The sequence below is a fragment of the Amphiura filiformis genome, chromosome 7 (assembly GCF_039555335.1).
Source record: "Amphiura filiformis chromosome 7, Afil_fr2py, whole genome shotgun sequence".
In the NCBI taxonomy this organism is placed as follows: Eukaryota; Metazoa; Echinodermata; class Ophiuroidea; order Amphilepidida; family Amphiuridae; genus Amphiura; species Amphiura filiformis.
Genome location: NC_092634.1, coordinates 3,673,499 through 3,734,579, shown reverse-complemented (window position 1 = coordinate 3,734,579; position 61,081 = coordinate 3,673,499). Strand labels below are relative to the sequence as shown.

At 38.2% G+C, this 61,081-nt stretch overlaps 2 protein-coding genes across 3 annotated transcripts; one reads left to right on the top strand and one right to left on the bottom strand.

Annotated features, from left to right (window-relative positions):
- Positions 1–11,839: 11,839 nt before the first annotated feature.
- Positions 11,840–35,033, bottom strand: LOC140156641 (centrosomal protein of 57 kDa-like). Its single transcript, XM_072179576.1, has 9 exons — positions 34,670–35,033; positions 29,230–29,464; positions 28,023–28,202; positions 27,205–27,446; positions 25,343–25,420; positions 19,057–19,284; positions 16,876–17,096; positions 15,784–15,928; positions 11,840–12,354 (listed from the first exon to the last, which is right to left on the bottom strand). Exons 1-9 carry the CDS (start codon positions 34,688–34,690, stop codon positions 12,097–12,099), a joined length of 1,608 nt encoding a protein of 535 aa, XP_072035677.1. The 5' UTR covers positions 34,691–35,033; the 3' UTR covers positions 11,840–12,096.
- Positions 35,034–35,298: 265 nt separating this feature from the next.
- On the top strand, positions 35,299–53,630 carry LOC140156639 (protein FAM76A-like). 2 transcript variants are annotated; one of them, XM_072179575.1, is made up of 9 exons: positions 35,299–35,526; positions 37,127–37,191; positions 38,414–38,474; positions 40,672–40,824; positions 44,465–44,658; positions 45,953–46,036; positions 47,379–47,535; positions 48,579–48,680; positions 53,183–53,630. In XM_072179575.1, exons 1-9 carry the CDS (start codon positions 35,434–35,436, stop codon positions 53,339–53,341), a joined length of 1,068 nt encoding a protein of 355 aa, XP_072035676.1. In that variant the 5' UTR covers positions 35,299–35,433; the 3' UTR covers positions 53,342–53,630. The 2 variants fall into 2 exon arrangements, with proteins under 2 accessions (XP_072035676.1, XP_072035675.1); XM_072179574.1 differs by having other exon boundaries at positions 40,672–40,830.
- The last annotated feature ends 7,451 nt before the right edge of the window (positions 53,631–61,081 follow it).

Sequence of the window (61,081 nt, the reverse complement as noted above, 5' to 3'; positions counted from 1 at the left end):
AATAGTCCATTTTGCTGGTAATCATTACCCAGCTAATAACAGTAAGTGGATTCTAAATTTCTATTGAGATCTGCTTTCAGGAAAATACCAGATAATGTTGACCTCCAATCACCCAATTATAAGTTTGGTGATAAAATAACATGTACAAGTGCATGGACAATAAATTATAAATAGCAATCTCTAATTTCTCAGCAGCCTAGCATGTGCATTCAGGCAGAAAGCAGAATCTTGGATAACTATCCAGTTACTATGATAGAACTGCTTTATTCCGTATGGAAGTAACTGAATAGTCCAAGATTCTGCTCCCTGTGTTCATTCAGGCAAAATCTTGTGTTCAGAGTTAATACCATTCCCAGAATCCTTTGCAACATGATGTATCACTTCATTACAGGAAATGACACTCATATTAGTTTGTACAGATTCCCTTTGTTTTCAATGTTGAGAATAGACTGGCTAAAAATGGGCCAATAGTCAAGAAATAAACACATTTTGCAAGATCTGGATGTGCTCTTCATCATTGAGGTACATTTTGTCACAATCGTCCCATGTTGCACTAGATAGCATATCAGTAAAGAAAACTGAAATGGAAGAAATGCATTGTGGGAAGTGTAAGATATCTTTTCTACCTTGTATTGCTATTGACACTAACTGGAACAATCTCTTACCGCTATTAGCCGCCTAATGGCGTAGGACATTGTTTGTATTGATAACAATTACTATTTTAGCTAGAATATTCCAGATAATAGGTCTCAATAGAAACATGCTATAATACTTAATTACTTATTTAATGATCCCAGCAAAAGTGTAATAAAAATTAAAATTTGATGTGCCTAAAAGTGAAGGATAAGTCATTAGAATTGACACTAGGTATTTTTGAAATGAAAATGGCAAAAAATGAGATCACATTCAAATACATGCAGCTCATTTCTATACTTTAAGTTGAGAAATTTAATAGATTCATGTAAAATATCTTATTTTGTCTTTAATACTCAGTTTAACCACTAGCAGACTAAAACATACTATTAGGTGCCACATGATTTTTACGCTCCTCCGAATGATCAAATCACTGACTTGGCCTTTAACACACACATTTAATTTGCCACTTGCCCATATAGGCTATTGGCTTACACAAGAGATTTGTAAACGCGTGCCTGGTAACTATGTAACATGATAACATGCCCAGGTATAGTTGTAATTTTAGTATAAATTAGCCTGGTAAAATCTCAACTGACAGCACTCACATACGCCACTGTAGTTCTTAATTACTGGCAGCTGTTTGAACTTAACTTTTACTTTGGACTCCTTCTTAAGGCCTGGTTTACCCTCTCATCTTTTTCCAATCTAAACACAAAATATTTTATACGATATTAAGATTTTAGTGCTTTTACTGTAAATACAACAGTGGCTGTTTTAGGTTAAATATCCAGGCTGTTTACGATGCAAGTTGAAAACTGCTGCAACCAAGCCTCAAAATATCTAATTTGCATCATCAAATTGCACCTCCTTTTGAAGTATAGATGCAATGTCTATTGCAAATGGGAGTAGGTGGTACCAGGGGCGTAACCAGACACGACCTTCCGGGGGGGCAAGATTGCAAAATTTCCCAATTCTTGACCAAAAGTCGCGAGCGCTTGCCGCCAAGCGTTAAAGGGTGGGGGTCCAGGGGCCCGCCTTAGGGGCCCTGGTGGGGTCCATGGGCAAAGCACTGGCGGGGGTCAAGGGGGCGGAGCCCCCTGAAGCTCCTGGTTTTTGGCATATTAGAAGCTAAAAAATCAGTGTTGCAGAGTACAAATTTAAAATTCCCTCTTTCTTTCCTTTTCTCTTCTCCTTCCTTTTCTCTTCTCCTTCCCTTTTTCCCTCTTTTTCTTTTCTTCTTTCCCTTTCTCTTCTTCCTCTTTTCCCCTTTTTCTCTTCTCCTTCCCTTTTTCTTCCCTCTTTTCTCTCCTTCCCCCTTTTCCCTTCCCAATTTTTGGTCTTCTTCCCAGTTTTTTTGTGTCGGGGGGGGGGGGCAGCTTGCCCCTCCGGCCACCCCACTGGTTACGCCACTGGGTGGTACAATAGAATGCTTATATTGTTTGAAAATATTGGAGCAAAAATTGCATTGATGTAACATAATTCAAAATCTGGCTGCAACTGGTCCAAATTGGGTTATTCTAGTTGAAATCCGTATACCCCTATGGAAGACATGCCCTTAACCTCCCACACAGGGAGTGTAGATTTCAAATGTAGTCACTTATTCAGGTAACCCCGTTTGAGATTCACACTCCCTGTGTGGAAGATTAAGGACATGTCTTCCATAGGGGGTATATGGATGAGAGAGCAAGAAAATAATGGGATTGATTAAAACCAGCTTCATAGTGCATACCTGTATGACGGTACAATTTTATGGAAATAAAACTACCAAGATGTGAAACACTTTTCATAAATATCCGAGTGAATTTTCATAATTACCTCAATATCACAATACATATTGGGCTATTCCAGTTGATATCCATACACCCCATATATACAGTGCACAACTTAAAAGTTCCCCCTAATGCTTTGTGAAATAAATCGAAAATTATTTAACGAAATGTAAAATTGTAAAAAGTAACCTTATTTGTTTTTCAAATAAGGGCCAATTTGTAGTGTCACACATCATTGCGTTTGACCACGATGGTTCATTATGTAAAAAAGAGGGAGTTTTAAAAGTTGCACCTGAGTCCATAGGAGTCAATTGTCAAACAATACAGTATGTTAGGCATGTCCATGTGTTTGTAAAGGAAATAAAACTAATGGAAATAAAGTCTAGAGGTTTAGTAGGGGATGTGTCCTCCTACACTGTTGTCAAATGCATTGCAACGTCGAGCAATTTCTTTCACCGGTACATTTTTATCCAGCAAACCTATTGCTCTACCGCAAAGAAATTCGGGCAAACGTGGCATTATTAAAATGTGACTTTTCACATGTGATGAACTACTGGCGATGTGGTCTATTCTCACTGGAGTACATATCCCTTCCATCTCAGACATTTATCATTAAAAGAAAAGAATAAAACACCTGCTTTGCTTTTCAAGAAGAAGAATAATTCCAAAGATTAAGTTTTCTTTTACAAACACATGGATATCCCTGGCATACTGTATTGTTTGAGAATTGAGTCCTATGGACTCAGATGCAACTTTTAACACTGTTTAAAACGGTCTCCTTTTTTTACATAATGAACCATTGTGACTGAACGCAATGTCGTGTGACGCTAAAATTTGGTCCACATGTGTAAAACAAATAAGGCTACCCATATCATTTTACAGGTTTGCATTTCGTCAAATAGTTTTCGATTTATTAAAAACAATATGTAGGGGGGAACTTATAAGTTGTGCACCCTATAGTAGAAGACATGACTGTAATCTCCCACATAAGGAGTGTGAATATCAAATGGGGTTACCTGAATGGGTACATATCCACACCCCCTGTGTGGTAGATTTAGGTCATATCTATGGATTGCAACTGGTATAGCCCATTGTGCCAATTGGATTTAGATCCAATTTGGGATTACAGGTACTTATAACATCTTTTATGACATCTTTCAAGAGTTCTTACTATGTCATACCAAAATGGACTATCTCAGTTGTAGACAGGAAGTCATTACAGCATCACCATCTGCTAAGGCTGCTAGTCAATATAGCGAAAATGTTCCAGGTAAGTAAAACTTAATATATATTGCTGTAAGCCTTTGACGCTAGAATACATCCGAGATGTTGACAAGGCACAACTCACAACGTGTAGCAATTATACATATGGTGGCGGAATTAACAGTGAACGAAGTGTCAATCACACATATTACGCATCGGAGGCACCTTGTTACAATTACGGAAGAACGCTTTCATCAAAGGTTTACAGCAAAATACTAGTGTTGAGATTAAAACTCATTCATAAACCTTACAAAACATTTTGTGTGTGTACTGTTATCCACTGTGTAAATATAAAAGGGAAGGCGTGCACATATACTGTCATCTTGTCTTGAAATTGGCAATTTATTTTGATGGCTCAGCGGCACAAAGACATATGTCCATCCGCTGCTCATGTATGATTACCTGCAGAGATGCTAGTGACTTGCCCAAACATATTTCTGAAAATAATATGCACAAATGTAATTTTTTGGTGAATTTTCTTCAATTTTTTAAAAATCAACCACAAATGATTGTAGCACTTGGCAATAGATCCAGGGACTCACCAAATCTGAAAAATAAATGGCAAAAAAAATAAAAAATAGTGGGGGATGCATACAAAATTTGGAAATCTGAATAAATTCGGAAAACTGGCATCTCTGTACCTGTAATGGGAAGACACATGTACTCCTGTGGAAGACACGACTTACACACAGGGAGTGTGAAATTCAAATGGAGTTGCCTGAATGGGTGATTCCATTTAAAATCTACACCACCTGTGTGGAAGATTAAGGTCATGACTTCCATAGGGTTTGTATAGATTTCAACTGGAAGATCTCAATGCAGGGAACAAATTTCTCTTGTCTGTCAAAGCTTTCAATAATCGTGGTGAGGTTTTAAATTAGCTTAGTTTGTGTAGCAATATTTCAAATTGACCAGTTTCACATTTTTTAATTTGATAATGGAGTACTCAAATATGAAAGCTGAAATGACAATTTTGAACGCTTGGATGCAATTAATTTTGGTCAGATGCGCCAGTGATATTCTGCTGTAACCATGGTTACCAAATCATTTCAGCGAAGGACCAAGTGCTAGAATAATACTTTAGCCCACACTTAATTTATTACATGTAATTGATATTTTCCCCACTCATTTGCATTTGCTGCTGATGGGACAACAACATATTTAAAAGCTGCCATGTATATTTTTGGGTATTAATATTGTCATTAATTGTTATACAGATACCGTTGTGATGGCGTATTTAGTGAGGGGCACAAGTGAAGCGAATGCGGTATTTGGGCCCGTAGCCACAATTTTTTTTGGGGGGGGGAATTTGCCAAATGCAGATCTTTTCTACATTCTGTCCAAAAGCAGACCTTTTGCCTCTCTACAATTGATTTTGGAGCCACAGACAAATTTCACAAAAATTCATGATTTGGGTTATATTTATCTCAAATTGTGAGTTTTGGCCCACAAACAACGCAGATCTTTTGGCAGTTTATGGCAAGGGTGGTGCATTGCACATTGCAACCCCTCCACGGCTACCAGCTTGGCGGTATTAAATATTTTGGTGATAAAAATATGTACAGTATATAGATTTAACAATATTAAAAGGGCATTTTGTGATCCACAGCCTCATCCCCCCACTTTTCTCAAATAAAGTTGAGATTTTTATACCACTGGAAACCTCTGGCTACATAATGTTCATGCACCAAAAGTTTCTTGCAGATTAATTTGTTTAGCAAAAATATCGTCAAATTTGAACTTCATACCAGAACGAAATTACAACAGTGGCATATGGAGCAGTGTAATACACATAATCATGCATAACTCGCAAACGCAAAATCGGAATCAACTGAAATTTTGGGAATAAGCTTTTTTCGTGGATATCTACTCAAAATGTCATACAAAGAGGATGCTAGGATCACGTAATACTACCTTAAAACAAAAACAATTCAAAGCAGCCAGCATGAAACATTGCACCAAACTCCATATATTATGTATATACCTGGAAATGACAACTTTCCTGATATACCCTGGTAAAATTCAGACACTGAAACTGATACAACTTTCACAAAAAGGGTGAGGGTGTATGTATCATGGTGCAGTGATTTCAATTTGTGTAATTTCCGGAAATCAGATACCGCCCTCGGTGCTCTTCATCAGAAAAACAATTTTCTACCCCAACCCCACATTATTAACACATGCATTGCTAAAGCCAAAATATACAGTCTTTAAAATAAATCCTCCGGATGTTATGGCTCTGATGATTGTTTTGTTATGATTTTTTTTCTCGTGTATGAAATAGGTTAATACGTATGTATCACTTACTGCTTGAGAAATGTGTCTAATGCACTCCCCCTTTCGGGGCTTGTGCATTTGACGCATCTACATCTCAGTACTAGTAGGCGTGCATTATTTTGTACAATTTCACTCCCAACAAGTGATACACATTTATTAACCTATACATATAACAAGGCCTATCTGCAATAGCTGCCAGGTGTCATATGTGTACAATATAGAATACAGAAATGGTCAAATTGTCTATAAGGCAGCTATTGCAGATAGGCCTTGCAATATTATCTTCATGCGTATACTACGATCAGCTCATAATAGGCGAGAATTATGCATTTTTTTACTGCGCAAGTCAATAAAGTTCCATCTTACGTCCACGTAAATTCACAACAGCGCACATCAGTCACACAATACACAAAGCTCAGTTCGCGTATGTGTTGCACCGAGCTGTGTGTACACCATTCTATATATTAATCCACAATGTACGAGTCCGGCCAATTACAAGCTGATTATAAATATTTCAATATCAATAAAATCATGCACACTTTGCTTTATACATTGGGTTATTCCAGTTGAAATCCATACACCCCCTGTGGAAGACAAGACGTTAATCTCCCACACAGGGGGTGTAGATTTGAAATGGAGATTTAACCTCATTTGAAATTCTGATAACCCCATTTGGAATTCACATTTCATGTGTGCAAGATAAAGACCATGTCCTTGAAAGGGGGTGTGTGGATGTCAACAGGATAGCCAATTATTAGTACTTTTCTATACAATAAAGTAGCAAGAGAATTGAAAATATTTTCTGTGTTGATTCAAAGATTTTAAATTGATAAATATAATTATTGTTAAAAATTTGTTTGAGATTCATTTCAAGATTTTCTTGTGAAGTGATGAATCTACATGAATTAATTATCAAAAAACTTCATCGCTTTTGTGATCACTGTGTACTGATGAATGCAACAGAGGAGAAAGAAAACAGAGCGTACCACCCGTGTATTATATGATGAAGTTCTTGCATATTCATGAGGGCCGATTATTCGATCATGCCATGTCTAAGAATCACGCCAGCGCTGCATGCCTTCGCGTATACGCGATAGAGCGTTGCGTGCTTGGAACAATTGGCCCTCATTATCGGATGATGCGGAGACTTTTGACTGGTGGTACGCTCTCTGTTTTCTTTCTCAGAAGGCTTCAAAGACCCCAACATTAACGAAAGAAAAATTTAAAAAAATTGTATGTAGCGAAAATTTAGTCTGTGTGATGGTCATTTTTCAAAACAGGTGGCATTGAGTTTATGATATCATGTTTTCAACCGGATTGGCAGTTGCTTACAAACACTTGGATAATTTGATCTGTTTATTTATCGTTTTTCAAAACATGTTTGAAACTTATTCTATGGGCCATTGAGTAAACTTTATGATATCACATTTTCAATTTGATTGTCACTTGCTTACATAATCGTACAAATTTAGTCTTTGAGGTGATCATTTTTCAAAACATGTTGCGGCATTGAGTTCATGATATCACGTTTTTAATTTGATTGATAGTTGCTTACAAACACTTGGAAAATTTAATCTGTTTATTTATCGTTTTTCAAAACACGGTTTAAACTTATTCTATGGGCCATTGAGTTTATGATATCACATTTTCAATTTGATTGTCACTTGCTTACATAATCGTACAAATTTAGTCTTTGAGGTGATCATTTTTCAAAACAGGTTGCGGCATTGAGTTCATGATATCACGTTTTTAATTTGATTGATAGTTGCTTACAAACACTTGGAAAATTTGATATGTTTATTTATCGTTTTTCAAAACATGTTTTAAACTTATTCAATAATTTGATCTGTGTGATGATTGTTTTTCAAAACACGTTTTGATTTATTTCACGTGGTACTTGGTATAATTTGATAGGTAGCTGTTGAAAGCATTAAAACTTTTTAACCCCCTGAGCACTACCTGCCGATCTAACATTGCCTCTGATTGGTCAATTACATGACATCTTCATTTTAATCACCAATCAGAATGGAGCTTTGCAAATAATTCACCCCAATTTTTTGTGTGGTGAAATTATTCTAACAATGTTGCCAATTGGTCCAATTGATAATGAAAACTTCTTTTTGACCAATCGGCAGGTAGTTCTCATGGGGCTAAAACTATTTAGTGGCATGTTATTGTGGTTCACATAATGTCATAAAGTTGTGTGTTAAACGATGAGTGGGATGTATTGACGTACATTGTGTGGTGATTGAGATAAGTTCCATATAATGGATAAATTAAAAAAAAAAATTTTTTACTTATGATGTTTTAATGGTACTCTTAAACCCTGTATAGAATTTTTGCGCTTGTATTTGCGGTGAACATTATTAGTTAATTGATTGAAAGTACATGGCGAATTTCAACCATTTTTTCACTGAAACAAGCGCAAGTAACAGTTTGCGTAAAATTTGTTGATTTCTCCCCTGAAATTCACTTTGCCCCCATGCCCCCCTCCACAGAAACAAAAAATCCTGGGTGCCGCCAATGGATGATACAAAAATCTGTTCACCTACCTTTAATTTAAGTGGTAATTGAATACCTGAGTGGAAGAAGGGCCCAACTCCATCAAAACTGTTTTTGAGATATTAAGAAAAAACTTAATATTTGGAAAAGTTTTATAGATAGAATGTTTTCATCTTCAGGGGACCTTTAATACATGAACATACAATATTACATACATTCGAAATTATATATGATGTTTCCATAGCAACGTACAGGTCTTAATACTGAGCTGGAGTTGGGCCCTTCTTCCACTAATATACTGCAAGTGCCAGTTCCGCAAGCAGATGTGTTATAAATAGCTACAGAAATTTGGTAATTATCCATTAATTGTACAAGTAGAAGCATGTAATAGGTTAGCAAGAAAGTTTATTGCAGTGAAAAGCAGATTTCATGGATGAACAAAATTCCTCTTTAACTCAATATTTATGGAAGAAGGGCCCAACTCCATGGAGTTGGGCCTTTCTTCCATGAAAACCATGATTAAGTGTACGTGGAAGACTATTTAGAGAGTGGATTTTGGCTCATCTTTCACACACATGGAAGAACAGTCTGCTGGCAATAAAATGCTGGGTCTAACTCATTTTTGTAAAAAATTGGAGTTGGGCCCTTCTTCCACTCAGGTATTCAATTATTACAGTGGTAATTGCAAGCCCTTCTGACATATTGTGCTTCAGATCTGAGTTGCATCCAAGTCTCAATATAATTGATTGCAGTTGTCATGCTAAATTGCACACCACAGTTAACCCTATAAGAACTACCTGCCGATTGGCCAAAAAGAAATTTTCATTATCAATTGGACCAATCAGCAACATTGTTAGAATAATTTCACCACGCAAAAAAAATTGGGGTGATTTATTTTCAGAGCTACATTCTGATTGGTGATTAAAATGAAGATATCCTGTAATTGACCAAGCAGAGGCAATCAGAGATGCCAGTTTTCAGGTTTTAACCTGAATTCAGTTTTTTTGTGAGTTCAAATTCCCGTGTTTTTATTTATTTTCAGCCTGTTTTGGGGCTTTTTGGCCTGCATTCAAGCGCTTTTCAGGTTTTTTTGAGTGAAACTGACTGGCATCTCTGGGCAATGTTAGATCGGCAGGTAGTGCTCAGAGGGTTAAAATTAGTATGTAATACCATTTTGATAGCTAATAAATATGATGTGCTAAATAGAGCGGAAGGTTTTAAAGCCATAATGTATGATTTTATACAGTAATATGAAATTGGTCTTAAACTTGATTTTTTTGCTATATTGGTAAAATAAATTATGTTCTAACTTACACCTAAATGGAATAAGCCAAATTCATTGTGTTAGTCGGGTCAACCGAGCAATTTTAACATAAAGTCATATCATGACATTAAATCAAGTCCCCCATAGACTTCATGTTAAAATGACCAAAGTAGCCAGCAGGCTTTCTTTCACTCTAAATTGTTATTTTGGCCTAAAATGGACAGAAACCCTTCCTGACAGTTATTACTGATATTTTGGGTAAAAAATTACAAAATTTAAATGGAAATCATACACTATACCTTTAACATTTGCTACAAATCTCTATACTATTCATGTTTCAACAGATGTATTGCACCCCACATTGGGCTCTTCCAGTTGAAATTCATACACCCCTATGGAAGACATGACCTTAATCTCCCACACAGGGAGTGTAGATTTCAAATTGAATCACCCATTTAGGTTACCCCATTTGAAATTCATACTCCCTGTGTAGAAGATTAAGGTCATGTCTTACATAGGGGGTGTATGTATTTCAACTGGAATTGCCCATTACACATTGAAAGCTGAATTGCAATGAGGTAAATAATGGAATGCACATTGTACCCCATGAGAACTACCTGCCTATTGGTCAAAAAGAAGTTTTCATTATCAATTGGACCAATCAGCAACATTGTTAGAATAATTTCACCACACAAAAAAAAAAATTGGGGTGAATTATTTGCAAAGCTCCATTCTGATTGGTGATTAAAATGAAGATATCATGTAACTGACCAATCAGAGATAATGTAGTGCTCAGGGGGTTAATGATCTAATTCCACCTCTGGGAGTATCCCTGAGAAATGAGAGGACTTGGAACTTGTGGACTCTTAGTAAAGTGGACACTCGTTAACACAATTTTTGAGTCCCAAGCCTTAGTACATTATAATAACCTGATAACACAAAATCTTGTTAACATAACTGAAATCCAAGGCCCTGACAATTTTGTGTTAACAAGGTACCACTGTGTATTAAAGCTATTGCAATATACATATAATGAACAAACCTGTCTCCAATGTTTTCCTGTGTGCCAATGAATTAATATGCACACTATCCGAGACATAATAGCGTGTGTGATGATACATGCATGTAAGGTATACTTGCACTCATTATGATTGCAAACAGTGTATTAAAATCTCACATGCTGAAACTGTTTGAGCCAACCTACATAGTCATTACTTGATTGCATCTGGTAAAAAAAAGGTTTACTACAAATTAACCCCATGAGAACTACCTGCCGATTGGCCAAAAAGAAGTTTTCATTATCAATTGGACCAATCAGCAACATTGTTAGAATAATTTCATCACACAAAAGAATTGGGGTGAATTATTTGCACAGCTCCATTCTGATTGCCAATGATTGGTGATTTAAGTAAAGATATCATGTAATTGACCAATCAGAGGCAATGTTAGATTGACAGGTAGTGCTCAGAGGGTTCTATTACAGATCAAATGTACAGCTGCAAGAGCTTGTCCCAACAATTGTTGGTTCTGCAAGTCTGACATGTTAGGGCAAAGGTCACACTGACTGTCAAAATATAATTGAAGCTGACTACCTCAAAAATCATTAAAAAGTCAAGCGATTAAAACATAAAATGTCATTGCACATAAGTTAGGAACCACAGCCTGATTGTCACAAAGATTATGTATACACATGGCTAAAACGGGACTATTTCAGTTGAAATCCACATTGCACACACCCCCTATGAAAGACATGACCTTGATCTCCCACACAGAGGGTGTAGATTTCAAATGGAGCCATCCATTCAGGTAACCCCATTTGAAATTCACACTCCCTGAGTGGAGGATTAACAATGTCTTCCATAAGGGATGTATGGATTTAGACTGCAATATACCAATGGAGTTATCTGTTATACCGTATTTCGTCAAATAGTCGCCCCCCTCAAATAAACGCCCCCCACCACTTTTTTCAACCAAGATGTTTCAAAAATGCCGATATTTCCATGCTATCTTGTGTAGTAAGCTTACCAAGTTGCTCACATGGGCGATAATAGCGTCAATAATTGGCGAAAATCTGGATCAGAAACCCGGAAGTGAGCCAGAAGTCAGTGTTTCTAGTTCATAGTTCGTCATTTTAGCGTGTGTTTTTAGTTTACCTAATGATTTTAACGGGAATTATCGTTCTAAAATTGACCTTGAATAAACGCCCCCCCCCCCCTTGGGAAAATGTAACGCCCCGGGGCGTTTATTTGACGCAATACGGTATATAAGACTGTAAAATTATTATTAATGAAACCACTCTCTAATTTTGGTTAATTTTCTACACATTATCTTCATTTCAGGGGAGGGGGATTTTTATGAACAAGAGTATATATTTTGTTGCAACCCTTAATCCCAACTAACATCATCTTTGCGCAGCGAGGTCTGCAAGGTCCGCATATCTCGTAGCATCTGAAAATTGTTCCGACTACCTCCGTCCCTATTATTCGACACCCTGATAGGGGGCGCTTTTTTTCCTTTGGATTTGACCGTGGTGATTACTTGTACCTCTGCTGCTGTTGAGTTGGATTCTGATGACCGAGATGAGGCTGGTCTTTTGGGCACTTTACTCTTCGTGGATTTTTTATGGCTCTTTTTCTTGGAAACCTGAAAGATAGAAATAGAAATATATGTAATTTGGAAGAAATTGTATCTAAGACATTTGATAAATGAAATGAGATAAGATTGACAGTCTAGGGCAGTGCATCTTTGATTCAATAACTTGAACTCTCTCTACGCAGGTGTCGACTGCAGACGACAAGTTTAATTTTTAGCTGCGGATAGCAGCTCTATAAGTCACCATGTCTCTCCGTTAGTCCGTCCGTTAGTCCGTCCGTGTGTCCGTTAGTCCGTTAGTAACAAACGCTAAAAGATGCTGTTACGTCAACATCGTTTGTCACATGGCTATGGTACTTGGTGAGGGGGAGGGCCTATACCGGCCCCATACTGGAAAAGAGTTTCGTCCTGAAATATGCTAATTAGGTCATTAAAGGGGCTTGTTACGTCAACATCGTTTGTCACATGGCTATGGTACTTGGTGAGGGGAGGGCCTATACCGCCCCATACTGGAAAAAGAGTTTATTCCCGAAATATGCTAATTAGGTCATTAAAGGGGCATTACACGATTTTCAACAATTTCTAAAAAATGCTGTTACGTCAACATCGTTTGTCGCATGGCTATGGTACTTGGTGAGGGGGAAGGCAGGTACCGGCCCCATACTGGAAAAGAGTTTCGTCCCGAAATATGCTAATTAGGTCATTAAAGGGGCATTACACGATTTTCAACAATTTCTAAAAAATGCTGTTACGTCAACATCGTTTGTCGCATTGGCTATGGTACTTGGTGAGAGGGAGGGCCTATACCGGCCCCATACTGGAAAAGAGTTTCGTCCCGAAATATGCTAATTAGGTCATTAAAGGGGCATTACACGATTTTCAACAATTTCTAAAAATGCTGTTAAGGCAACATAGTTTGTCGCATGGCTATGGTACTACTTGGTGAGGGAGAGGGCCTATAGGGCAATTAAGGGAAATTTGGGAAAAGTGGGGAACATGAGGGAAATTGAGGGGGGGGAGAGGGCCTAAAGTGTCCGAAATTGGTTTCCGAACACTTTCGATGTCAAGACGCTTTTTTCCCGAAAATCGTTTGGACATCAAAAGTGTCCGAAATCAGTTTCCGAACACTTTTGATGTCAAGACGCTTTTTCCCGAAAATCGTTTGGACATCAAAAGTGTCCGAAATCGGTTTCGAACACTTTTGATGTCAAGACGCTTTTTCCCCGAAAATCGTTTGGACATCAAAAGTGTCCGAAATCGGTTTCGAACACTTTGATGTCAAGACGCTTTTTCCCGAAAATCGTTTGGACATCAAAAGTGTCCGAAATCGGTTTCCGAACACTTTTGATGTCAAGACGCTTTTCCCCGAAAATCGTTTGGACATCAAAAGTGTCCGAAATCGGTTTCCGAACACTTTTGATGTCAATACGCTTTTTTCACGAAAATCGTTTGGACATCAAAAGTGTCCGAAATCGGTTTCCGAACACTTTCGATGTCAAGAAGCTTTTTTCCGAAAATCGTTTGGACATCAAAAGTGTCCGAAATCGGTTTCGAACACATTTGATGTCAAGACGCTTTTTCCGAAAATCGTTTGGACATCAAAAGTGTCTGAAATCGGTTTCCGAACACTTTTGATGTCAAGACGCTTTTTTTTCCCGAAAATCGTTTGGACATCAAAAGTGTCCGAAATCGGTTTCCGAACACTTTTGATGTCAAGCCGCTTTTTTTCCGAAAATCGTTTGGACATCAAAAGTGTCCGGAATCGGTGTCCGAACACTTTCGATGTCAAGACGCTTTTTCCCCGAAAATTGTTTGGAAATCAAAAATGTCCGAAATCGGTTTCCGAACGCTTTTGATGTCATGACGCTTTTTTCCCTAAAATCGTTTGTACATCAAAAGTGTCCAAAATTGGTTTCCGAACACAATTTTTCAAATTTTGATTTTTTTTTTTTGTGGATTGAAATACCCTTTCTGGCATTATTTTAAGATGAGCGCCCTCAAAGGTTAAGCTCACAGAGGGGTTACAGGTCAAAATAGGGGTCAAACTTGAACCTGCTTCAAAGACACCAACACTGCAAAATTGAATTCCTTGTCCCGCAGCGACCGCTACGGATCCGACGGTACTTGTTTTTAAATTCACAAATTTCAAAATTGTAAATTTTCATGATCATATGTGATGCGATCAAGCAAAATCAGTCGGAACTCTTTTTCCCCGAAAATCGTTTGGACATCAAAAGTGTCTGAAATCGGTTTCCGAACACTTTCGATGTCAAGAAGCTTTTTTCCGAAAATCGTTTGGACATCAAAAGTGTCCAAATCGGTTTCGAACACTTTTGATGTCAAGACGCTTTTTTCCGAAAATCGTTTGGACATCAAAAGTGTCTGAAATCGGTTTCCGAACACTTTCGATGTCAAGAAGCTTTTTTTCCGAAAATCGTTTGGACATCAAAAGTGTCCGAAATCGGTTTCCGAACACATTTGATGTCAAGACGCTTTTTTCCGAAAATCGTTTGGACATCAAAAGTGTCTGAAAGCGGTTGCCGAACACTTTTGATGTCAAGACGCTTTTTTCCCGAAAATCGTTTGGACATCAAAAGTGTCCGAAATCGGTTTCCGAACACTTTTGATGTCAAGCCGCTTTTTTCCCGAAAATCGTTTGGACATCAAAAGTGTCCGAATCGGTGTCCGAACACTTTCGATGTCAAGACGCTTTTCCCGAAAATTGTTTGGAAATCAAAATGTCCGAAATCGGTTTCGAACGCTTTTGATGTCATGACGCTTTTTTCCCGAAAATCGTTTGGACATCAAAAGTGTCCAAAATTGGTTTCCGAACACAATTTTTCAAATTTTGATTTTTTTTTTGGTGTGGATTGAAATACCCTTTCTGGCATTATTTTAAGATGAGCGCCCTCAAAGGTTAAGCTCACAGAGGGGTTACAGGTCAAAATAGGGGTCAAACTTGAACCTGCTTCAAAGACACCAACACTGCAAAATTGAATTCCTTGTCCCATAGCGACCGCTCACGGATCCGACGGTACTTGTTTTTAAATTCACAAATTTCAAAATTGTAAATTTTCATGATCATATGTGATGCGATCAAGCAAAATCAGTCGGAACTCGGGAAATATTGATTTTGAGATATAGCCAAATAAAGGAAATATTTCCTTTTGTTTCTTGTTGTTTTGGAAACTCTTTAATTGCCTCATATCTTTAGAACTGGTTGTTCAATTTCAATGGGGTTTTCTGCAAAATCCAGCTTTGTAAATGTTTTTTACTATCCTGAAACTGAAAATTTATTATTGCCGAGTTCCGACTGATTTTGCTTGATCGCATCACATATTTGGAATCATCATGAAAAATGCATGAAAATGAGTACAAACAAGCCATAGACCCTAAGTTACGATCATATAATCTGGAGAAATCGGAAGCATCACAGCACTATCACCAACAGGTGCGACTCCTCCAACCCAAATAATTTACCTGTATTTTATGTCTCTTTAACCTGGCTATCTGTTCTCCTTTAGCCTCCATTCTAACCACTAACTCGTCTAATTCCCGCTCTAAATCATCTCTCATCCTGGTGTCTTCTGTCTCCTGTATCTGCTTAGCTAACTCATGGTGCTCACTGTGTGAATGGATAAACGGAGAAATGTTTTAAAACTTGTTCAGGAGGCTAGGGTATCACAAGCCTTAAACCTCACTCAGTGAGTTCTTCTAAGTTCCTGCTGTATTTCTTCAGACTCTCGAGTACAAGTTGTTCCAAAATGAACATTTACATTGAGATGGGAGATTTGGCCCGATGCCAATTGTGACACGATCTGCTCCACGGGGGGCCAAAAGAGGCATTTTTGAAAATTGAGTAACTATAATTACTATCTTGTAGTAACATTAGGCTATCATATACTGAAAACACCAAAGGTCTAGCATATTTGGTTCTAAAGTTATGAGGTTTTGTGATGTGTATTTTATTGTTTTTTACTCCATATTTTTGGCTTTATCTCAATTTCAAATTTGCCGCCTTTGGCCCCCATGGACCAGATCATGTCACAATTTAGCCAGACTGATACCCATCCTTTATGACAAATAGCACCACTGTGTGTGTTTCCTGAAATGGAGCTATTCGATGTGGACAACTAACCTAATAATACCCTGCCTTGGTATCATTTAAGGGGGTACTACACCCCTCAATAAATTTGTGTCTATTTTTGCATTTTTCTCAAAAACTAATAACACAGTGGTAACAAAAGTTATGTATATTATAGGGGCAAGGAATACAATTACTACACTGGAATTTCAGTGACCCAAGACAAGCGGTTTGTTATTTATGATAAGAAATAAGGTACCGCTAGGATGTACCTCGTTTCCTATCATATATACTGAACCGCTTGTCTTGAGTCACTGAAATTTCAGTGTAATAATTGGATTCCTTGCCCCAATAATATATACATAACTTTTATTACCAGTGTGTTAATATTTTTGAGAAAAATGCAAAACTAGTCACAAATTTACCACAGGGGTGTAGTACCCCCTTAATTTTGTTCAATTCCTTGCCATTCAAACCACAATACTCACAATCCCATTTGACCAAATTCATCCTGTAATCCCAGTAGTAGTTCTGACAAGTCGCTATCTGACCCAGTGGACGATGACACAGAGTTGGAACGCCTAGGCCTGCTGATAGGGGGCGCTGGTCGTGTTAATGGCCCATTACCACACCAGGCTGGGTGATGTGTTTTCATCATGGCGATGACATTTTGTACGTTGGCTCCTACTGAGTGGCTTGGACTGGTAGACTGAAATGACAAACATTGGGTAATGTACATCACTGTGATTTCTGCTTACTGAACCCCCCAAAATGGCAAATTATGGTATAATTTACTTCAATCATTAATATTTTGTACAATAATACTGATTTGAGGGGGTCACGCTAACAGGCCGGTCAGTTGTGATGGAAAGATGTGAATCTTCTGATCGCCATTTTGATTTGGTGACTGATAGAGGGCAGTATTTTTTATCATTATTTTGGGCAGTGGGAGGTAGATACGTTAATTGAGGCAATTCTAAATTTATGCAAATCAAGGATTCTTGCAAGATTCTCCTGTCCAAATAGATTCGACCGCACTGTCATGGATTTCTAGGTTATCATGGCTAAAGTCTTCTGTCTTTTTGTATGTTTTGTATATGAGTGAGTGTGTCTTTGTCCATAGTCTTTGTCTCTTCTGTCTCTCTTTGTACCTGTTGCTCAAAAAGAATTTTTTGATTATATGTAATTGTTCATGATCATTGGGAACTGATGGCTCATTATGTATGTCTTTTCTCCCTCCATCAGTTCCAAGCTACTCCCCTCCCATTCCTCTCACAATGAGGGATAGAGTGCAATCATCTTCTACTAATTTTAGCACATATCGTTGATGACTAAAAGTAGGGTTCATTGAAGCAAAATAAATTTCACCTCATTTTCACTAGAGATTGAGGCTTTCTTCCAATTGGCAGAGACTAGACCGGCCAGTTGGCTAATATGGACAGTCAAGGGCCCCATACACAACAGGTAATCACATGAGTTTTGAAGTGTTATGCTGGTTCCATAACTGGTACACTTGAGCTCCTTTGCCTTGGGGTAAATTTCATGTGCAAATAGAGAGCTCCCTCCTCTAAATCCAAACAAGCATTAAGAATCTGTGTCCTTATTTTCTGGTGGACATTTTACGGGAGGGCACTGTTAGGTTGTGTCTAAAATTCCACTTATGTCAAGGGAACCCATAGCACCATTAGGCGAATCTTTACGGTACATACACCTCCTGTGGAAGACATGACTTTAATCTCCCTCACAGGGGGTGTGAAGTTCAAATGGGGCTACCTATAGTTTGATCAGCTCGTAAAAGGCGGGAAATGTTAGGATTTTACCACTATGCCGAGAAGTAGACCCACGTTAAGAGTGCTATCAGTTGACCTGTCTGGTCTTTATTTTGTGTGTTTAAGAAACTAAGACGAAGTAGGCCTAGGCCTATAGGGCTTGAATTATTATTTGTGATGCTTCTGATGAGATGTCACAAGAAAATTCTCAAAATGAAATATTTTGATATTAATCCGCAACGTTATAAGGCCTGCCGATTACGAGCTGATCAAAGTATAGTCAGGTCATCTTATTTGACATTCACACTCCCTGTGTGGAGGATTAAACCATGCCTTCCATAAAGCGGTCCTGGTGGGGTCACTCAACTTGCAATACCGACCGCACGATCGTTACCAAAATCGCAGAAAAAGGGGTCATCTTCAGGGTTTGTCCACGGACAAAATTGTCAGTGAAATTGGAAAAATAGGGGTGTTTTATCGCACAAATGTCCGCGAAATTGAAAAAAGGGGTTCTTATCATTTTCTCCATATCCCGTGGATAGCTGGCCACTATTGTAGGCCCTATCTCTGAGTTATAATAATATGCAAGGGGTACTACTTGAATTCTGTGATGCCCTGTTAATTACTGAAAAAAAACATTCATAAAAGCCTTGTCCTTGAAATGTTGAAATTGGGTCAAAATTGCAAATGTGTCCTCGAATCTAAAAAATAGGGGTGTTTCAGAGTACTATTTTGTCCTTGTTTTGGAGTAAAAAGGGGTAAAATTCCATGATTTGTCCTCGAAATCGACTGCGAAAGGGGGTAATTTGTACTTGTGGTAACGGTCCTACGTGTCCCCCCTGCCAGGGAGTGACCCCACCGGGAAGGCGGTGTATGGATTACATCTGGTATAGCCCATACCGTTCCAGCCACAAATGGTATCTGTCCCAAGTTGAGTCTGTAATGTCTTCCAGGACTCTGACTCCTACACCTGGACCTCATTGTCCCTGTCACAGGTGCTGATGTCTTCTTGACCGGTGCTGATGAGGTCTTCCGTTTCTTCCTCTTGGTTTTCTTGGGCTTCTCCGCTGCTGGAATCCGTCCATCTGTGTCAAGGAGTATCCTGTTAGTCTCCGCTGCTGTGTGCAACTGGTGGCAGCGATAACAACAATAGAACAATATTTAGGTTGGGTGGTATTAAAGTAAATTTGAGGCAACTATCAAAGGCACTGCCAATACTGGATAATGTGGATATCTCTTTTCAGGAGTTGTCATACAACTCTTGTTGCCACTGTAGCATGTGTACTGTGTAAACACGGGTTTCTGATTGGCTGATTGCCACTGTAGCATGTGTATTGTGTAAACACGGGTTTCTGATTGGCTGATTGCCACTGTAGCATGTGTACTGTGTAAAGGTCCGTTCATACTACCACCACAATTGCGATACGTTGCTTTGCGATGCCGATATAACGATTACTTTTTGCCGCAACTCGTCGCATTTCCAAGTTAAAACATTTAACTTTATTGCGATATCGCAATGCAGTAGTTTGCAGTACGATGCAGTGCGGCAACACAACGCATCGCATCACAAATGCGGTGGTAGTATGAACGGACCTTAAACGCGGGTTTCTGATTGGCTGATTGCAACTGTAGCATGTGTACTGTGTAAACACAGGTTTCTGATTGGCTGATTCAATCAGGTCATGAAACATCAGAGGACGGGCAATTCCCACTTGGTCCAATCCCATTTGGTCCAATCCCACTTAGGCCAATCCCATTTGGTCCAAATCCCACTTGGTCCAGTCCCAGTTAGGCCATGTCCCACTTAGTCCATGTCCCATTTAGGCCATTTCCCACTTAGGTCATTCCCACTAGGGCCATGTCCCACTTAGGTCATGTCCCACTAGGGCCATGTCCCACTTGGGCCATGTCCCACTTGGGCCATGTCCCACTAGGGCCATGTCCCACTAGGGCCATGTCCCACTTGGGCCATGTCCCACTAGGGCCATGGGGCCATGTCCCACTTGGGCCATGTCCCACTAGGTCCATGTCCCACTTGGGCCATGTCCCACTTGGGCCATGTCCCACTAGAGCCATGTCCCACTAGGGCCATGTCCCACTTTGGCCATTGCCCACTAGGGCCATGTCCCACTTAGGCCATTGCCCACTAGGGCCATGTCCTCACTTAGGTTGTGTTTCTCTCACTCTATACTTCTTTGTGTCATGTATATAAATTGAATTTCAAGTAATTTTGTATGTCTTCATTATATTATTATAAATATTTCTTCTTGATTGATTCTATTTGGTCATTTTACTGATGGGCAAAAGAAATTAATTTTTTGTTTGTCTAAATATCACAACAGTTTATCTACATTAGTGTGTATGAAGGTCATTTGAATTATCCAAGAAAAGACCGCAATAAAAATTGGATGTAAAATGTGGACCCCTCCACACTCATTAGCATGCAACAAAAATGTTTACTTCACCTCTCTAAAAATATGCTTTTGTGGGTTATTTTGAACAGTTTAACATGAAAAAGTGGTCTCTTTGTAATTATTCTTGGGAGGGAATATCTTAAAAGTGACTGCAGGTATGTGCCGACCGGAGTCAGGGAGTAAGGGGCCTTATGTTGTTTTTAAAAAAATGGGAAAAAAAAAAAAAATCTAAAGGTGGTCATTTGGTACACAATTTTTGAAAAATACATTGCCACGTCATCGGATAGAAATTTCCCAATTTTGCCGAGTACCAGTCACTTCTAAAGTTGAACGTCCCTAAGAAATTTGTTTTTTAATTTAGACCTTATTGGATAATTGTACTCCGAAAGTGTAATTTTTTATCTGAGGTAACTTCTTGGCAAGAACGGTTTTTGAAGGCAAAAATGGCAAACACTAAAAAAGTGATTTATAGATCAGTGTTTTTCATCTCAAAACTAATTATTAAGTTACCAAAAAAATTCTGAGTGTACGAGTGGGTATCCAAAAGTTTTTGACATCACCCAGAAGTGAAGGAGCTATATCGATGAAATTTTGTCAGTGTAATCACTGGTCCTTATGTACATTATGGTCCAAAAATGGTCTCATAAGTATGTTTACTTTCGTTACAGGTGGCGCTAGATGGGCAGTAGGCGCATAACCTGCAAGATGGTGGAAATTGAGGCACGCAGCGTGAATAAGTTCCTGCATTTGAAGGGTTAGGCCTACAATGCTCAGAAAATCTATGATGAAATGAAAGCAATCTACAGTGATGATTGCCCATCATATGGCACTATTGCTTTTTGAAAAAGGAATTTTCAAACTGGCCACATGTCCCTCACAGATGAGCCAAGAAGTGGACATCCATCACTTACGGATGATGCGGCCACAGTGAAGAAATTCAAGAAAGTGGAGGATCTTATCATGAAAAGGTTGTGCGCCTACTGCCCATCTAGCGCCACCTGTAACGAAAGTAAACATACTTATGAGACCATTTTTGGACCATAATGTACATAAGGACCAGTGATTACACTGACAAAATTTCATAGATATAGCTCCTTCACTTCTGGGTGATGTCAAAAACTTTTGGATACCCCCTTGTATAGAGACTGACCGATCAGATCGGTAGCTTCCCGATCAGGCCGATTATTAGCTTATCGGTAGTGATCTGCATCGGCCGATTTTTCCTTCATCCGCCGATGTAATGCACCGATCACCCAATATCATGAAAGTAATTGTTGAAGCTTAACAAGTATTCATTTATTGGTATATTTCTTTGAATTAGTCTAGTTAAATCAAGCGAAATTAAGCAAAAGAACAAGCTTTGTAGGCGATAAACATATAATCATACCGTGATTCAGGCACGCAGCTGAGATAATCAGGTAATTCCCCGCATGCACATGTACAATTGTAGTTCTTACTTCCGGGTTACACACGTGCATGTCAGATTGGAGGGAGCTACGGGCCGTGTGCAAAACTCAACACTTCCGGGTTACACACGTGCGTGTCAGATTGGAGAGAGCTACGGGCCGCGTGCAAAACTCAACACTTCCGGGTTACACACGTGCGTGTGAGCTACGGGCCGTCTGCAAAACTCAATACTGACTTGAACGTAAACACAATATTAAAATGGGGCGATCGAATGATTCGACGGACTCGGATATCAGGGGGAAAAGGTAAATTGAACTTAGAATAATCATGGTCAAATTAAGTATTGTAAATGAGCACGGGAGTGTATTTTTGTGCTCAGAGCATACATAATTATGGTAATACTTTGCGTACAAGTACCCTTTCAACATACAGGTAAAATTTACTCATGGCGATGGCAGTCATTGTCATTGTTTACAATAGGGGAATTGGTAATCGGTGATCGAATCGGCAGATCAAAGAGGGAATTGATCGGCCAATCGGCCGATTCAGATAGGGACCTGATCGGTCAGTCACTACCCTTGTATAAGTAACATAATTATTATTAAGAAATTAAACGCATGCGTTTACATTGCTCAAGTGCATTTAACGGAAATGTGGCATTTATCAAATTCAAAACCTAGGACTTGATGAGACAAAAATAATGTTGAATGATTCATTGAAAGTTTTGTGTTATACTGTTTACGAGCTTTCTATGTTACGTTTTCATATTTGAGTGACTATAGTGAGTTTTTGCCAGTTTTGCTGGTTTAAACCGGGCAAAAACGGGTTTTTTGCCACTTTACCGGCAAAAACCGAACCCTGCAACACACAAAGAAAGAATGAAACAAACAAACATTTGGATGATAACATAAGCAAAATATATATGTGGGGGGGTGGGGGCAAACCCCCTCCTGCACAAATTTCTGCAAATTTGCAAACCTTAAACAACCTGTTAAGTGGTCTAGATAATATTAATTTACGTTCATGCCTTCTTTTTCACATGCATATATACGCATACATAAATTATGGACAAGATCATCATTTATGGATCATTTCCATTCCCTATCATTATGTTGGCAAACAGTACGGTACTGGCCTTCTTCAATCTCTATATCTTCTTACTTTGTCCTACTGCTTCTTTCTCTTTTCCTTCCTCTGTCTATTCTTTCCCCCCTTCATCGACCTTATTCCTCCTCTTCTTTCTTCCTTATCTCCTTATTCCTTTCTGTTCTTCTTTTCATGTACACGTAGGCCTATGAATTGGTCCGAATGGGACATGGCCTAAGTGGGACATGGCCCTAGTGGGATGTGGACCTAGTGGGACATGGACCTAGTGGGACATGGACCTAGTGGGACATGCTCCTGGTGGGACATGGACCTAGTGGGACATGGCCCTAGTGGGACATGGGGCTAGTGGGACATGGGCCTAGTGGGACATGGCCGTAGTGGGACATGGCCCTAGTGGGACATGGACCAAGTGGGACATGGCCCTAGTGGGATTGGCCAAGTGGGATTGGACCAAATGGGATTGGACCAAGTGGGAACTAGACAAAGTGGGAATGGACCAAGTGGGAATGGACCAAATGGGATTGGACTAAGTGGGATTGGACCTAGACTATGCCATAGTCGAATTTTATTAAAAATATGTTATTATTAGTCATGATGAACCCATTTCGTTGAACTCAAAATTATACTGATGTTTATTAAAATTAAAGTATTCAATAGTAAAATGGTCATATAGAGTTAAAAATATCAGACGATTAGTGACAATAAAAGTAATTGAATGCAACATTATCTTGCATAATTATAACGGCTCACTTTAATACTGAACAATTCTGATTTTGGAATCTACCAGTTTATTGATAGCGAACCCCGAAATTTCGACTATGAACTTTGAATTGTAAGCAGAACTTTACCCCCTGGACTTTGCTGTCTAAAAACACACTGTCAAGCATACTTGTTTATCAGTCCATTAACCACAAGTACTAAGCATGGACGCTTAGATGTTTGATGAGAGATTAACTTTCGCGTCAACACAAAAAGCCGCAAAATACCACAGACAGTTGTTTACGGTGTAGTTAATGGTAATGGCGCTGGCCCAGACGATTTAAACCATAGCGAGGTATGGGCGACCAATCACAAGGCAGATCCATTTAAAGATGCATTACATCATGGACAATTTTAGTTAGGCCAGAAATTGGCCTAACTCTCCATAGAGTCCCGTGTTAAAAATCTTAACCGCAAGGCAATGTCAGTAGTCCACTTGGGAAGCTAACAAACAGAGGGAGTAGGGTGACTGATCAGATGTGAAAATCTATCAATTGTGCACACATTAATTAAATCAGAGTTTTAAGCTTAAATACAATATCCAGAGTATGCACAATGGGCAAGTGGACTACGGGGTAGTCTAGATTGGACCAAATGGGATTGGACCAAGTGGGAATAATCCTCGAGGACAGACTGCTCTCAGGGTTCATTTTTTCAATTCTAAATAAACTTCATTATGAAAAATGAAGATTGTGTATTCTTTTTATGCGATAAACATGGAGCGCACATCTGCAAGTTTCAAGTTTTCCAGGTACACAGAGCAATTTCCCCAAAATACCCTCACTACCTAATAGTTAAGTGTCATACTAGTTTGATGACAGCATATTTTATGTGTACCTCAAAGTGGAAACAATCTATTAGGTGAAATAGGGGTTACTCCTTCATGTAAGAAATCACCAATACTCACAGAATTAGAGAAAGAGAACCCCGGGACTCTTTCCCCATCTTGCTACAGGTTATGGAGCAAAAATTGGGGGTATTCGGTTTCCCTCGGAATGCGAACGAGGCATTCGTTGTCATGCAAGTACGACATCGCATGATAAATAAACGCATTTGAGAGATGCACTTGATGCGACCTGCACACGATACCTAGACGCTAGAGATGAGAAGCAGAACGATTTTGCTTCACTGCACAGTCACACCAGAAATGCTAACGGTGACCAGCGGCAAGCTCATATATCGATCACTCCACCGCTTTTCCCAAAGCGGCAGATCGCTAGGAGTTGAATTCAAGTCAACTTGGGAGCGGTGCCGCTCTGACGTAGGAGAACAAGATACATTGGCTATCATAGTCATGCAGCTGCGGCTCAGTGGTGTGCCGCTCTGCTTGCAAAAAAGAACAAGCAGCATGATAAAGTGTCACGCCGCTCAGCGGCAAGCAGCAGAAAGTATTAAACCAGCATTAGCTTTATTCCGTATAATCCCTCAATCTTTATCCTTGTTTAACTCTGCATGAAGGAAACACCAATATACTTCACCCCCATCTCTTTCATTCTTACCTCAGCTGCCCTATCTTGAAACATTTTCCGTTGGTGGCGCTCTTCTCTCACCTTGTCCTCCAGCTGTCGAATTTTACTCTGAAATCAGAACATGAAAATTTGTCTTTAAGCATTGTATTTCAATTGATTCATCTGCTACTTTTGAAAGCAAAATTAGTATCTGTCCATATCAAAACGATGCACTTGTCGGCTGCTACATGTGTCTCATTTCACATAATAGCTAGGACTAAAATACCAGACTCATCTCAAGTTAAGATCACTTAAATTCATCCCCAAGTCACATGCTGGTGTAAGAATGTTCTCTGTATTCCTAAACGATGACTTGGTTATGATTTGAAAGTACCTGCACTTGAGATGTGTCTGATATTTATAATTACCCGTTATGTGAAAAGAGACACATGTAGCAGCCGACAAGTGCATCCTTTTGATATGGACACATATAAAGTCAGGGTCATCAAAATTAAACTGCTGCAAAGTGGTTCATTGTTGCAGCATGGATACTGATATTGGACTCTGTCATTCTTGACATTCGCTTAAAAAGTTACCCTTTTCAGAGTCTTGGTTAGCAGTGACGTAGCTTGCGACACCATCACGACGTCTTCATTCAGTGTAGTGTTTACAATCCTCCTGTCACATGACCACCCTATGGGTGGTCAAGTGTCAGCAGATCATTGTAGATGGCGGGCAGGTCGTATCCGGCGTCCCTGTTGAGTGTAGGTTTTAGTGTCTTTATCTCTATGGCTTCCCTGATCTTCCCTGACACTTGACCACCCATCGGGTGGTCATGTGACCGGAGGATTGTAAACACTACGCTGAATGAAGACACCACGATGGTGTCGCAAGCTACGTCGCTGCTAACCAAGACTCTGAAAAAGGTAACTTTTTAAGCAAATGGTTCATTGTTGGTTTTCTTGTCAATGTTTGCAACTTCTTGTGCACTATTTAGAGGTTAATAACTGAGCATCAATTATTTGGAGGGCACTCTGAAAAATCTAAACATCATTTTGCCTTTGGAACTGAGGGATATTCCGAGGTCCAAAGCAAAATGTTTAGATTTTTCACAATGCCCGACATATAACGGATGCTAAGTTATTAACCAAATTCATAACCGTTAATTTCAACTGCTCTCTTTTCAAAATTACAAGATTATATTCTCCAAAATTGGTAACATTTAAGTCCTGATATTCAAGTACCGTATTGCAAAAGAGACAACCTCCTGCATATATGGGCTATTCCAGTTGAAATCCATACACCCCTTGTGAAAGATATGACCTTAATCACCCAAGCAGGGAGTATCTCATTTATGTAACTCCATTACAAATTCACACTCCCTGTGTGGAAGATTAAGGTCGGTCATGTCTTCCACAGGGTGTATGGATTAGGCCTGTTATCGACACCTGATTTCTAATTCAACACTTCGTAAGGGAAAAAAATACGACAATCGACACGTGTCGAAACTCGTAATGAGATTTAAAAATGCTGAAAAAAGTTGATAGATAAACTTAAAATCACGCCGATATGAGTTACAATTGCCGCCTTCCGGTGTAAACATACTATCTGGTTCGTACTACTTCCTGGTTTGGGTCAACTTCGGGAGGTAATTTTCAACTTTCTGATGAAAACATGATCGTACGGTAAGCTTATTCGGACAAATTAGCATGGAAATTTCCTTTTTTTCCTTTTTGCTTTTTGATATGTGTCCTAAAGGGTAGAAAAAGGACAATTTATTTTGACATGTCGGATTTAGGGTCATATCGATGATAATATGACACATACGATAACAGGCTTAGTATGGATTTCAACTGGAATAGCCCAATGAGGAAAGTAGCTGTGCTCCATGCACTAATGGAATCTAATTGTACCTCAGCAAGAGTCTGTGTAGCTTTCAAGCGGACATGTTCTCTCTCTAGCTCATCCAACTTCTTCATATGATCCTGTGTTTCTATCTCGTTGACCTCTCTATCCTTTGTTACCCTCAATTCTTGTTTGTGCAACACCGCTTGCCTGTCCTGCTCCGCACTCTGGACCATCTTGCGCATGTATTCAAGCTGCTTTTCCAGGAGGGCGCACCTGCTCTCTGCGTTGCTTAACTTGGATTGAACCTCTGTGAGAGATAAGTCAAGTATGTTATTATTTTTTTGATTCGGGTACCCGTTATTGGAATTTTCTTTGTTTGCCGTGCACCTGTACAAGCCATCAGTTATTTGCTTTGGTTTCACTGAATGACCTCTGTTTATAAATCATCAAATGATCCTCCCCTGCCCCCCCCATGTCTCAGCAACTCGCCAGACTCGTCACCACCGGTATTGAAGTTTTTTTTTTTTATGTAACCAGGGAAGATATGTTACACTTCCCACAATGCATTTCTTCCATTTCATTTTTCTGTACTGATTTGCTATCTAGTGCAACATGGATTGATAGTGACAAAAAGTACCTCAATGTACAGAGCACATCCAGATCTTGCACAATATGTTTATTTATATCGACCTATGCTTAGCCAGTCTATCCTCAACATGCATACAAAGGGAACCTGTACAAAGTAATAGGAGTCTCATTTGCTGCAATGAGGTGATGTCATGTTGCAAAGGATTCTGGGAAGGGTACGATACCTTCTCTAAGGCATAACTAAGTTGCTTCATGCTCTTCCCATACTATTGATTTAAAACTTTCATTCATGTACCTTGTGACTGCTTTGAAATTTCTGTCTGTGTAGTCTCTCTCACAGTATTCTGCCTCTGCAATACATCCCTGTAGTGTGTAGTCTCTGTAGCAAGTGACTTCAAGTTGTTCTCTGCCTGAACCCTCTCCAGCTCCAGACTGCGGATCCTGTCCTGCAATCCTCTCAAGGCTGACATTATAGCTGAAATGGAATGTAATATCTCAAAATGAGGTTTATTTTGGTTAAAAGAAACAACCCTAAAAATTATGTAAATTATCTAAAGCTCTTTTTTCTCCCTTTCTGAGCTCCTCAAATCGGACAATGAAATGGAGCATTTCGAGGGTTGACAAACAGAAGGCCTTAACTCAAAAAGTGCCTTTTTGAGAAAAATGAATAAAATAATATTTTTCCATTGAGATGTGACCAAGTATTATTGTGCTATAGATGCAATAGGAAGTTGAATTGAGTTAAGGCTTAAATGATTTTAAGAATCTGTGGGTATTACAGATTATTTTGGTACCAAAATCTCAACATGGCCCAAAGTGAGTTAAGGCCTTCTGTTTGTCAACGCTCAATTTTATTCACAGCCTCTGTACTTACTTACCCCTACTTCTAGGGGTCAAGTTAGCTCAATCGATAAGGCGTTCGACTATGGTGCGAGAGGTTGCGGGTTCGAACCCTGGCGGTGCCTAGTTTGCTCTCGTGGAAACATTGAGTTAGCTTGAAATTCCCTGGACAAGGAACTTACTGCTAATTGTCTCGTTGTAACCCGTCTTAAACTTGGGGAGCTGATCCTGGTTGCGATGGTTATTTGTGGAATGTCTAGGGTGTGCGCTCTTGAAGCAGCAAAGTCCCTGAATTGTTGTTTAATGGTTTACGGAATGATGTGGGGCCGTAGTGGTCAGCGACAACCTGTAAAGTGTGCTGGCGCTTGTGGATCAACGTCTAGGCGTTGTGCCTGTGCGTGGCGCACTATAAATCACTTTTTTTTTTTTTTTTTTAGTCTCTCACACAGCCTTAATGATCCCTGAATTTACCTGGGCTACTTCTAGTCTCTAGCACAGCCTTAATGATCTCTGGACGTATCCCTACTTCTAGTCTCTGGCACAGCATGAATGATCAATGCTGTACTTACGGTACTTACCCCAAAGAGCCGTATATACAGCTTTATGACTTACCCCAACTAGAATTCTAGCATGTATCTTATTCTTAATAAGCCAGTACTTACCTCTACTTCTAGTCTCTGGCACAGATTTGATGATCCTTGGTGATTTTCCAGGTGCAGCCTGATCATGCAATAATGGCCTCCTGGTGGGATAGTCATGATATGATGAGGTGGATTCTTGTGGCATCTGAGATGTGTCATCAGCATCTATGGAGGTGCTACCGTAATCGGTGCCAGTCATGCGAGTCGAATACGGTGATCGCAAAGTGCTTCCAGGATATGCTGGCCTTGATGAGTGCTGTGTAAGAAAGATCAAGGGTAAATTTAAAAGCTTAAAATGAACAAAGTTAAAATATAAGGCATGAAATCATGGGGCTTGAATTTACAATGTACATGTAGAGCAGGTCTGGTAGCGATTGCCAGCTGAAATTATTATTGTAGCAACATGACATGTCTAAAGCTGAATTTATACTCCATCGCTAAAAAAAAAGGTTTGTCTCATAGCTTAAATGCGCACGCATTTGTAAAATCATTTCACACGATTTGAAAAAAAAAGAAATGCAGACATTTCTTTTATTTAAAAAAAAATTTTTTTTATAGTTTTTTCCTCAAAATACCGTAAAAATATGGTTCACCACATAAACTTGTATATATGGCTCAAAATTCAGACCGCTCGCTAATAGGTTTACTGTCATTGCGTATTTTGAAATGGTTAACGTTTAAAATGATCCCCGATTTCCGGTCGATTATTTTAGCTTTGTCAAGTCACGTGCATGACGCTGGTGGGAACCAGTCTAGCCTAACTTCAGTAAAAACATGATCACTGATTTCGATGTGATGTGGGACTTGCATAGGATTACACAGAGATATTTCTTGCCAGAATTTGACCATTTTTAGGAACGTTGGCCCTACTTTGTAAAAATACTAGTACTAGTAAAACCCCCTCTTCGCTGAACCCAAAACTTTTTGACCCCCCTCTTAATGGACCTAAAACTTTTTGACCCACCCTCATATAGGTTCAAAACTATTTTGACCCCCCAACATAATTTATCATTTTGCATCAAATGGCAGAGGAAACATATACTAAAATTTGTATTCATGTGCAATTAAAAATAATTTTGTACCCATGTCATTGATATAAAATTATGTGGAATTGTGGAAATGTTTTAAAGTAGCATAAGTATGTTTATGCAACCCAGTATTAATAAACCATACATTTATGATTGGAATCAGTGGCGACTGAAGCATTACAATTTAGGGGGGTCGGGGATGAGTATAACTATTTTGTTCTGGCTTTACTGGCAGTGGCGAAGATTTCATTTTGACAATGAGGGGATGGGGGCAAAAGTATATAATGAATCCAGTACCATTTGACGACAGAATACGTGAATGGTACAAATGCGCGCCAAGCGCCAAGCTAAAATTTGGATTTGGAAGCTAAATGAATGTAATTTGATGCAAAAGTGGATTAAATACGCGCGAAACGCTCAAAAATTTGTACTTTGGGGGTTAAAATGGCTAAATATGAGCTTAATTTGGTCAGAAACACACATACAGGTGTCAACATTGGGGGAATGATTGTATGGGCCATCCCCCGGGATCTACGGGACTTTTTGTTGCGGCGAAGCGCGCAAAAACAAGACTATTTTAGCCCAAAATACAGGGGCATAGCCAGTTTTCTTGGTCGGGGGTGAATAAAATTTCGGGGGAACAGACGAAAAAAGAAATTGCAGTTGCAAATACATATGTGTACCCCGGTTCTCCAAGCTTCCTCCCCCTATAATTGTAATACAACATGATTTAGTTGTACATAGGCCTATATCAGTGATAATAAATTAATAATCTGTAACATGAAACATTTTTTAAAAAAAGAGCAAAGATATTGCAGATTTTAGTGATTTAAAGAGCTGACCAGAAAGAACTGACAAAAATCTCAAAATTAATTTATAGATGAAAATTTTGAACACTGGATCAAATGTACTTTTGTTCTGTTTAATATGGGAAATATGGGAAAAATTTTTACACCCCCCCCCTCTACGTGCCGAAAAACTTTTTCTTCTTCTTCTTCCTATACACGTGCATCCTCAAATTGAGTAGGCCCCTATTGTCGCACGGGCTTAACGTGCATAGTTTTTTTACCTATGCACGATCATGGAACCTAGGATTGATTGCAGATATCAGAACCGGGGATGGTCCCCCTTCTCTTTTCGAAGCCTCTGACACTTAACGTGCACAGGGTTTGACTCTTCCTGTACACGGGACCAACGGCTTTACGTGACTTCCGAATCACGGACGAAGCACATACACTACCTATATCTGCACGTGATAAGCAGTGTGTGGGGCGAGAAGAAATTCTTCAAGTTCAATTAAATTCTGAAATTAATAACTGAACTGAATGGAAGGATTTCTGACCATATATAGGAACTTTTTGGGAGGGAAGAGAATTTTCACCTAAGGCAAGCCCAAGGCTCGAACCCTCGTCGATCTTATCTCCCGGCCGGCAGCGCAACGCCTTAACCACTCGGCCATTTAATAGGTAGTCCTGCCAGCAAGACTTCAGTCTTTATCATAAACATAATGACATCTACGGACCTGAAGTCTTGCAGCGGTACATAGGGATGCACTGTACGTTTAAGAAATCCAAACTTCAAGTATCAAGAAATATACCTTGTATTTGTCAGTTTTACCTCAGAGATGCTGTAGACCCTCTCTACACAGTGTAGAAACATCACAAGTAGAATGCTGCTCAATATGATAAATCCAAATCATGAAAATCAAGACATTTTTCAGAGCAATATTTTGACCACTTTTGCACTAAGTAAATTACTCCCATGAAGATTGCAGGTTTTGCCAAATCAGGAAATTTTGAATTCACCCAAAAGATGAGATCAATGTACAGTGAGCCAAAGAATTAAGGTACCAGTTATGTTCAGCGCTGTATATCATAAATAAAGACAAATATGTCAATATTAAAACAAACAGTCAATACCTGTACTCTTTAGCTCTGATTTAAGACCTTATTTGTTGAAATTGGTTGAGAATTGAAGAAACGGTGATCTAAAACCTGATGAACAAACGAAATCAAAAGTTGCACTTTTGTGTTCTAATCAATGAAAGTACGACGCTAGTTTTAATATGCTAATCAATGGAAGCGCAGCGCTAGTTCTCTTGTTCACGAACTCTTTGTGTACAAATCAATAGGGCATTTAATACAGCAAACTGCAACTTTTAAATTGGTATCTTCCTTGTGTTTTGGGATCGCCGTGACTTTATTTCTTGAACAATTTCAACGAATGAGGTCTTAAATTCGAGCTAAAAGATGCGGCTATTGGCTGCTGGTTCCAATTATGACATATCTGTCTTTGTTTAGGATATACAGGAGGTGAACATAACTGGTACCTTAATTTTTTGGCTTACTGTAGATCAATCACCTCAACTTTGTGAGTATTGACTAGTACAGTTGGATTAAAATCATCCAGGCACGGCCAAACCCTGGTACAATGGGATTAAAATCATCAGTGCATGCCCAAACTGTCCTTGAGAGAGTTCCTCAGCTACATCCTTAGAGCCCAAAAGGAGCCCACATATTGTGATGTTTCTTATTTGTGAAATAGATAAGAATAGAGGGAACTGTTACTCTAGGTATGACGAGTTACAGTTACTGGAACTAGGCAAACCTTAGTTAACACATTTGCTAGTCAGCCAAATTCGCCGACAATGTCAATGCATTTACATAGAAATTTAAAACAACTGGCCGAAGAAGGAAACGTATATAAATATGTTTTCTATACTTCACTTGACCCAAATATGTGATTTTTTATGGTGATAAGTCACTCGCACATGGAATTTTAGAGGGATTTGGATAGCAGTTCCATTAAAAAAAGCTGCTATCATAATGAGACTAAGATCTAGAAACACCCCCGAAATGCCGTTTTGGGGAATTTTGCTAGCTGAAACTTTTTGATGAAAGTCAATCTTTGACAAGATGTAACTTTGCTACGGAAAGTACTATTGTCTGTCCAAATAACTTAGACACCCGGTTTTTAGGATATATTTCGAAAAGTTTTCACTTTGGCAAAAAGTCATGAAAGAAAAGTTGCAAAACACAGTCAGACCTAACAGAAAATATTAGTAAAGCGATGAAAAAATATTCTTCCTTGTCTACTTTTATTCAATTTTGACCGATTTACAGCAAGATATCTGGGTCCAGCCGAATATTCCTTATGACTTGAAACTTTTGATGGGATAATCTATTTACAGTAAGGGGTGTTTGAACATTGTAATCATGCATATTGATCAGTGATTCCACCCTTTTTTCTTTGATCCTTTTACTAATTCACAATAATGGCGGTCTACTCAAATGCATTCAACAAAAGCATGTTTGCAATCTACATGAGAGGTCGTCTCATAACAAATACATTACGATCAAATAGGTTGATGACAATATTTGATTGAATGGACTGCACTGTGCCATGATTTCGGTGAAGGACACCGGTTCAAATCCTTTGTTTGGAGCCAATCAATAATTTCATGCACAACCACTATAACTCAAAAGATGTCACAGTTGGTGCATTATAACAAATGATAGGGCAAGTTACTATGCGTCTGGAGTGTATTGTGAATTATACTCCTCACCAATAACATCAGAACATTCATAGGGCATACAATTTGTATTTTCTTAGAATTTGGCCAAGCCAAAAGCATGCACAGAAGAAGATTCAAATGCCGCGCCGAATTGTTGTAATTGGTTGAGGGACAGCTGGGATCACTGAGTTAATACACTAAGAATAAATATGCCAATTAGAAACACTGCCTGCATTTTATGCACTGAATTATATTTTTCATTTTTATAAAATGTTTTTGGCGAGGAGTATAATTAATTTACCATTCACTATCCAAAATCACCATACCTACAAATTTGTATAATGAGACCTTCCAAAATAATGGTACCCAACTTCTACCGGATTATTTTTAAAGTGTTGAGAAAAACCTTCCAATTTCAAAAGAATTTCTGGTAAACTCTCACTCAATGCTTTGGAAACACAAAAATCCCGTTAGGTCTCAGCGAATGTTAACACTTTTCTTTCATGACTTTCTTTGAAAGTGGATATTTTTCAAATAAGTAACAAAAACTGGGTGTCTAAGTTAATTGGACAGACAATATGAAAAAATGGTTTTCAGTTTGGGCTTTGTTCACTCAAGGGCTTTAATATGAAATGATGCAGTTTGATGGCAAATTTGAATTCACCTAGCATACCTACATTTACATGATTTAACCCCGTTCAAATACCCAAAAGTTTTTTAACCCCCCCTAATCAGAACTCCTAAAAACAACCTTGCGATTATGAGTCGGAGCCTGTTCCGCTCGGCCATCGCGCTCCCAATATAATATTCCAATAATTATTGGAATTGCTTTATTCCAATTATTTATTGGAATTGAGTTGAGACTGACTGAGCTGGCTTGTCATGTTGTAAAAATTCAATATTAAATAAAAGTCCTTACCGACAAATATCGGGTGTCCATTGCACACTCAAAATGCAGTTACACATGAATTGAAGAAAACATACAATCTTCAGAAAGTCACTTTCAAAGTGTAAGCTTACTGCTTACTTCCGACTCGAGTTTCGATGAGACCGAGCCGATTATTATTTCATTTTAGGGCGTGTCATTTCCGGCATTATTTCACATGTAAGCTTATCTGAAAAGTTGATTCTTGTGAATATTCTGTTAAATATCAAACAATTAAACTACTGCGTATGATTAGGAGCTCGATTAAAACCTGTGAACGGCGAAAAACGTAAAACAAATACACGAAATAGCGTTTGCTTATCTTCCGAATTCGGAAATTTGAAAATCGCATTGTTGACTGTTTTACCGCCCTCTGTTGATGACAATTCGACAAGAACAAATTACTGCGCATGTGTGATAGTGTTTTTAAAATAAATATTTTGAATTCAGATTAAAGAAACCTTAGATTTTACATTATTTCAGAAGTTTGTATCAAATGTTTCAAACTTTTCAAAATATAATGATTAAAAATACCAGTTTTAAGTAATAAAATGTGGTAATTTTATGTTTTATTAAAAGTCACAAATCATTTTTATTTCTACAAACACCGTGAAGGTCAAATGAAATCTTTCCGGTCAAAATTTCATTCATAGAATACAATGGGAAACGAAGTAGTAAAAATTGTGTAAATTTGCACTTATATCGAACACAAATCAGTTGTTTTTTATATAAATAAAGAGTTATATTTACTTAAGAAGATGTCTATTACAGCAGAAGCGCTTTTTGCTTGTACAAAGTGCAACAGTCGACATCCTTTTGATGAACTTTCTCAGGGACAACAACTTTGCAAGGTAAAAAAACCTTAAAATGTCATTCAAGTTTACATGCATGCATGTTTAAAACTAAAACATGGAAAGGCTACACTGACTTTCAGAAACGAACAAAGATTAAAAAGCACTCGCTTGCTCTGTTCAGTGCGAGTGCCTCAACTAGAATGGTAATGATGATGGATTGGATGGTTATTGAGCGAAGCATTCATGCCCGAGCCGAGGGCTGAGGCTTGCCCTTTGTTGACGTGTACATCAAAACATGAAACTGCCGATTTGAAATGTAGGCGCGCGTGATTGGTCAAGAACCGGGCATAAACAATCTTCATGCCGGGTGTCACGGATGCGCGATTGCCGGGTAGGGAAAATGCATACAAGAATTTAACAATAACATTACCCAAAAACATGATTATCTAAAATTTAGATAATCATGTTATCGCTCAATAACCATCCATCATCATTACCATTTTAGTTTTAAAAACATGATTATCTCAAATTTAGATAATCATGTTTTTGGGTAACTAATGTTAAATTCTTGTAATTTTTTGTTAATATTATTTTGATGATATGAAGAATCACAAAATGTTCTGGAACCGTATGTATTGAACAGGGCTCATTCATTTATTTTCATGACTAAGCGGTTGTTTATGCTCTTGGGCCCCTCTCGGACATAAACAACCGTTTAGTCATGAAAATAATATTCATGAATGAACCCCTTGGGCTTTGCTTTGTATTTCGCTGGTTGCAATATCAAATCACATGCACTAACCTTAGAATCCCATACACCTGTTTATCGACACACTTGACTTAAGTCACAAGTTCAACCATGTAAAATACTGACACTTGCTGTGCAAACTTGAGATGAAATTAATATAATTAATTAATACAATTGTGCATTTCAAATTACAAACTTGTATGTGAAATGCATGGATCATTTTATTTTTACAGAACAATTAATGCATTTACAGAAGTCATGAAATTATCTGATCTTATCCAAATACTGTAATGTAGATCACTATATTAAATGTCATCAATGTTTGGTAAAATACAAGCGCGCTGGGCAAATCAATCGATCTCCTGAATAGGCAAATTTGCCTTGCCAAATGTTACAAACTGATGGCGATACCTATTCGGTGTCATCTTAGGCCTGAAACTTGATTTCCTGTTTCTCGTCACTTTTTTCAGCTCTTCTCTTAATGAGGCAACTTTTTCATTATTCATTTTTTTTTTCATTATTCATTATTTTGGCGATTTCCATTTCTCACAAAAATTAACCCCTTTGGCGCAACGCGCAAGGGCTTGTATACAAACAAGACACTTTCAAAAAGCTAGCAAAATGAATAGGGGATCACCAGAGACTGAATTGTTTATTCCCTGCTTCCGAAATCATTTTGCGGCCTGTTTTCACTTCGAAGAACACTAAAAGCATTTAGAAAATTTAATATTCTTAAGTACCCGGTACCCTTGTTTACTACAATTTTGCCAAATAATGATTTTTTATTTTTATTCTTGGTTCACAAAAGCGGGTGAAATCACAAAGTCACCCAAATAGCAGGTAGTAGTAACCCTTACTACATTGTACTCTACTTCATTATAAATGTTTGATATTTGTCTTTTAATACAGGAATGTCGAGGAGCATACCCGGTAGTAAAATGTACATATTGTAGAGCAGAATTCCAGCAAGAAAAGTAAGTGTCAGCTTGTCCTTAGGCCTAAAATAAATTGCTTGATTGGTGTAACAGACAAAAATAATTGGCTTGTAGCTGTTTTTGTTAACACTAATTAGACCGTACTTTTGTACGCTAAAGATAACAAATTTTAAAATTTTCATGTTTTAAATTTTTTTCAAATTACTATGAAGATCATAGAACTTCAAAATAGGTCCACAGGTTCCCCCAAATTCTCCGAAAAAAATCGTGCAAAGAAAAAAAGAAAAATCGGTGCATCATCTGCTTTGACATGATATGATATTCAGGAGGAACCTTCCAATGGTCAATACATATATTATAACTCTATGCGGATGCCCTTGATTATACATGTAATGCCAAAATAAGTGTCTCAAATTGGTGATTTTTAACCATTGAGAGCCTCAGAACTCAGGAGTTTCAGGGGCCATGACCCTCACCAGGGGCAATAAGACGGCCCCTGGACCCCACCCATTATACGCTTTGTGCCAAGCTGCACACTGTGCATGCACTTGCCTTGATTTTTGGTTAGTATTATCCATTTTTTGGTTTTCCGTTTTTTTCTTCAAGAAATCGGTGTTGTGTTTTAATCCAAGGGTGAATGTTGTGTACTTTTTTTTTAAACGGCAGTATAAAGCGTGTGCATGTAATCTTCTGGATTTCATAATACACCTGTGTGCTTATCGCCAAGCTACAAGCGTGAAGATTGTTCTACCAATGCAATGAATTATTTTAAATACTTATAATAGTCGCTCTTATGTTGTTTAAATTTTGCATTTTGCATTTTTTTTAAAGCACCCGTTCAGGAAATATGGGTGCACTTTCCCAACCCTTGTATCCTGGACTGCTTAATAGCCGTTTGAAATCATACTTTGACAAGATGGCCATGTTCATATATATATTTAACAAGCTGTATCAAAATGATTGGATGAGCCTGACACATCAAAATTCAACATAAGATCCAAATAATTTGTTAATTAATTGCAAAAACAAGTCATAAACTATACATTCTGGATATTTCAAATGTATCCAAAAGTGTATTTGGAAGTGGTAGGCTTTTCAATAAACACCAAAATTGATGGGTACCAATCATTTTGATACACCCTGTATATATATACTTGAGAAGTGATTCTGAATTCTTTTGGTATATAGTCTTAGCTACATTGTATATTAATTAATCATGTTTTTTATTTTATTGTTCTCCTCTTTATTCTTCCATTTGTAGCAAAAGTAGTACAAACACAATCTGCAAAAAGTGTGCTCAGAATGTAAAACTCTATGGAACAGTAAGTAACCCTAATCCTAAAATGGGGGTGGGGGGGGGGGTGGGGGGGTTGGTTTACCCCCTGCCCCCAAGGTTTTCATCTGGCATTAAAAAAAAGCCACATTTCACACCAAAACGACTTTCGCTATTTTTAGGCCATCTTAATTTAACAGCCCTTCCCAAGTTGAAAACCAAATTTTACTATTTTAAGAATTAGTTTTAACTTTATGTTGATTACAATCAATTTCATCCATTATGCGCATTCTAAAAGTTGCAGGCATAAAAGATGCCATACAGGGTGTCCCATAAAAAATTACCGAGTGAATCAAATTGGACGTAAGTCGAGAAATAAACTTCAAAATCAAAAAATTTAAAATGTAGCGTATAGCCCATTTTGTTGTGCATAACATATGAAAAATGTATTTGATTCGCTTGACTGGTTGCCGGAGAAATTAACGATTACATAATGCGCGCATCAATGCAGTTCATTCCAAGTTTGATCCACAGGCGAGTTTTTCATACTCGCTCGCCACTTCCTAAAGTTTGTGTATCTCATTAAATTTAGTCCACATTATCTATTTTATAATCCGACGAAGATGAATAACAGTTTTTTTTTTTTTTTCTTGATTTCTGCAATTGGAAGCTTTCCAACTTTAATTCTTTAGGTTGTGCGTGCAAATATGTTATATTTTAACTATCCAAAAACATTTGAGCCAAGAATGACAATGATCAAGTGCTTACAGCTTTACGTGTGATCTTTGATACCATGCAACATTAATGTTGAAGTTTTATAAGATTTACACTTTGCATTACAATTTGCATTACAATTCCAAAGACATTAATGTGCCATGTGAGAAATTTTTAAGTCAGCTAGAATTCTTTATGCAATAATTCTGTATGCAACATTTATATCAACATTAATGAAAAAAGATATTTACAAGCACCGAGCATCATCTTCAATACAAGCTTTCATTTTCAATATCTTATGAATGGTAGTGAGCTTTAGCAAAAACTGCATTGCTCAATTCATAGCGAGCGTGTAGAAGAATTAAAATATCACATATATACTTTTATAGGTGCTGCGGTTCTTGAGTTACGTTGTAAAGGGGGCTGAAACAACAAAACGTACATAACTCATTAAAAACAATAAATTAAGCAAGTTTGCAAAGTATACGATTTGTAGAATGAACTTTTGCAAAACATCAAGGTGTTAATTTTCAATAATATATTAATCTAGATATCGATTTTTAGGTTGCTTCGACCAACAATACCTTGTCTACCCTTAAAAAGAAACGAAAAGGATTTCACCGAACAAAATATGAAGCCCATTGAACATGCTGACAGTTAATCACTAGTGCGCTTTGTTTAGTGACCTTTCTTTCAAACTTGGAATGAAGTGAATTGATGCATGCGTTATGTAATCGCCCAATTCCTCGCAGTCAGTCAACGAATCCAGTAAAATTAGCATATAAGATGCAAAATAAGATGGGCTACACGCTGATTTTTAAATTTTTGGATTCTGATGTCTAGTTCTCGACTTACGTCCAAATTTATTGGCCCGGTAATTTTTTCTGGGACACCCTGTATAATATAAAGGCATGGTATACTATAGATGCCTGTGTATGAGACTGATGATTATAAATTGTGATGGAAATGTGTTTTTGAGTGTGAGGGTTCCCTTCAGTGATGTCATGTCACATGATATTCAGGGTATAATAATAAAACCAGTGCTCCCAAGCATTCAGTGTTCTTCCATACTCGGCGACCATCGAGGTAGGTTGGTCAAGATTCACCTCTCTACATACACACTACAAGCAACCACCTGCCTCTCCCAAATCCAACACCGGATCAGCTCACAAATCCCAAGAAGAATCATTAGAAATCCTCCGAATTACGACAAGTGCGGATTGTTGCACGCCCTTATATCAGCTAAGACGCTCGCTACCAGTTTGATCCTGTCACAATATGTTGTGCTAATACGTTGTAGTCATTTTTGTCATTTTATTAACCCTTTGAGAATTACCTGCCTAATTGTCAAAAACAAGTTTTCATTATCAATTGGACCAATCAGCAACATTGTTAGAATAATTTCACCACCCAAAAAAATTGCAGTGAATTATTTGCAAAGCTCCATTCTGATTGGTGATTAAAGTGAAGATATCACATAATTGACCAATCAGAGGTAGTGTTAGTAATTTTTGTCATTGTTCTCTTTTCAGCCCAAACCCTGTGAATATTGCAGTGTCATAGCAGCTTTTATTGGTAACAAGTGTCAGCGATGCGCAAACTCAGAGAAAAAATATGGTCCCCCTCACACATGTGAACAGTGCAAGCAGAAATGTGCATTCGACCGTGGGGAGGAAAGGAAAAAGGTACATGTACGTAGTGGTGTTTACACACATTTTGTAACGTTGCGTACTTGCTCGAAACGACGTTTCTTGATTTTAAGTTCCATTTTGTTTCATTTTGTCACATTTAGTTTTGTTAGATTTTTTAATTTCAGTTTTATTTCATTTATATTTTAAGTTTTGTACCCCAAGATGAAAATAGGGGAATCAAATGAACTATTCCAGTTGATTATAAATGCATGGAAAACTAACACATCTATAATATGTGATAGATGAAGAGTTAAACATTAGTTAATGGTTTGCATATTAAGTAAAGGATAACAAACTGTAATTTTTTCCAATTAAAAAAAAAATTAACTGTGAATGATCCTAGCACTTCAAAATAGGTCCAGTGGTTCTCCAAAGTTGCCGAAAACTTCTTTTTTTTTTAAAAATTTTTGTTAAAAAATCCCCCCCCCAAAAAACTTTTTTTTTTTTACCGATATTGGATCGGATATCTGTCTATATTATGAAATCGATATCGGATCGGTAGACAAATTTGCCATTTTGATTGAACCCTAGAAGGCTAGTTCAGTCTCTCCTGAAACTGTTTTCAACACAAATTAAATTAATATGTCTAATGCGTCTCAAGGTGGGAACCTCTTTCGTGACATACTGTTTTCATAGCTGAAAACATCATTTTTGAAATGAATGGGTTTTACCTTTTATGTACCAATTACAGGTATGTAAAAGTATACATTGTTGGAAAGCATGAAGAACATAGATTACAATGACCCAAACCAGAAGTCAATATTCAGTCTGTACCAGAAGATATACAGGGTGTAACAATTAACTTTTTAATGAACATGTGATATAGTTTGGGAGGGCCTATTTCTTTTCAGGAGTATTTTCTCAATCTGAGGACCACAAAATCAAACAGAGCTTGAAAAGGCCCACCAGAAAATGTATACTTTATATAGGGTGCGATGCTTCCTTCTATGTATACAGGGTGATACAAATTTGCTTCATTATCAGACCTAATTAATTATTCAAAAGGTTTAATTAGTGCTAATTAGCTGATTAAATACTTTTATATAACTACTTTCAGTCATAAATAATCCTTTCAAACCAAAAAGAATACAATATCTCTTTGTTTGTCACTTTTAGAGCAATTACTGGCAATTCTGAAAATTGACTGTTTTACATAGCAGCCTATGGGAAAAGGCATGAACGAGCCTGTAAATGTGCTCGTTAGTCTAATTAATGAGTTGAAATTACACAAAGTACATAATTATTTGGTTGCTACAATTACTGACATCAAATTGGTACTACATAATCATGGATGTTAGTTTTCAACTCAACATAAAAGGGAAAAAAAGTATGTCATGAAATTGTTATGAACTTTTCCCATAGACTTTCTATGGTACCGTGTCCTCAGCACCGTGTCCTCAGCACCGCCACTTTGCATGCTCGTTAGGTTAATTAACTGTAAAATTAATTAGAATCGTTGGAGAGGCCTGGTTTTGGTGTCAAAAGAAAGAGAAAAGACCAGGCTTTCAAATGAGACCAACTAGAGGGGTGTAGATCTCCATCTTCATATCAAAACAACCATAAACATATCATGTTTTTACGAAAAATGTCACACCGCCACCCTAAAGAGGTTCCCAAGTTATAGATTGTACTTGTTTTGTTTCCTACACTGAATTGAACACAGGTAACAGTAGGCTACAAACTGTGGGTGAGAAGTGTTTTTTTTTTTTTTTCATAATGATGTATTATTGCCTTTCATTTTCTTCTTGAAGTTGTCCAATGGTTTTAAAGTTACTTATTGGTTTCATTATGTTTTCAAAGTTACCGGTTGGTTTCCTTATATTTTCAAAGTTACCTATTGGTTTCATTATATTAAGTTACCTATTGGTAAATGTTTTCTAAGTTACCAATTGGTTTCATTTTGTTTTCAAAGTTATGTATTAGTATCATTATATTATCAGTTAGGTTCATTATATTTTGTAAGTTACCAATTGGTTTCATTATATTATCTTAGTTACCTACGGTTCATTTTACGTTTTCAAAGTTACCAATTGGTTTCATTATATTATCTGAGTTACCTATTTGTTTCATTATGTTTTCTAGGTTACCTATTATGTTTTCAAAGTTACCTATTGGTTTAATTTTGTATTCAAAGTTACTGATTGGTTTCATTATATTTTCTAAGTTACCAATTGGATTCAGTTTATGTTTTGGTTTCTTTTTATTTTCAAAGTTACCAATTGGTTTCATTTTATTTTCAAAGTTACCTATTGGTTTCATAATTTTTATGTTACCTATTATGTTCATTATCTAAGTTACCAATTGGTTTCATTTTATGTTTTCAAAGCTACCTTTTGGTTTCATTTTATGTTTTTAAAGTTACCAATTGGGTTCATTATATTAGCATTTGGTTTCATTATATTATCTAAGTTACCAATTCATTTTATGTTCTCAAAGTTACCTATTGGTTACATTATGTTTTCAAAGTTACCTATTGGTTTCATTTTATGTTTTCAAATTCAAAGTTACCGATTGGTTTCATTACATTATCAAAGTTACCTATGGGTAAATATTTTCTCAGTTACCGATTGGTTTGATTATATATGTTTTCTTACAATGTAGTTACCAATTGGTTTCATTAGGTTTTCAAAGTTACCTATTGGTTTCATTATTTTTGTCAAAGTTACCTATTGTTTTCATTTTATGTTTTCTTAGAAGTTACCAATTGGTTTCATTAGGTTTTCAAAGTTGCCTGTTGGTTTCATTATATTATCAAAGCTACCTATGGGTAAATATTTTCTCAGTTACCTATTGGTTTCATTATAGGCCCTATATGTTTTCTTACAACGTAGTTACCAATTGGTTTCATTAGGTTTTCAAAGTTGCCTATTGATTTCAGTATATTCTTGACATTGCTTAGAAGCAGGCCTCGAAATAAGCCAGAATTTCTGAGGGCCATTTGGGCCCTTGATCTTAAATGTTTGAGGGCCCTCACAAATTTTTGTGGTTCCAAATTTGGGCCATTGGTTTTAACCTATGAACCCCACAAAAAAGTGAGAAAAATTGCCACAAATTTTGCGGGCCATTTGGGCCCGCCGGATGTGTCTTTGCGGGTCCTCCCTGATTTTGGGGGGCCGAGGGCCCTTGGGTCCTCCTTATTTTGAGCCCTGCTTAGAAGGACACTACAGAAATTTAACTGTAAAACACTGAGCTGAATAAAAAATCTTTGCTTGCAATTTTGTTCAAACTTTTTATATTCTAATCATCAGTGTTTTTTTAAATTTATGTTACTTGCTTTCAAAATATGCATGTGTCACTTTTGTTTACCGAGTCACTAAGAGCGATAACATTCAGGGTTGTAGCTAGCCCAAATTATGTGCCTGCAAATTTTATTTATCCAATTAGAGTGCTGGCTCGGGTTACAATCGTTTTATCAAACATTAGGAATCGGGTAATAGACTAGGGGTATCATGAACATTTTTGAAATCTTTTTATGATGAAAAAATTGTTTGATAAAAAAAAATGTAAATTGTTTTTATTATTATTATTATTTCTTTTGAGTGCACGTCAGCGCCGACCGGCATAGCTTCGTCCCTGGCTTGAGCAAAGAAGAAAAAATAGTTTCTAGTTAGTAATATTTTTATTTTTCACACAGGTTGATGGGAAGATTCTTTGTTGGCTATGCACCTTATCCTACAAGAGAGTTTTACAGAAAGCAAAGAAAAGGAAGTATGACCTGGTACAAAGTCATCATCGGAGTAGTTCTTCCTCAACCTCAGCTCAATCAAATAAAGAAGAACAAAATAAATCAAAAAGCAAAGAAGAAAAAACCAACACAGAAAAGTCAAGGTATTGTAGTCGTACATTTATCAATATTTTAGTTGTGTCATCAAAGGATCCAGGTTCAAATCCTGGTCACTGATGATAGTTCCTTCTGTGACAAACTAGAATTAAGAATAACACTCTTATCATACCATTTAATAATTGTATGAAAGTCCCATTCAGTGGTCCCAGCAAAAGTGTAAAAAATTAAAATTGTTTAAAAGTTAAGGATAAGTCATTCAAATTGTCATTTTTGAAATAAAAAATATTTGGCAAAAAGTGAAGAAAACAGCATTTAGAGCATTATTGACAAAGTTGAAGCCCCATTTAAATACATTTACATACTGTAGTGTCAGTACATAAATTACAGATTCATATAAATGCCTTATTTTGTCTTAAATACATGGCTTTCGGCTGAACCACTAGCAGGCTATATTAGCACATCAATGACATTGACAAAGGCACCACAAATATGAGTTTTGATGATTTTTATGATCGTCTGGATGAGCAAATCACTGGCCTTTACTTGCATTCATTTAAACATTGTAAATCTATCTATATCACGGAAATAGACTAGCAAGGAGAAACAGGACCCGGTGCTATCTTAATTCAAGCAGGGAGGAGTATTTGGGGTATTCATTTTATTCCCGGATTGTATTTGGAACTAGTCGCACCTTGGGCGTGACACTGACACAACTTAAAATGCTTCATGGTGCGATGCACTGATTGAAATATTGAGCGATGCAATTGAAGATTTGTCAAAGAATTCCTTTGTCAGCAAGCACCTGTATACCCCCATAGCTGACATCGCCAATTTACAGGACGTTATCATACATAGTAGGGAGTCTGGATTTTCTATTTCTTTTATTTCTGTGATCTATAGGGAACATTATGATTCTATAGCCACTTTGGGCTATTCTAGTTGAAATCCATACATCCCCAGGGCCTAGATTTCGATGAGAATCACAGAATCAAATTCTCGTAATGATTCTTGTATGATTTGGTTGCGAGAATCAACTTCTCTCATTGTATCATACAGTATGTGCAGTGACTACGATAAAATTGATTCTCGCAAACCCGAGACGAAATCTAGGCCCTGCCCCCTATGGAAGACATGGCCTTAATCCCCCCCACAGGAGGGTTCACAGGGGATGTAGATTTCAAATGGAGTCACCCATTCAGATAACCCCATTTGAAATTTACACTCCCTGTGCAGAAGATTCAAGTCATGTCTTCCATATGCACTAAAAAAGTAATCTACCTGTCTACTATCCTGATCGCCGTATCTCATTTGTTTTTGAATACATTTGATTTATTGCAGGACAACAACTGAAACCGAGAATAAACGATCAAAATCCAGCACAGAAGACAGGCATTCTAGCAATGGTGTTGCTCCATCCTCATTGTGAGTATCATCTACATTACAATTCATGTTGTTCAGACCTGCCAACTGTCCCTCATTTTGAGGGACTGTCCCTTATTTGGGGTTTTCCAAAGTGAAAAACAGGGACAGTCCTGCTTTCTGAAAATTTCAGTGATGGCAAATTTAAATGTAAGAACAGCAGGAAATGATGCAAATTTCACTTTAAAATTTTGCTATAGCATTCTCATTATTCTATTGTGATAAATTTAGACCTGCAAAACCTTCCCTGAATTCTGAAAGTATTGCACACCTCAAGTCTTTCAATTTGTTGGTACCTGGTTTGTGTACATGTACAAGGTTTTGGCCTCAATGTCCCTCTTTCTGACTTCGCTAGGTTGGCAGGTCTGGTTGTTACTTATTTAGGCAGCAATTCATTTATACATAATGCAGCATGTTTCTACTGAGCGTGCAGCTTTTTGGACCCATTATTTTCTAGGTACAAAATACAGATCATGATCCAATTCACCGTTACCCAGCTTGTTTCTAGTTAGACCAGAAAGCAGTATCTCGCATGATGCACAGGATTTGTTTTCTTTTTCGGGTAAACCGAATGTACAGCAAATCAATTTTTGGCGTAAGCAAGGCATCACGGTCTTATACTAAATTTAAATGTCCAAGAACTGGGGCAGCTGAAATCCTATACTATTTTCGCACTGGCTGACCGCTTGTGCTGATCATTGTGTAAAATGAACTGTCGCATGTGATGCTACGCAGCTTGTTCGGCAAATGAGGTGCCAATGTGATGATGACATGATTTAATTACCCAATCAGAACCCTACTACCTGAATATGCTGGAAACAGCGCCAAATCGGGCAGTGCAACACTTTTGTGTTAACACTTTTTGCAACATGTTATGGGTAGTGCTTAAATTATTCACAGGAATAACACTAAAAAATGGTTGATTCATATAAGGGGTTTGGCCATGATTCCAAAGTTGCCTTGCATTTCAACTCAACAAATGCTGGTGCAGCAAAAGAAAAGGAATCAGTAAAAATGGCCGTAGTCACAAATTAATGATTACCGTGCAAATTAGTGACATTGTAACACTGTGAAATTGCTTGTTCACATGCATTATAACATTAATTATAGCATGGATTGTTATGTTTGTTTAGAAATCCTTGAAATTTGGTAAGAAAATATGTGTTTTTATGGATAATAATAACCACTTGTATTGGATATGCTTCCATGCGCTGAGTCTTTTCAGGCTGTGCATTTTTGTGTTTCCCCGTCCATATAAATAGGTAGACGTGTTGCTGCCTAAAGCCTTGGCCCCAGTGGTTATACTATAGGTAATAATTATACATCTTGTCACACTTGATTGCAGATTTGCAGATAGAAATAGTTCCAAGTCCGATATGAATTTTGTGGATCCTGGTAACACAGACCACATGGTTGCAATGACACAACTAAGAGAACAGCTAGCGTCATTAAAGAAACAACTCACTGAGAAGGAAAAGGTTATACTAGACAGGGATAAAAAGGTGAGAAGAGATAGATACATGTAAGCACCCTACACCCCCACACACACCCCCACACAAATGCACCAACATACCTACAACTAGCCTCAATAAAGAAATAGCTCACTGGGAAGGAAATTATCATACTATAGCCAAAATAATTAATTCTCGATCATGAGAGCCAACTTGGAGTGCATGCACAGTTATTTGCGTCGGCGTATTTCACGCAAAGACCGTCTGCTATGCGGCGCAAACACAACTTTTGTTAATTGACCAATCACACGGTTGTTGCTAGGCAAGGTCAAGGTTCTGTCATGCAGGTCGCGCGATCAGGTTATTCTATGAAAAGTATGCTGACGCAGAAGGTACATCCTCTCATGATCGAGAATTTGTTATTTTGGCTGTAGACAGGGATATAAAAAGGTGAAAAAAAGATACGCACAAACATCCTTTGTGTAATCACCAGCAACCAAGTGTGTTTTTACTATCCAACCATGGACGCACACCTTTATTAAATGATGAACTTAGTAACAATGACTTCCGGTTAACTTCTGGGTTTGCGATAAGATTTGCAATGCCATTTTCGACCATGTGTGCACCTTGGTAAGCTTACTACACAAGATAGCATGGAAAATATCAGCATTTTTGAAACATCTTGGTTCAAAAAAGTGGTGGGGCGTTTTAATTGAGATGGGGCGACTATTCGCGGAAATATGGTATGTTGATTCTGACATCTACTGTAAGCAACATCTATTCTTGAGATTGTTATTATGCTTGAGTTGCTATATCATTTACTACACTGGCATTCAGAAAAGAACTGCACTGTTAATGAGCAACATACGAGAGGCCTTTTGTTCCCTCCATGAGCGCCGCTCTGTACCGACCAACACTTAGACATGTAATCAGCCTATCAGATTTATCAGTCTGATGTTATAATTGTGAGACAGTTGAATTAGCCAATCAGAACCTGTGTTTGCACAGTATACAAGTGTCGTTCTTCTCTGCCAGCAAATGTGATAATAATACATTTTGATGATATGTTGTTATCTGTTTTATTTAAATTTCAGATTACAGAGCTTAAAGCAGAACAATTCCAGGTGGAGAAGGATCTTAGAAACAAGTTAACAACATTACAAAAACAGCATTCAGAAATGGTGGAAGATTTACAGGTAAGAAAAATAGTCTATACTTAGATCAGAAGTAAATTGGCTTGGCTTTTGTCATTACCCTCTAAAAGTAGACCCATGTTTTGTGCAATATGTTGGAATTTGTGACTGAAATATAAAGAATTGTTATCTAATCGACTCTTAATCAATTTGATGGGGAAAGTATTTCTGATCGGACCATTTAAAAGTAGGTGACCAGATTGACCAGAATTACAGCCATTCCCCACTTTACCCCCCCCCTCCAAAAGAAGAAATTTTGGAATCAGTGGAAAGGTCATATGTTTCTCTTAACCTAAGTAACATATTAGAGCTTAGATATGGTCACGACAGATGATAGGAACTAAGTGGTAGCCTTGTAGGTTCATCCCTCAAGGTGATACCATCATATAAAAATAAATAAAATGTTAGCATTTATACAACGGCTTTCACATGTGTCAAAGCGCTTTACATTTATTCCGATGTCGTTAGAATATGTCAGCTGCCATACAATGCCCAAGGCATGCTCATACCTTTGGGTGGCAACTAATGGATAATATTCCTAACAGCTCCCCATTTTACCCCTGGGTAGAGAGAGGCAAGTGAGATAAATCGCCTTGCCCAAGGGCACAACAAGATGTTACCGCCGGGGCTGGAACTGCTGCTGCGTTGCCATAGTCCTCATAGAACCGTCGGCATTCTCTTGCGTGCTTTCTCTCTTGCCACGGCCATTCCACCATTCGTCCACATTCTGATGTTATCGATCCATCCTGTTTTCGTATCGTTATCTGAACAATGCTATCTGGACGCCGCTTCCAATGACCATACAGGGATATCTTTCTTTTCTTCAGCTGACTGAGCAGACCTTGTTTCTCTGTGATGCCCACTTTCTGATGGATCCATGCATTGGTTTTCCTTTCTTTCCAGCTGACCTGAAGCATTCTGCGCCATACCCACAGCTCAAACGACTCTATCTTCTTGATATCGCTTTGTTTTAGAGTCCAACTTTCTGCACCATACAGGGCTATACTCCAGACAAGAGATCTCACCAGTTGTTTCTTCAGCTTCAGGCTGATCGCTTTAGCCTTCCATAATCCTAATAATTGGCTGGTGGCATCTCTGGCAATTGCTAGTCGAGCATTGATCTCCGGTGTAGAGTCTGCATCACACCCTACCATTGAGCCAAGTTATTTGAACCTTTCAACCTGCTTGATTGGCTTTCCACCCAGGGAGATTGTCTCTTTGCTACCATGGGTCATAACATGGGTTTTGGCTGCGTTAATATGGAGACCAAAGATGTGACTGCACCTCTCCAACTCGACTGCTTGCTTCTCAAGTTCTGCCTTCGTGCATGCTATGAGTGTGGTATCATCTGCATAGCGAATATTCCATATTGCTCTTCCACCGACAATGCTGCCTGATCTCTCATCTACAACCTCATTCACCTGTCGCATGATCGACTCACCACAGGCGTTGAACAGCATGGGGGACATAATACAGCCCTGCCGAACTCCTTGTTCAAATGGAAATGGGTCTGTGTGGCCATCTGCTACACGAATAACACCAGTCGCTTTTGAGAACAGCCTCTTTAGCAGCCAGACTAGGTGATTTGGTGTGCCGAAGTCCAAGAGAGTTTTCCACAGGACATCATGATTGACCGTGTCAAAGGCCTTGCTGTAGTCGACAAACATCAGCCACAGTTGTTGATCTTGGCGTTTCACTGTTTTCTCAATGATGTTACGTAAAGTGAGGATTGCGTCAGTTGTCCCTTTACCAGCAACAAATCCAAACTGTTCCTCTGCGATCTACGGCATAATGTAGTGGGCTAGCCTGCAGCGTATAATTTCTAGCAGCACTTTTGAAGCGTGGCATAGCAGACTGATGGTACGATGTTTAGAGCATTCTTGAGTGCCAGGTACCTTTGGTAAGGTGATTATTTCTGATTGAGTCCAGTCACTGGGCCACTCTCCTGTCTTCCAGATGTTTTTAATTATATCTTTCATAGCTTGAACAACAGTTTCTCCTCCCGCCTTGATCATTTCTCCATATATCCCATCTTGACCAGCAGCTTTACCGGCTTTTAGTTTCTTTATAGCTGTTCTGATTTCACTTAGCATGATTTCAGGTTCTAGTAGCTCTGGCCGGCGTTCATCTTGGGGGAGCCTTGGGGCATCGGAGTGAAATAGTTGAGTGCCATACTCTGTCCACCTGTCTCTGATACTTGCAGCCTCATAAAGCATCTCACCATTCTCATCCTTGATACCAATGCCTGCCTGAGGACATTTCCGACCACTAATCTGCCTTATCAGCTGGTATGTGCGCTTGCTGTTCCCAGACCTGAATGATTTATCTGCTTCAGCGCTCACGTTGTCCAGCCATTTGCGCTTTTGCTCTCACGGCATGCAGTCTTGACAGCTTTGCAAAGGTGTCTGTATTCTGGGCTTTGGAAGTTGTTCAGCTTGGCTTGGCGTCTCTGGAGAATCAGGTCTTGGATTGCTGGATCATCTATCCATGGCTTTTCTGTTTTTCTTACAGCCGGACAATGTTCTTTTGCTGCTGAAGATAGAGCATCTGCCAATACTGGCCATGAAACATCCTTGTCTTTCAAGTGGTCTTGGACACTGGCTTCAAATGCATCTGCAGTGGTTGGATCTGTCAACTGTGCTAGGTTTGGTTTCACTTTCTTCGACAGTCTCTTTTTCGTGTTCCAACTGCGACCCTTCAGCTTCATCCAGACTAGTTGGTGGTCTGTACCGCAATCAGCACTACGTAATGCTCTGCTGTCTATGCATTCTCTTCTGTCACGTAGCCGGATAGCGATGAAATCTATTTGGTTCTTCCATAGGCCACCTGGAGAACACCAAGTATACAGCTGATTTCTTCTATGTTGGAAACAGGTATTCACAGCAACTAATTTGTTGTCACTGAGCCAGTCGAGCAGTGTTTGTCCACGGTCGTTACCTTCTCCGACACCATATCTACCACAGGACATATGATGGCGATCAGCACCAATTTGAGCGTTGAAATCACCCATCACCACCAGTCGATCTTTCTTGGGGCATTCGTCCACTACCTTTTGCAGCATAGCATATATTGAAAGTATCTCTTCGTCGTCCACTTCAGTTGTTGGCATGTAGATCTGGATGATTGTTATTGGCTTGGGTTTTGCATTGAGTCGAATCATGATAATTCTGTCTGATATTGGTTGGACCTTCAAAACAGATTTGACAGTCTTTGGCGATACAAGGAATCCCACACCTCTTTGGTGAACATTGTCATCACCTACATAGTAGAGCATCCAGCCATTTGTATTCACCTGTCCTGATGAAGTCCATCTTGTTTCTGCCAGTCCTAGAACATCCAGACTCAAACGTTCTGCCTCCATGCGAACTTGATCTAGTTTACCACAGTCGTTCATCGTACGGACATTCCATGTTGCAATGTTCAGATATCGTCGATCTCCGCCAGATGTAGCCCGAGAGGTATCAGATCCATGCCTCTCAGATGAGTTTAAGCATGACTCGTCATTGGGTGACTCGGAGCTCCTGTCTGGAATTGATCCTTCTCCAGTATCTCTAGGAGCACGGTCAATCCTGGGGGACCTAATCGCCGACTCCATAGCTTTTTGTTCATTATAGTACACCATCCATATACAAGAGAATTATAGGCTAGTAATCCGTTGGGACCCCACCCCGCTACGGATGCAGATGACCGGAACCTACGCTTTGTAGAACCGCCCTTTACTACACGTACACCTACTGCCGGTGCTGCTGGATGCCTTCCATGCCGTAAGATCCTTTAATGATCAGCGCCATTTCCACCATACAGACTGCTCCCAAGAAACCCCACCCAGGGGGGGGAGCCGCTCGGCTTGTTGGCGCCGACCGATCCGCCAGTTGCATTGTAGGTAATATCGGCTCTTTGTGTGCATTTCAAAAACGTTAGCTTGGGACTGGCTAACCCCCACACAACCTCCCTACGCTACCTGGATGCAGTTTAAAGTCATACCCAGGACTGGAACTAGCAATCCTCAGATAGCAAGGCAAAGCCACATGTACTGATACATATTACTTCTAATCTACTACTGTAGCAATTTAACTCAAAACTTGGTTTGTGATAGACCTCTATGTAAGGCAGAAAACATATGAAACAATTGGACCACCAACCTTTAATTGGGCTATTCCATTTAAAATCCACACCACCCCTGTGGAAGATTTAGGAAATATCTTCTACAGGGGGAGTATGGATGTCAAATGGAATGAATACAATCATTACATTAGATTGCTCCATTTGAATTCCATACACCCCTGATAAAGTTTCAACCTGAATCTTCCACACAGGCAGGGGAGTTTCAAATAGAGTTACGGTAGTTAATTTGCTAATTAGATTTGAAATTCATACATGTACTCCCTCTGTGGAAGATATTTCCAAAATCTTTGACAGGGGTAGTGTGGATTTTAAATGGCATAGCCCATTTTTATCATATGATCAAAATTTGAAACCAATATTCAACTTTTTTCATTTACCAGACAAAGAACCGTAGCTTGACCAAACAAGTAGCGCAACTGAGCAAATCCAACTTGAAGAACGAGAAGAAGAAATCCAACAATAGTAAGGACAAGGACAAAGACAAGTCTGAGGACGACAAAGACAGTAATAGTAATAAAGAAGACAGCAGTGTGGAATGAATAACAAGGTAGGCATTGACAGTAGCGTGGACATGAACAGAGGACAACAGTGTGGTGTGAGGATATGAACAGAGGACAACAATGTATTAAAAGACAGGAGATGTTGTCAGTGAGGACAGATCAGACCAAGATCTGTATCCTGTGTTGGCCGTTGTGGGAATGAGAAGTGACCATGTGTATTATTGAGAACAACTTAATTCAAATTGATATAAGTTAATTCTAAACTTGATTGAATTTTGGTCAGATTTTGACAATGTGCTCAATTGAACTGCGAAAGTTGTATGTATCAAGACAATATAAATTTGGCTATTCCATTTAAAATCCACACCACCCCTGTTGAAGATTTTGGAAATATCTTCCACTGGGGTAGTATGAATTTGAAATGGAATGAGCACAATAGGCAGTGAATTCCATACACCCCCTGAAAAAGATTCAACCTGAATCTTCCACAAAGGGAGGATAAGTTTCAAATGGAGCTGCCTAATGTGTTAATTCTATTTGAAATTCATACTCCCCCAGTGGAAGATATTTCCAAAATCTTCCACAGGGGTGGTGTGGATTTTAAATGGAAAAGCCTAATATTGCATGCAAGTTGCAACTTGTATTGATTGGTATAAAGCAATTTTCTGCTTTTATTAAAAAGACATGTGCAAGAGTTGATACTTTTGGAATTCCAGAAACAAAATTGTTTTATGTGACGGAAGCTCACTGAGCAGCAGATTCTGGTTATATGTGGATACAATGCTGTATTGTTACATAGCAACTGAATGAACATTTAAAACTTCTTTATACCAAACATTTTAAAATATTTTAATTCAGGTTGATCACTAACTTTATTTTGAAAAATGATTAAGAAATTTTTAATCTTTTTAATAAATTATCTGAATTGTGTCATTTCCTCCATTCAGTCACTGTTAATTATCTGTGTCACAATATATGCCATCCCTTGATGCACAAAGATTGGTTTACATCCAGTTGAAATCCATACATGTCCTGTGGAAGACATGACCTTATCTCCCACACAGGGAGTGTGAATTTCAAATAGGTTTACCTGAATGGGTGACTCCATATGAAATCTACACTCCCTGTATGGGAGAATAAGGTAATGCCGTCCTTAAGGGGTGTATGGATTTCAACTGGAATAGCCCAATAGAGAAGTGTATGTGATCCAATCTAGCAAGATGAGGACAATACCAATAAAGTTAGGAGCTGATTATGAAAAAATATACGCTCTTTATATGATGCAAAATTTAAAAAATTGACTTTTAACGTTGTCCACAATTTGTGTGAGGGTCACATCAGAATGCCAGGCCTTTTGGAATAGGACCAACAGCACTTGTTGCTGGTTGTAATGTTTGTGAAAATGTTAGAATATTTAGTATGAAAGTTTTTGTATTGAGCTTCTGATGTCAGTATGCAAAGTATCTTCTTAAGTCATAAAGTAATGCTCTGACTTTGCCTTTCATAAGCTAAGGCTCAGACTTTGCCTGATTATGACAGCCAAAAAATGCATGTCAGTGTTTTCTAAAAACTGTGGTAAGATTTAAATTAAACCAAAAAAATGCAAAATTCATCTCACTTCCAGTTCGTGTATGAACTATGGCTTAGGTTCAGTTGCCAGGTTGAAATTCAAAATGGTCGCACCCATGGCACCGCATGTTGTCATGATTTATGTGGAGGAAATTGCACCTGTAAGTACATTTTGATGCAGAAATTTGATTTACTTAGTTATTGAATTTGAACCCAGAAGTGAGACGTATTTCGCACAATTTTTCGCCGATTTTAAGCTTGCTTAATTTTTTGAAATGCAATGGACATAGAAAAAAAATTGCAATAGATATGGACTATGTGTGTATACATAGGCAGCATGTATATGGACTATGTGTGCATACAAAGGCAGCATTTTGATAGTCATGTGTCAAAGCTCTGACATCACAATGCAAACAAAGAGCAGTAGTGTCCCATGTAGTATCTTCCAGTCAGTATTAGTCATATTGGATGTATTAGACAGATAGCATTTTATATTGTTCTTCCCTAAGTGCACAAACTTGGACAAGCAAGCAAAGAGGGACAAGTTTCAGTTAGTGTCCATAGATAAAGACTGTTCAATGTAGGTTTAAAGACACAGGGTTTGATTGGAAAGTTCATCACCACTCCTTGTTTGAGTAGCTCTATGCAGAATTACATAAAGGGGGTTTGACCCTAACGACAGCATCATCCCCCATTTTTCTTCATTAAAAATTAAGATTTGGTATTGGTTAGGAACTTACATCGTAACTCTGCTATATGATTTATATGGTAGAGTTATGATGAGTATAATCTTAACCTCCCACACAGGGAATGTAGAGTTCTAATGGAGCCATCCATTCAGGCAACTCCATTTGAAATTCACACTCCCTGTGTGGGAGATTAAGGTTATGTCTTCCATAGGGGTGTATGGATTTCAACTGGAATAAGCCATTTTTATGGGACTAGGGAAAGATTCATGTTATTATACGATCAGGTAATACCAGGGTAAAACAGTTTCATATTTTTCAAAAATGCTGTAAATTTCAATGCTGTATTTTACTTTTTAAATTTTTATTTCAAGAATATGATCTGTTTGGAGGCAAATCCGAAGAATTAATTCTTGGCCAAGGTGAAAGACTCACAGCACACAGCTCTGTCTGTGATAAACAAAAAGGCGCATGACACGGTCCAGAAGATATCATGCATGCGCCTCACATTGTATACACATGTAGTATGCTGCATTAGGTTCCACCATGGCTGAGAATTAAATTAATTATAGGATGAGTTACAGCTTGGAAGACTTTGAATGATAGCTTTCTGAAAAATGTTGTTGTTCACTGTTGCTCCCTAGACAACTGGGCACCACAATCTCCCATGATGCATTGGGGATGCATGCAGTGAATTATGTACAAGAATTCTGACGCAAATGTTTCCGAAATTTTTTTTTTACTATAAACTATAATTTCACCAATTGGACATTATGCAGCTTGTATCTAGTTAGATATATGTTTTAGAATATTATTATTTGGCTCATTTAAGAGGATTTCAGAAAATGTTGAGCAGCTGTATCAGCCAGAGCAGTATCCAGCATTTTATGTGCATTTTTCTGTAGTGACAAATACTGTGCATTGGGATATTCCAACTGAAATCAATACACCCCCTATGGAAGACAAGACCTTAATCTCCCACACAGGGAGTGTGAATTTCATATGGGACTACCTGAATGGATGATTCCATTTGAAATTCACACTCCCTGTGTGGGAGATTAAGGTCATGTCTTCCATACATGTAGGGGTGTAAGGATTTAACTGGAATAGCCCATTTTTGGTTCTGTTCTCTTATATTTTTGTTTCTGCAGAGCAAATTATCGGCCCAAAATGTTGCTTTGTTTGCGACTTCATTCTTAACATTTTGAGCAAAAGATGTATGTAACGTAATATGTTGGACTGTATTCTGACCTGTAGTCAGGGAAAACATGGTTTCCAGTAATTTGTCAGTTTTTATCTTTTATCCTGCCTGAGGGGGGAATCTTTTAGGATTAATTAGAGTAAGTTTCAATTTTTAAGTAAAGTATTTAAGCTTCCTTCCCTCCTGTTAAAATATTTAATTCACTTGGACCAGTTTCACACAGAGAAATTTCATGTGAAATCAGAACTTATGGGGGGAAGAATGAAAATGACCTTTTTTATGCTGTTTCCCTCCAATTAACTGGGACAAACTTCTGTATTACCTAAAGAGTACCGAATGTGTGCCCTGTGTATAAAGACATGGTACATCTGCCAATTTGGTCGGTCGCTCATGGATGGCAAATTGTGCGTTTGTCGGCTAAAGCCTAAAATGGAACGATAATTGTGTCTGTAATGCTCTGCATGCTAGCCATAGGCTTCAACATAAAAAGTCCCTAAGTTTTGAGATATTTTCTCAAAATATCGAGAGCTGTCTTAAGAACCACTGAACCAATGCTAGACTTGTTTGTACTCATTTTAATGTATTTTTCATGCTGATTCTAAATATGGCCATGACAATTTACAATTCTGAAATTGTTACATTTAAAATAAAATTAGGATCATGTCGTCTGCTGTCGACACCAGCATGGAGAGGGCTGAGCTGGAGCATTACAAAAGTGAGACACATTATGAATTAATGTTTGCTTGGAGCATAACAAAATTATCTGAAGGAGCACTATTTTGCTCTCCCTCCATGAGGGACACACAAACCTGGCGGAGTCGGTACACTTTGGTTCTAACTCATTGGTATGGTCAAGTTTCTGTCCCTTGGAAAATGTTGCAAGTTCAGTTGCAAGAGCTTAAATTAAATGGGCTATTCCAGTTGAAATCCATACACACTCAATGGAACACATGACCTTAATCTCCCACACAGGGGTGTAGATTTCAAATGGAGTCGCCCATTCATGGAGTCGCCTGTTTGAAATTCACATTCTCTGTGTGGAAGCTTAAGATCATGTTTTCCTAAGGAGGTATGTGGATTTCAACTGGAATAAAGTGTTTTTTTTTAAACTTCCGTGGTCCGGGTACGCGCTGGTGAATTGCGATCGCGTAGAAGTGACAAGGTCGCCTACTACTTCGCTCCGAAGACCAATGGGTCAGCGGGCTTGTTGTCAAGTGCATTGATCAGCCAATCAGCGTGATTGTTTATTGCTTTGCGTTTACACTCGTAAAGGCGATACGCACAGGCACGACCACGGAAGTTAAAAAAAAAAAAACTTTAGTCCAAAGTCATGTTAGTGCAATAGATGTAGTTAACGCTGGCCATTATGTTTGCAACTTACTGGATATTGATATTGTATACAATGTATTTTTATTTTGATAGTTGTAATCATGATTATTATAGTTTTTTATTATGCAAAGAGCACACAAGTTTGTATGGCTAAGGTGACTGTAATAGTCCTAGTCAATTAGCCGTAGTTGTGAGTCCTGACTGTGAGCTGCTTATAAACTCATCCCAAAAAGAAAGTATCCAGTTTGATTTTGGTTCATAAGTCAAAGATGGGGTCTTAAATCAAGACCTACTAAAAGTATGTTACATATAAATTTATTCCACACAGTTTGATACCTCATTTGTCCAAATCGATGCAGAATTGATGACACAGTGACCTTTTAAACGCAACGACCTCAATTTTAAAAGTTGCAGTAATTCCTGTTGGTGTGGTTTTCCTACTTCTCAAGATTCGTCATAAAGGTACACAATAACAGAGACGAATGAAGGCTGTTTGACTTCACTTCATGTGTTTTATTGAATACAGATACTCTTTTACTCCTTCCTTAATGTTTTGCCCTTCACTCTTCACAGTCAATATATGGTATGTCCTCCTGCTGCATCAATGACTGCCAGACATCTGCGGCGCATGCTCTCAGTGAGACGTCTGATGCGCCCTTGATCTATCGCTGCCCATAATGAGTAGCAGGACCATTTGGAATTACTGCAACTTTTTAAATGGAGGTGATTGCATTCAAATGGTCACTGTGTCATCAATTCTGCATTGATTTGAACAAATGAGGTATCAAACTGCGCGGAATAAATTTATCTGTAACATACTTTTGGTAGGTTTTGATTTAAGGCCACATCTGTGACTTATGGAATAAAATCAAACTGGATACTTTCTTTTTGGGATGAGTTTACATGTAGTAGAGTAGTAGTAGTGTACAATCTGGCTTTGTCCTCAAAGAGTATTACTAAAGAAAATATATCATAAAATCGGGCGTAAGTTACACAAACCCCTTGTTTTATGTTGGTGTAAATGATGAAATTGTTTATGTGTTGCCAACAGAAGTTGTGCTTCACTCATAAGAGGAGATATTTACCAATGAGTTATTCCATTTGAAATTCATACACCCATGTATGACTTAACCCTAATATTTCACACAGAGAGTTTACATTTTAAATTGATTTAACCTGAATGGGTAACCCCATTGGAAGTCTACACCCGGTGTGAAAAAATTAAGGCCATGTCTTCCATAGGGGTGTTGGATTTCAGATGGAATAGCCTAAAGCTGCTTTCACCATCTGTTCCATTTGGCTTCCTCGAAACAGTAGTGTCACATGTGATGCACGCACAATCAAAGGCGGTACATATGTAGATACATCACACAACTGCACATCTTTGAGCATCATCAAGAGTCTACTTGGACAAGCATCATGCTTTGTTAGGAGTGTAACAATTGAAGATTGAAGTGATTGTGTCCTACAAATACACCGTCTTTGATCACGCGTGCATCACATGTGGATGCTACTGTCTTAAGAAAGCCAAATGGACAAGTTTTGTGTGCGTTTTTAGGCACTAAGTTGCCTTGAGTGTTATTCTGATTTTGACCTCAAAGTTGTCATATAGTCATTGTAGTTGCAACTATCTGTGGTCGACTAATATAATTGGAGTTAGAGTTAAAAATACTAGTTTGCACCTGATGTTACTTGTTAATCAAACTCAGATTTGTTTACGAGTTGTTGCCTGTATGTTGTTCATCAGTCAACTTGATTGTTAATATTACACCTTTAAATATACAAACCATCTCAGTGAAGTCTTAGTAATGGGAAACTTTTTACCTTGTAAAATTACCAAGATCATCTGCCATTTTCTGTGATTCCTTTTCTCTTTTGAAGGCACCATTTGAATCAACCTTCCATGATATGCTACTAACCAATCAAGAGTCGTAGGAATTTGATTGACAGTGACATCAGACGCAAACTAGTGTTGTTAATTCAGTCTCAGATTGTAGAAAAATGTCTCGTTGGGCAGTGAAATACCTCCTATGTGTGTGTGGCCCCTGAACATGTTTAAAACAAAACTGCCAACATAGGTTACATAGGAGGTTTTGCTCTAAACATGTTCAGGGGCCAATGACGCAAAGGAGGGTTTTCCTGCCCAACGACGTCATGCAACCCTGCAATTTTGGTTGTTTAAAAAGATGTTAGTGAACTGAGATGACTTGAGTTTGGGCAAGTTGAAAAAAGTATCTAAGTTTTGAAAACTATAAACCATTTATTATTGCATCAGGATTTATTTGCCTATTATTTGTATTGGATAAAACTTGATGTTATATTTAATTTATTATTATTATCATCTAAAATTTTAAATTAACATTACCCTTTGAAAAAGGTTTTGAAATGTTAATATTGGTAAATAATTTGGTGCACACATTCCATACATACAACTACACAAGTTTTTAGCTTTACAATTATGAGTAAAGTTCTATGCTGAAAGTTGAACGGACAATGTTTGTTTATTATCATTAGTGTTGTGTCCTAAAGCCAGTGATATGATTGTACAGTTTAGGTATGTGATGTAATCATGAAGGTTTGTTGTTATACATATGTACATCATGGTTGCACATGGCTATTCTAGTTGAAATCCATACACCCCCTATGGAACACATGACCTTAATCATCACAGGGGTGTAGATTTCAAATGGAGTCACACATTCAGGTAGTCTCATTTGAAATTCACACTCTCTGTATGGGAGATTAAGGTCATGTCTTCCATATTGGGTGTATGAATTTCAATTGGAATAATCTATTTTGGAGCAGACGACACTGAATGGGTGGTTCCGTTAGAAAGTCACACTCCCTGTGTGGAAGATTAAAGGCCATGTTTTCCATAGGAAGGTGTATGGATTTCAATTGGAATAGCCCATTTTGGAGCAGACAACACCGAATATGTGATTCCATTTGAAATTCACACTCCCTGTGTGGCAGATTAAGGTCATGTCTTCCACA

Excerpts from the sequence above, each read along its gene's own strand:
- LOC140156641 (XM_072179576.1), bottom strand. The coding sequence starts at position 34,690 with ATGGACACCCGATATTTGTCG. Across the intron at positions 28,203-29,229 it reads GCCAGAGACTAGAAGTAGAG|CTATAATGTCAGCCTTGAGA; the intron begins GTAAGTACTGGC and ends ATTCCATTTCAG. Across the intron at positions 17,097-19,056 it reads TACCATTTGTGGCTGGAACG|TCTACCAGTCCAAGCCACTC; the intron begins GTATGGGCTATA and ends TTGTCATTTCAG.
- LOC140156639 (XM_072179574.1), top strand. The coding sequence starts at position 35,434 with ATGTCTATTACAGCAGAAGCGCTTTTTGCTTGTACAAAGTGCAACAGT. Across the intron at positions 35,527-37,126 it reads AGGGACAACAACTTTGCAAG|GAATGTCGAGGAGCATACCC; the intron begins GTAAAAAAACCT and ends CTTTTAATACAG. Across the intron at positions 37,192-38,413 it reads GCAGAATTCCAGCAAGAAAA|CAAAAGTAGTACAAACACAA; the intron begins GTAAGTGTCAGC and ends TTCCATTTGTAG.